Source organism: Barbus barbus (assembly GCF_936440315.1).
Source record: "Barbus barbus genome assembly, chromosome: 39".
In the NCBI taxonomy this organism is placed as follows: domain Eukaryota; kingdom Metazoa; phylum Chordata; class Actinopteri; order Cypriniformes; family Cyprinidae; genus Barbus; species Barbus barbus.
Genome location: NC_136717.1, coordinates 6,411,179 through 6,483,267, shown reverse-complemented (window position 1 = coordinate 6,483,267; position 72,089 = coordinate 6,411,179). Strand labels below are relative to the sequence as shown.

The window sequence follows — 72,089 nt, the reverse complement described above, 5'->3', positions numbered from 1 at the left end:
AAACATCAGTTTGAGAAGCATCATGATTCTATACCTGCAGAAAAATGTTGCTCACAGACTAAAAAGAGAGGCCCAAAGTTACGGCCTCTGCCTCCATTAATCTGCTTTTATTGTGGAAAACGTTTCAATCAACATGCAAACCTTACAGTCCATCTGAGAATTCATACTGGAGAGAAGCCTTTCACCTGCCAAGAGTGTGGAAAGCGTTTTACTCAAAAAGCACACGTTAAAGTCCATATGAGAGTTCACACTGGAGAGAGCTCTTTCACCTGCCAACAGTGTGGAAAATATTTTAACAGAAAAGCAAACTTTATATTACACTTGAGAGCTCATACTAAAGAGAGCTCTTCCACATGCCTGCAGTGTGGAAAAAGATTTAGCAAAAAAGGAAACCTTAAAGATCACATGAGAATCCACACTGGAGAGAAGCCTTACACATGTCCTCAATGTGGAAAGAGTTTTGGCCGAAAAGGAAATCTTAGAGATCACATGAGAATTCACACTGGAGTGAAGCCTTATACTTGCCAACAGTGTGGAAAAAGTTTCAATCAATCTAGCAACTTTAAAATCCACATGAAAATTCACAATGGAGAGACCTCTTTTAACTGCCAACAGTGTGGAAAAAGTTTTGATCAACAAGGAAACCTTAAAAACCACATGATAATTCACACTGGAGAGAAGCCATTTGTGTGTGATCAGTGTGGAAAGAGTTTCAACCTAAAAGGAAATCTAAAAGTTCACATGAGAGTTCACAGCGGAGAGAGCCCTTTCACCTGTCAACAGTGTGGAAAAACGTTTACTCGAAAAGGAAGCCTCGATGTCCATATGAGAGTTCACACTGGAGAGCAGCCTTTTATATGCCTTCAGTGCGGAAAGAGTTTTCCACACAAGAAAAACCTTAAATCCCACATGACAATTCACACTGGAGAGAAGCCATTCATATGTGATCAGTGTGGAAAGAGTTTCAGATATAAATTTACCCTTAATAACCACATGAGAATTCACTCAACGGAGAATTGTATTAAATGTTGTAAGTGTGGAAGGGGTTTCAGAGACAGGACTCAGCTTAAGAATCATGAAAAAAAATCACATTAGAGGCTTTTCACTGTGGAAAGACTTGCATAAATCAATCCTTAAGGTTCACTTGAGAGTTCACACTAGACAGAAGCCTTTCATCTGGCCTCAGTGTGGAAAAAGATTCATACTTAAAGCAGACATTAACATTCACACGAGACCTCGCACTGTAGAGAGGCCTTTCACATACCTTCAGTGTGAAAAGGTTTTGCATATCAAACAGACTTGAAATGTCATTTGCTGACTTGATCTGGAATAAAATCGAACTGTTCCTCATTGAAGCATAAGGTTTATGAAATACTGAAGTTTCAGAAATTTACCTGCATATTCACTCTGATAGAAGACCATTTAATTTGGATCACTGCAATGGAAAATCGATTCATCACACCCACAGATACATCTGAAATGTCATTGTGAAAATTCTCAATTTAAACAATTTGATATGAAACTGAATCAGACTTTTCAATTTCTGACAATTCATACATGTGTCCCATTTGGAAGCTACTAACACTACCCCAATTCACAGGTGAGTTCCAGTGACTCCTTGCCACGGAAGCCTTTTGGCTTGCTTAGTTGGGGACACTTAATATTTGGCAATATTTTTGACTTGATTGCACAGATGCTATTGGAAGAGAACTGAGCTGAGCTGGATGATGACATCACTGAATCAATGATGAACTGACTGTAACAGAAAAATTGACTTTTCTATTGTCTTCTTTTTATAGTTGCTTTATCATAGATAAAGCCCCAAGTATACTTATACAGTCGAACACGTAGCCTTTCAAAGTTACTCCATTTGATGTTGTGCGCAAACGTGGGTGGTCGACACATGCGCTCTAGGAAACTTCATCCATGTCCAGTGTCTACTCCATTTTTGCCCCATAAGTTATGTCTGATAACAAAAGAATTTTAAACTAAAGCTAAGCTGTCTCATACACTCTCGCTCACAAGCGCTTGTGAATGCAGCCGTCTGTTGTTATTGCAGTCTCTGCTATTTTGTTGTTGTTAAGTCTCTTTAGTTTTGTTTTCTACTATGAAACAATGGTCTGGTTCCACCTTGTGGAACAACTGATTAGTGCAAAACAAATTCAATGTGCATGTGTGACCTGCACGGTTACAAAAATGGGGTGCTGTGCATACAATACACACATACTGTTCTGATAATGAAATTCACGTCACGCGCACTGTACACTGACCCTAGTGTACGTGTATAAGGTGAAGTATACTTTGGGCTTTAGGCTTCATCTCTGCTAAGGTGTTGGGTCATCTCTGATCTTCATAAGAGGCTGGATCCAGGCTTAAGCTTGTGTAATTCTTAGTTACCTCAGGATGCCCATCCTGTGTCAGAAACAGAAAAGCAAATAGAGAAAAATCAGAGTAGCTACTATTCAAACTATTTCAGGGTTATGAGATGCACTATAAGAATGCTTCTAGATTTAAGAAGAGAGAGAGCCTGAACCCTAAACATCAGGATCAGGAAGGCTATTCCAGAGTTTGGGAGTCAAATGCCTCAAACTCAGCAGCTGCATCTTGGGCTACATGTAGCTTGTTTATTGAAGATGCAGGACAACAGTCTTAAGGTCATGAATGCATGAACTAGCTTTTCTGCATCAGCTTGGAACTGTTTCTAAGATGGAAGAATACTGTTTTTGTAACATGTGAAATATGACAAGAGACAAGTTATAGTACATTTTTCTAGATGCAAATTGTAATCTAAGAGATTTTGGTATTGTTTTTTGGTCCAATAAATAATATCTGAGAAATTTAATTGAGAAAATGATTGGTCATCCAGTCCTTTACATCTTTAACACACTCTGTTATCTTAGATAATTTAGTAGTCTCATCAGGTCTTGTTGAAATAAATAGTTGAGTATCATCAGCATAAGAATGTAAACTTATCCCATATTTTCTTATAATATTGCCAAGGGATGTCATGTGTATTGAAAATAGCAGACGGCATATGACAGGTCCTTGTGGCGCTCCATACTTTACTGGTCTCAATTGAGATGATTACACATAGTAACTGTCAGACAGGTAGGATTCTAAACCATCTTACAGTTTTTTTGTTTTGTTTTTTACAAGCGCCAGGACACATTTTTACAAAACTGGTGAATTTTGCAAAACTCCTCACACATTTCTCCTAACCAGCTTTAAGATTGGCACAGCAGTTAATTTCACATTCAAAATGCACTAAAACTAAACACTTCATACATGTGTCAGACCACCTCATTCTTTCATAACACTAGCAAAGGTTGTCAGTCAACAAAACACACTTGGTCATCTATAAACAAAGACCTAAAACACTAACAACAGTAGGCATTAAAGTCATTAGAGTATTAGTAGACTGTTTGCTTAATAACTTCTAACACTTTATTTTGGTGGGTCCACAACATACTGACTATGATAAACTTTGCAAGTATATGTCAACTTATTCTACTAAACCTAAACCTACCCTAAGTCTACTCTGAGAGTTAGTAGACATGTAGTTGCAAATTAACGATAATTAGTTGACACGAAGTTTCAAAGTTATAGTTAGTAGAATGTCTAAAGTGGACTATCAAAATGAAGTGTAACCGATTTTGTACATTGTCCCATACAATTATAGGGCCCTATGATTTCCGCGATGTGGAAAACGCAGATGGAATCCAGACATAAAAATGGAATTTACTGTATAACGCGGAATGTGCCTAATTGTTTTTTTTTTTTTTTTTTTATTCCAAAGCGCATTATACCTCTATTACAAATGTCCGGGATTATTTCCATGTTTGTGTAATGGCATTGCGTAAGTATACGGCTTATGCTACATTAAAAATAAACATTGATTCAAAGAAGAAACAACAATGTTGAAGAGACCGTCTGAGATTAACAAGCGTTCAAATAAGATGAGAAATTTGTCTGTAAATGCTAAATTCAGAGCAGACCAGTACCCTAATTATTTTTATGAATCAGGACAACAACTGTTCTGCAAGTTCTGTCAACACACTATCGACTGAACTCAAAAGAATACCTGCGATGACCACCTGAAGTCAAAAGAGCACATGCGAAACAAGGAGAAGCTACACACAAAGAATGTATCCTTACAATGTACTATAGTAAAGGCCTTTCCACACTGAGCGCAAAAAAGCGAAACGAGTTTCGCACGTGATGACATGCTGGAATACAGTTGTGTTCAAAATTATTCAACCCCCCAATGCTGTAAATGGTTTTAGGGAATTTAGTGTACATTTGTAATTGTATTCAGAATGAAATCCTACAAGGACTTCTTAAAGAACCATATGCAACTAAAATGACATCAATTGGTTTTGTAATACAGTAGTAAATGTTTCTTTTGTGAATTCTTAATTGACACAATTATTCTACCCCTTAAAGACTACCACTCTGAAGAACAGAGGTTCATTGAAGTGTTTTCAATCAGGTATGTCAGGGAGCAGCAATAAAGCCTAATAAGCACCAATTAGGCAGCTTTAAAATGACTGTGATACTCAGCTCCTTCTAGACATTTACTGGTGTGGTTACAAACATGGTGAAGTCAAGAGAATGGTCCAGGAAGACAAGAGAAGAGGTGATTACTCTTCACAGAAAGGGCAATGGCTATAAGAAGATTGCAAAGATGTTAAACATACCAAGAGACACCATAGGAAGCATCATTCGCAAATTCAAGGCAAAGGGCACAGTTGAAACGCTACCTGGTCGTGGCAGAAAGAAGATGCTGACTTCGACTGCTGTGCGCTACCTGAAGCGTAGAGTGGAGAAAAGTCCCCGTGTGACTGCTGAGGAACTGAGAAAAGATTTGTCAGATGTAGGTACTGAAGTTTCTGCTCAGACAATACGGCGCACCCTGCGTAATGAAGGCCTCCATGGCAGAACTCCCAGGCGCACCCCCTTGCTGTCTCCAAAGAATAAGAAGAGTCGACTGCAGTATGCCAAAAGTCATGTGGACAAACCACAGAAGTTTTGGGATAGTGTTCTGTGGACTGATGAAACAAAATTAGAACTGTTTGGGCCCATGGATCAACGCTATGTTTGGAGGAGGAAGAACAAGGCCTATGAAGAAAAGAACACCTTGCCTACTGTGAAGCATGGCGGGGGGTCAATCATGCTTTGGGGCTGTTTTGCTTCTGCAGGTACTGGGAAGCTTCAGCGTGTGCAAGGTACCATGAATTCTCTTCAGTACCAGGAAATATTGGATGACAATGTGATGCAGTCCGTCACAAACCTGAGGCTTGGGAGACGTTGGACCTTTCAACAGGACAATGATCCCAAGCATACCTCCAAGTCCACTAGAGCATGGTTGCAGATTAAAGGCTGGAACATTTTGAAGTGGCCATCGCAGTCACCAGACTTAAATCCGATTGAGAACCTCTGGTGGGACTTAAAGAAAGCAGTTGCAGTGCGCAAGTCTAAGAATGTGACTGAACTGGAGGCTTTAGCCCATGATGAATGGGCGAAGATACCCGTAGATCGCTGCAAGACACTTGTGTCAAGCTATGCTTCACGTTTAAAAGCTGTTATAACTGTAAAAGGATGTTGTACTAAGTACTAAGATTGAATGTCACTTGGGGGTTGAATAAAACTGATAATAATGTGAGCACAGAAAAGACATTTGTGGTTATTTCATTATAAATGTTATGTTATATTTGTCTGACCTACACGTTCCTCTTTGATTTAATTGTAAGCAGGATGACTGAATGATCAAAATCAATGTCAAACCGGCCAAAACAATCAATTTCAGTGGGGGTTGAATAATTTTGAACACAACTGTAAATCAACAGCTTCCTATGGATGCTTCCACACAGACCGCGAACATTCACACACCGAAAAAGCGAATGTTTTTTTTTGTCCAGTCCGACGAATCTTTTCAGTTTCGCAAAGCAAAAACCCGGGCCGTCCAATCAGAGTTGAGCTAGGATCACGTGACCGGAGCAGCTGCTGTTGCACGAAAGTGTGAGAATGGTGGCGCTGTTTCGAAAACTAGTGTAAACAAACAAAGAAGAAGAGTATCACAGATAAGAGAGTGGATGCTGAGTTCTTGTTATCGTTGGTATTCTCACATGTTCTTCATACAGAATATTATTTCTAATAATTCTCGACTGAATCATGTAATCTGTTGAGCACAGTCCGTTTCCACGTGTGCGAGTGTTATGAGTCAGAGCGCGTTCACTCTCTAGATCTTAAAAAAAAAATAGAGTGAAACATTTTTCTACACTATATATGAATGCAAATAGACATATGACGATATATTTTCTGTATGTGTTTTGTATGCAGCTCATGGTATTTTTTATAGCAATAAAGGATGTTTATGACTAATATTAGCAGTGTAGCGTTATTAAACATACAAAGAGTGCATGTGTCTGCTTAGAATCAAAATCAACTATAAATCACAATCGGAAGTCATTACAAGCACTCGATACATTAATAAATTAAATACATTTTCAAGTGTAGCTTGATGCTAATTGTACTTCTAATTATATTTTAGGATGTAGCCTATTCTTGTAAACATTATAGACAGCTTGTGTTTCTGGTGTAGAACCAAACTTTGTTTATAATAATTTAGATGTTAAATCCATATACGCGGATATATATCTGAGGAAAAATGCATTATTGGTCAGCGCCACCTAGCGTGCAAGCATGAATTAGCAGAAGGCGAACATTCGTTTCCCGTTCGGTGTGAAAGCAACATTCACGGGTGATTCGCCTTGCTTATTCGCATCGCGCTCAGTGTGGAAGGGCCTTAAGTATAGCAGCATTGTCAGATCTAAGGCGTGAATTTGTAGAGGACTTTATAGCTGTGTGCGCAGAGTTAAATATCCCACTTGAGAAAATGAAGAAGTTAGGCCTGTTTCTCGTTAAGCACAGCAAGCAAGGAGGAACATTGCCTCAGAATGAAAGCAGTCTTTGTCAAATCTAAATGTACATACAATTGTGCAAAAATTATGTCATTATTAAGTCCCTGGTTCTGGTATTTAAAATTCGACACATGGAAGGCAGATTGCTGCTGCGAGTAATACAGAAAATTATATGTAATACCATGGTGTAACCAGTAGGCGACGGTATAGCTCTCTCTATGTAAATAAACACAGGGCTGTATACTCCCTGTGTGTGAAACTTGATGATGTAACAGAAACTCTCTCTTTTGGAGCACTTTAGATACAGTTGCTCCTTTACGCTTAAGGAAGATCAAAGAAAACAGTCTTGACTCCCTGGTATAATGAGCACACTCGCATCCCTAAAGAGAGCAGCCTGGAAAATGGAGCGCAGCTGGAGGAAAACAAAACTAGAGATATTTCGTATAACTTGGTGGGAAAGTACCCTATCCTACAGAAAAGCATTAAAAACTGCTAGATCTGATTACTTTTCATCTCTTCTAGAAGAAAACAAAAATAACCCCCGGTATTTATTCAATACAATGACTACATTAACGAACAATAAAGTATCAACAGGTGTTGGCATTTCCCAAGAGCACAGCAGTAATGACTTTATGAACTACTTTACTTCCAAGATCGATTCTATCAGAGATAAAATTGTAACCATGCAGCCGTCATCTACAGTATCACATCAGATAGTGCACTATAGATCCCCTGAGGGACAATTCCACTCGTTCTCTACTATAGGTGAGGAAAAATTGTATAAACTTGTTAAATCATCTAAACCAACAACATGTACAGGTGCTGGTCATAAAATTAGAATATCATGAAAAGTTGATTTATTTCAGTAATACCATTCAAAAAGTGAAACTTGTATATTAGATTCATTCATTACACACAGACTGATATATTTCAAATGTTTATTTCCTTTAATTTTGATGATTATAACTGAAAACAAATGAAAGTCCCAAATTCAATATCTCAGAAAATTACAATATCAATTAAGACCAATGCAAAATAAAATGATTTTTAGAAATGTTGGCCAACTGAAAAGTATGAACATGAAAAGTATGAGCATGTACAGCACTCAATATTTTGTTGGGGCTCCTTTGGCCTGGATTACTGCAGCAATGCGACGTGGCATGGAGTCGATCAGTCTGTGGCACTGCTCAGGTGTTATGAGAGCCCATGTTGCTCTGATAGTGGCCTTCAGCTCTTCTGAATTGTTGGGTCTGGAGTATTGCATCTTCCTCTTCACAATACCCCATAGGTTTTCTTAAGGTCAGGCGAGTTTGCTGGCCAATCAAGAACAGGTATACCATGGTCCTTAAACCAGGTAGTGGTAGCTTTGGCAGTGTGTGCAGGTGCCAAGTCCTGTTGGAAAACGAAATCTGCATCTCCATAAAGTTGGTCAGCAGCAGGAAGCATGAAGTGCTCTAAAACTTCCTGGTAGACGGCTGCATTGACCTTGGACCTCAGAAAACACAATGGACCAACACCAGCAGATGACATGGCACCCCAAACCATCAATGACTGTGGAAACTTTACACTGGACCTCAAGCAACGTGGATTATGTGCCTCTCCTCTCTTCCTCCAAACTCTGGGACCTCGATTTACAATGCAAAATTTTCTTTCATCAGAGAACATAACTTTGGAGCACTCAGCAGCAGCCCAGTCAAGATGCTTCTGACGCTGTCTCTTGTTCAACAGTGGCTTGACACAAGGAATGCGACAGCTGAAACCCATGTCTTGCATACGTCTGTGCGTGGTGGTTCTTGAAGCACTGACTCCAGCTGCAGTCCACTCTTTGTGAATCTCCCCCACATTTTTGAATGGGTTTTGTTTCACAATCCTCTCCAGGGTGCGGTTATCCCTATTGCTTGTACACTTTTTTCTACCACATATTGTCCTTCCCTTCGCCTCTCTATTAATGTGCTTGGACACAGAGCTCTGTGAACAGCCAGCCTCTTTAGCAATGACCTTTTGTGTCTTGCCCTCCTTGTGCAAGGTGTCAATGGTCGTCTTTTGGACAACTGTCAAGTCAGCAGTCTTCCCCATGATTGTGTAGCCTACAGAACTAGACTGAGAGACCATTTAAAGGCTTTTGCAGGTGTTTTGAGTTAATTAGCTGATTAGAGTGTGGCACCAGGTGTCTTCAATATTGAACATTTTCACAATATTCAAATTTTCTGAGATACTGAATTTGGGACTTTCATTAGTTGTCAGTTATAATAATCCAAATTAAAGGAAATAAACATTTGAAATATATCAGTCTGTGTGGAATGAATGAATCTAATATACAAGTTTCACTTTTTGAATGGTATTACTGAAATAAATCAACTTTTTCATGATATTCTAATTTTATGACCAGCACCTGTATGTTAGACCCTATTCCATCTAAACTACTAAAAGAGCTGCTTCCTGAAGTCATAGATCCTCTTTTGGCTATTATTAATTCATCATTGTCATTAGGATATGTCCCCAAAACCTTCAAATTGGCTGTTATTAAGCCTCTCTTTAAAAAACCACAACTTAACGCCAAAGATATAGTTAATTACAGACCGATCTTAAATCTCCCTTTTCTGTCAAATATACTAGAAAAGGTAGTCTCCTCACAATTATATTCCTTCTTAGAGAAAAATGTTATCTGTGAGGAATTCCAGTCAGGATTTAGACCGTATCATAGTATCTACTGAGACTGTTCTCATATTATAGTTACAAATGACCTGCTTATATCATCTGATCGTGGTTGTATCTCTTTATTAGTTCTCTTAGCGCTGGCTCTTAGTGCTGCGTTCGACACTATCGACCACAACATTCTTTTGAATAGACTAGAACAATTTGTTGGCATTAGTGGAAGTGCCTTAGCATGGTTCAAATCGTACATATCTGACCGCCATCCGTTCATAGCAGTGAATGAAGAGGTATCATGTCGATCACAAGTGCAGTATGGAGTACCTCAAGGCTCAGTACTAGGGCCGTTACTTTTCACGCTTTACATGTTACCCTTGGGAGATATTATCAGGAGACATGGTGTTAGCTTTCACTATTATGCTGATGATACTCAGCTCTATATTTCTTTGCAGCCCGATGAAACACACCAAATTGAGAAACTAACGGAATGCATAGTCAACATAAAAAACTGGATGACGAGTAACTTCTTGCTGCTAAATTCTGAAAAAACAGAGGTGTTAATTAGGTTAATTATCGGACCTAAAAACCCCACATGTAATAACCTAAAACACTATCTAACACTTGACGGCTGCTCTGTCAATTCTTCTTCATCTGTTAGGAGCCTAGGTGTGCTGTTTGATAGCAATCTTTCATTTGAAAGCCATGTTTCTAGCATCTGTAAAACTGCGTTTTTCCATTCTCAAAAACATATCTAAATTGCGACCTATGCTCTCATTGTCAAATGAAGAAACGCTAATTCATGCGTTTATGACCTCAAGGTTAGACTATTGTAATACTTTATTGGGTGGTTGTTCTGCACGCTTGATCAACAAACTACAGTTGGTCCAAAATGCAGCAGCTAGAGCTCTTACTAGAACCAGGACGTATGACCATATTAGCCCAGTTCACTGCACTGGCTCCCTATCAAACATCATATAGATTTTAAAATCTTGTTATTACTTATAAAGCCCTGAATGGCTTAGCTCCTCAGTACTTGAGCGCGCTCTTATCACATTATAGTCTTCCACGTCCGCTGCGTTCTCAAAACTCTGGCCGTTTGATAATACCTAGAATATCAAAATCGACTGCAGGCGGCAGATCCTTTTCCTATTTAGCACCCAAACTCCGGAACAATCTACCAAACACTGTTCGGTAGGCAGACACACTCTGTAAATTTAAATCTAGATTAAAGACATTTCTTTAATCTGTTTTACACATAACACACTAATACGCTTCTATTATTCAAATCCGTTAAAGGATTGTTAGGCTGCATTAATTAGATCAACTGGAACCGTGAACACTCCTCATAACACACAATGTACTCATTACATCGTAAGAAGAATGGCATCTACGCTAACATTTGTCTGTTTCTTTCTTATTCTGTTTCTCAGTCCGTGTCCAGATAAGATGGTGGATCGGCGCCGGGAGATGATGTCTCCCGTGATCGTCGGCGGAGCTGGTACACGGTACACCTGGATGAGCCCCAGGGACATATCCCCAGTGAAGACCTCGACTAAAAATACAATATAACTAAAAATATAATAAAATACCTACCTACATAACACTGTTATTGTTAGAAATTGCAACAATATAAAATATATTAAACAAATATAACAAATACATTATATTATAAATTAAAATGCCCCATTGGGACAAGACCACGGGAATCAGATAAGCCCTTTACACAATCTGACATGGCTGGGGTTGGAATTGAACTGCTGGTTTCGTCTGACCAGAGGAGAACTGGCCCCCCGACTGAGCCTGGTTTCTCGCAAGGTTTTTTTCTCCATTCTGTCACAGAGGGAGTTTTGGTTCCTTGCCGTTGTCGCCTCTGGCTTGCTCAGTTGGGGACACTTAATTTCTAGCGATTATCGTCAATTTGATTTCACAGATACTATTTAAACTAAACTGAGCTAGACAATGATATTTCTGAATTCAATAATGAAATGCCTTTAACTGAAAATTGAGTGTTTAATCTTATCATTATACATTACACTCTATCCTCCAATTTGATACTGTTAAGTGCTTTGACACAATCTGTATTGTTAAAAACGCTATATAAATAATGGTGACTCGGCCTCCTAGTTGCTTAAAGCAGTGTTTTCAATTAGTATTACATATAATTCAGATTTACCAAATTAGTTAACTTAGTTCATTTTATTTCAGGTGTTGAAGGCCACTTCTTTCTCACAGATGTAATTTTTATTTGGGAAAAAATAAAACTGATTTCATAGGGCCCTACAATTATAAATGTTGGCTGATTTGTGTACGCTGCATCCCTTTCTCCACCTACTACAACCCTTCCATAGAGATTATCCAGGAACAAAAGGAAATGATCAGTGTTGAATGGTCCAATTAGCAGTTTGTCTAACAGCATTCCATCAGTGGATATTGCTGCACACATTGTGATGTTAGCACCTCTCTGGCCTGGAACATCCACTGTGGCTCTTTTCCCAGTCATGTTCCTTCCATGTTTTGGCCAAGTTGAAACCAGCCTCATCCAAAACGATGAATATGTGTGGGGGTTTGCCTGCCTTTAATCTCCATGACTCTCTAAATCCAGAAGGCAACAGAAGAATTAGTATATTACAGAAATATACATCAGACATAAAACATGTCATAGTAGCCGCTTAAAATGATGAAAGTTATCAACGTTACTGATATTCAAAATGGTAAGCAAGCACTAGCTTTGTTTATGTTTTGCATATCTGTGTTTATCTCGTATATCTTTGTTTCGACTTCTCCTTTTGGATGACGAATATTTACTATTGACAGCTACTGATATAGACAGCTAATGACTCTCACGCAGGCGCAGAATGCACATGTTTAGTTTGCAGTCGGTTGTAGTCTTTGCGGTGTGTTCACGTGCAGCTTTTTGGTCCAACACTGCCGACACGAGGCGACAACACTGTTGCCTTACGTCGCCGCTAGTTCTTTGAAGTCAGCTTGGTGTGTCCCTGCCTTTAGGCAGCAGTTTCACCACAAATACAGACAAGTGATATCATGACCACCAGAAATACTTAATTGTGTCTGCTTTACTACAAAACACACATTCATTGCAACTGATGATGTAATATATTCATTGTAACCCAGATGGGTCATTTTATGGTAAGTTATAACAACTTGAACAGCAACAAACAAGAACAGCGAAATAATCACCTAACTACAATCATCTAACCCTCTATAAAAAAATTCTTTAGCTTACTCAGTAAATCTGCATTCTTAGTTGTGCAGTAAGTCTGTGTCACGGACTGTCCTAAATTGTTGGTATAGTAGCATAATATTAATGCTAGAAAACCCATGCACCCATCAACTGATTTAAAAAAACAAAACAATCAAATTTCATATTTAAAATCTATTTTCACACTCATCTTGAGCGAGGGGGCGATGTTCGTGATCATTTTCACACGTTATAGAAGTCGAAAATTATAGTGTATAAAATTGCTTTAAAAAAAATCTACTTCACAGAGCTCCAAACTCAAACCATGCAGCAGCAACAAACAGGAAGTGGCATCTACAGGAAGAGTTCTTTTAAGATGTAGACAGATTTCCCTGGGCCCACAGGAGGATATGACCCTCCTGATTATCTGTTGTCTGTACGAACAAAGACATAATGGCCTCGTAGGTCTGGGAGAGAAACATAGCTCCACCCCAAGCTAAGACACCATTTGGAATGTGTCCAACAGCCGAGTTTAAAAACTCAGGAGACCGTTTATTTTTCTTTTGGCTCTTTTGTCTTTTTGCCAATGCTTTTTGCCTGTTTTGTGTTCTTTGACCTGCATGCCTGCTGCACTTCGATAAGCCATCATGATGGTACGCTTTTCATTTCTTTCTTTTATTTTACTTTAGTTTCTTTACTTCTCTGTTGAGAGTTTCAGGCTCAAAGTTAAGTTTTACTGCAATGCCGTGTCTCAGAGTTTGCTAGAAATGTATTGCTATAAACTTGGGATTCCATATTCTCACTCTCTGAAACTCATTCGTTCCTCACTTTCTCTCTTTCTGCAACTTGTGTGAATGTCCGAGTATGTGTTTGTGTTAAATTAGTTTGTATGCCTTAGAATTGTCCAATAAAGTCATTTGTATTGAAGAGTATTTTGTGTGATCAGTGTGGTGTCATCTGCAAACTTCAGGAGCTTGACAGAGGGGTCTTTAGATGTGCAGTCGCTGGTGTAGAGGGAGAAGAGCAGTGGGGAGAGAACACAGCCCTGAGGAGCTCCAGTGCTGTGTGATATGATAATGATAGTGTTAAAGGCCGAGCTGAAGTCCACAAACAGGATCCGTGCGCGTGCGGTGGAATGTAGACACTCACGAGAATGAACGAGCAAAACTCCCACAGTGAGTAGAAAGGTTTAAAGTTGATGAAAAGCGTTTCTAAATCTTTTTGATGCAATGTATGATACTACAGGTGCATCTCAATAAATTAGAATGTCGTGAAAATTTCATATATTTTAGATTCATTGCATGTAAAGCATTTCAATTTTTTTTTGTTTAAATTTGGATAATTAGAGCTTACAGCTCGTGAAAGTCAAAAATCAGTACGTCAAAACATTAGAATATTTACATTTGAGTTTCAATTAATGACCATCCCTACAGTATAAATTCCGGGTATCTCTTGTTCTTTGAAACCACAATAATGCAGAAGACTGCTGACTTGGCAATGATCCAGAAGACGAACATTGACGCCCTCCACAAAGAGGGTAAAATCACAGAGGGTCATTACGGAAAGGTGTGGCTGTTTACAGAGTGCTGTATCAAAGCATATTAAATGCAAAGTTGACTGGAAGGAAGAAATTGTGTAGGAAAAGGTGCACAAGCAACAGGGATGACTGCAAGCTTGAAAATACTGTCAAGCAAAGCTGATTCAAACACTTGGGAGAGCTTCACAATGAGTGGTCTAAAGCTGGAGTCAGTGCATCAAGAGTCACCACGCTCAGACGTCTTCAGGAAAAGGGCTACCAAGCCACTTCTGAAAAGAGACAACGTCAGAAGCGTCTTACCTGGGCTGTGGAGAAAAAGAACTGGTCTGTTGCTCAGTGGTCCAAAGTCCTCTTTTCAGATGAAAGTAAATTTTGCATTTCATTTGGAAATCAAGGTCCCAGAGTCTGGAAGAAGAGTGGAGAGGCACAGAATCCAAGCTGCTTGAAGTCCAGTGTGAAGTTTCCACAGTCAGTGATGATTTGGGCTGCCATGTCATCTGCTGGTGTTGGTCCACTGTGTTTTCTGAAGTCCACAGTCAACGCAGCCATCTACCAGGAAATTTTAGAGCACTTCATGCTTCCTTCTGCTGACAAACTTTATGGAGATGCCGATTTCATTTTCCAGCAGGACTTGGCACCTGCCCACACTGCCAAAAGTACCAAAAGCTGGTTCAATTACCATGGTGTTACTGTGCTTGATTGGCCAGCAAACTCGCCTGACCTGAACCTCATAGAGAATCTATGGGGTATTGTCAAGAGGAAGATGAGAGACACCAGACCCAACAATGCAGATGACCTGAAGGCCGCATCAAAGCAACCTGGGCTTCCATACCACCTCAGCAGTGCCACAAACTGATCACCTCCATGCCACGCCGAATTGAGGCAGTAATTAAAGCAAAAGGAGCCTCTACCATGTATTGAGTACATATACAGTAAATTAACATACTTTCCAGAAGGCCAACAATTCACTAAAAATGTTTATTTTTATTTGTATTGGTCTTATGAAGTATTCTAATTTGTTGAGATAGTGAATTGGTGGGTTTTTGTTAAATGTGAACCTAAATCATCACAATTAAAAGAACCAAAGACTTAAACTACTTCAGTCTGTGTGCATTGAATTTATTTAATACACGAGTTTCACAATTTGAGTTGAATTACTGAAATAAATGAACTTTTCCATGACATTCTAATTTATTGAGATGCACCTGCATGTTCTATGACAGCGGTTTTCAACTCCAGTCCTCGCGCCCCCCGCTCTGCATATTTTGCATGTCTCTGTTGTTTAACACACCTGATTCAGATCATCAGCTCATTAGAAGAGTGTTTCACGAATGAACTGTGCTCCGATTGACATACTCCCTACACAGTGTTCATTACTCCCTAAGCATGAGAAATCCGTTGACGTTTACTTCACCTTGGGACTTCTTTATTCACTGATTTATTCACGGATTTGTGCTACGTGTTACGGTAGAGGACTGGAGGCAGAGAGATGGTACAAAGGTAATTTATTGACCAACAGGTGAGCAAGGAACGTGATGGCAGGTGAGTCCAATAACTATAGAGTTCTCAGAGTTACTCTTCGGAACTTGAACTTGTAACTTGTCCGTTCACAGGAGGAGTGGGGACCATAGGAAACCAGAGGAGACACACACCGCGGACCAGACATCGAATGCTGGGCGGTGTGTGTCTTTATGGGGGATCGGTGATGAGAGGTTGATGAGGGACAGGTGCGTATGATTAGTACTCAGGGGAGAGGGACCATTGTAATTGGTGGTGGTAGAGCCTGGCAGGTCTGTGACACTACGCCAGCGCCATAACACACAGACGAAACTTACTAGTGAAGTGTGACAAAATACCTCTGTAAATAAATACAATTTTTATAAATACGCGAGGACTGGAGTTCAGAACCGCTGTTCTATGATACTGTGATTCTATGTTTATAATAATCGAAAACTGGCTGCAGATTTTGTGGTGTGTTCTGCCGAATGTTCAGCAGTTCTTCCTTGGTGAAACCGATCGTGTTTGACAGACAAAAAACAGGAAAAACTAACAAAAACACTAAAACAACTGGAGAGCCAAGCACAATGATGGCTGCCATGCACGGCACCATCTTAAAACACAAGATTTGTGTTATTTAATCTTGCCATTATCATCCTAGAGTATGGACATGAGTGTGTCTTCTGACATGTTTGTTTGAGAAATAAAAACACTACACACTGCATCAGTTAGGGTTAAAAGAATTGTTGCCAAACATACTACTTGCCAGACATTAATCACTGCAAAAATGATTCAGTCCTAAAATCTTAGGTTCGTAAACATAGGTTCTTAGGAACATAAATCGTGTTTGCTTATTTGAAATTTCTTTGCCCAGAAAGTGTATAAAATAATGAATTAATGCAAAATGTCTCTTGTTGCTCACCATAACCTTCGTTCCCTGAGAGGAGGGAACAAGACATTGCATCAGTGGCTGATGCTATAGGGAAACTCCTTTCTCCAAGAAATACTGAAACCTGATTGTATTATGCAACGGCTCAACATTGGCCAATAATGTTTAAGTATTCAACTGGACACAGGGTCTCCCGCTATATTAGGGTGGCCTAAACAGTCACTGCCTCAGAATATTTTCACTAAAAGCAAAGCACCATACTGTAGCATGGCAGCTTATACAATGTCTTCTTCTTTCTTTGCTGGGAACCAGTTTATGTTGAGTAACCAGAAACATTCCCATTTGAGTTTGGTTCACTCGACATGACGTCAGTAGCTATAAAATAACACAGTGTTACCAGCGAAGGTCCAACTCAGCTGCAACTGTAAGTGTAGCTGTTGACCATGTTATAGATGCTTCTAACGACAGACGACGATGTAAGCTCTTTGTGATATAGTGGCCATAAGAGCAAATTCAAAAGCCATTTGTTGTTTGATCAAATTCTTTGTATAATGACCACAAATGCTATTTTGTAAATTTCAGAAGGAGTCTGCAAATTATGTTTCAGGTCTCTTTGATAAGAGAAACTTATTTCCAACTAAAGACACATGAAGTGCCTTTCTACAAAGTGAAGCCTCATATGAATGTTAAGATTTCCTTTATGTGTGAAAGGCTTCTCTCCACTGTGAATTTTTATGTGAATCTCAAGGGTTGAATTGTTTGTGCAGTTCTTTCCACAGTGATGGCACATGAAAGGCTTCTCTCAGAGTTATTATGTGCCTCTTAAGGTTGTTCTTTCTGTGGAACTCATTCCACACCCATGACTTATAAATCAGTTCTCTCTTGAGTGAATCCTCATGTGGTGATTAAGTGATACGTTGAATCTGTAACTCTCTCCACACTGACCACATACAAATGGCTTCTCTCCAGTGTGAATTCTCATGTGGACTTTCAGACTATCTTTTCGATTAAAACCTTTTTCACACTCTTGGCAAATGAAATGTTTCTCTCCAGTGTGAAGACTTATGTGGACTTTCAGGCTTTCTTTTTGAGTGAAACTTATTCCACACTGTTGGCAGGTAATACGTCTTTCTCTAGTGTGAACTCTCATGTGGACTTTAAGGTTTCCATGTTGACTGAAACTCCGTCCACACCGTTGGCAGGTGAAATAATTTCCACTTCCTGTCTTTTGACCTCTTTTTCGAGAGGAAATATTTTAAGCCTGTGAGCAACTGAATTTTTTTTCTCCAGTTATGAAATCATGATGTTCCTCATGCTGATATTGCGCTTCTGTTTTATTCAGTCCTTGACTCTCTTCTTTCTGTGCAATTGTGTCTAAGGTGAAAAGAGCCAAATACACGTTAACCAAAGTTTAATGGCATAAAGACAACAGACAAAACCAACAACATTTATGCTAGATCCTGTAACCAAAAAAAACTGCTGAAACAGGTGTTTCCTGCAATCCCAGGATCTTTTCTCAATATTACTGACTCTATGCCTATTTGTATGTCCCAAAAAATTTTAAGCTGTTAGATGTTAAACCCCTCATGAAAAAAAGAAAAACATAGCTTGACCAAAGGGAAATGGCATTGTTGCATCCTTGTGTTTTACAAGACATCTCTTATTTACAAAAACAAAATATGGAGTGCCATAAGGCTCAGTATTAGGTCCTCTACTGTTTCTCAATAGGGCATTCAGGGAACCATGAAAGCAACTTAGCGCCTAGAAGGGCTGTACTGATCAGTGTGACAGATTGTTCTGATTTATTAATAGAGATTCATCAATATGGTGATTAAGGACTGAAGGCCAAATTGGATTCTTACCAAATTATAGAACAACAGACCACATCTTCACCCTACACACCCTGATCGACAAATACATTAACCAAAACAAAACCAAAATATTTGCTTGCTTTGTAGATTTCCAAAAGGCCTTTGATTCAATTTGGCATGAAGGTCTGCTGTCAAAACTTCTAGAATCAGGTATTGGGGGTAAAACATACAAAATTATAAAAACAATGTATTCAAACAATCAATGCGCAATTAAAATTGGAAATAAACGAACAGAGTTCTTCACTCAAGGGCGGGGTGTGAGGCAGGGCTGTCCACTATCACCGACCCTCTTCAATATCTACATTAATGAACTGGCAAAACTCCTGGAACAATCAGCAGCACCTGGCCTCACACTACATGACTCCAACATTAAGTTCTTGCTGTTTGCAGATGATCTGGTTCTGCTGTCTCCAACAGAAGAGGGTCTACAGCAGAACCTGGACATCCTGCACAAGTTCTGTCAGACCTGGGCCCTGACTATTAATCCTAACAAAACCAAAGTACTAACATTTCAGAAAAGACCCAGACTTCAGGGAAAGAGACACAATTTCACCCTTGGTACGACCAATATTGAACATGCCACAAACTACACATACCTCGGACTGAAGATAAATGCAACTGGTAAACTAAATTTGGCTGTGAATGAACTGAAAGAGAAAGCAAGAAGGGCCTTTTACGCCATCAAAAAATCTATCCAAATTCAAATACCAATTAGAATCTGGTTCAAAATATTCCAATCAGTCATAGAACCTATTGCATTATATGGCAGTGAAGTGTGGGGTCCTCTCCTAAATCACCAATTTGAAAAATGGGACAAAAATTCGCTTGAAGCCCTGCATGCTGAGTTCTGTAAGAGTATCCTCGGAGTACAGAGGAGCACACCCAACAACGCATGCAGGGCAGAATTAGGCCAATACCCTCTACTAATGCACATTGAGAAACGAGCCATCAAATTTTGGAAACACTTAAAAATGAGCGATCCCAACTCTTATAATTTTAAAGCCCTTAAAAACCATGAAGTGAACCCTGAAAAAAGTCCCCTGATTCAGATGGTCCTGAAGCTGCAAACACAGACTAACATGACTAACATCCAGCAGCAGGACACTGAAATAATCATCCACAAAATTTGGCCCAACCAAATTATAAAAGAACAAAAAGAAAATTATCTAACCTATTGGAAAGAAACAACAGAAAAACAAAGTAAACTTGAATGTTATTTGGCCCTAAATAGAGATTACACAACTGCAGAATATCTGAGTACAGTGAAAGACTGTAAACTAAGAAGACAGATGACGAGGTACAGACTGAGCGGTCATACAGCGGGCAGATATCGACAGCACTGGCTGCCCAGAGAGAGCCGCATCTGCCCATACTGTACTCATGGAGAAGTGGAGACAGAGCAACACTTCCTCACCAGCTGTCCTAACTATCAACACATTAGAGAGGCATTTTATCCCAAACACTTTACCCTGACTTCAACATGTTAAACAAGAAAACACAACTTCAATATTAGGTGAAAAACAAGATTGTATCTCACTAGCAGCAAGATACATTGATGCCTGTCACAAAAAGAGGGAGGAGTCAACAAATCAGTGATGCGCCCACACACACACTCACACACACACACACTTTTAAACTGTTCACAGAATTCTAGAATTGATTTGTTCTATTTTGTTTAATTATATATACATGCATGTATTTTTAAAGACGGCAGGGCAGGCATCAAAAACCGGGGTGTAACAAGTAGACCAGACGACAACTAACTCAACAGACAGGACTATAAATACACAGGTAACGAGACGAACACGGCTGGACAAGAATTAACTAATGATAACATTTAACAAGGACAGGATCAAACCAAATATGGACACATGAGGCAGGAACCCATGACACACACGACAGATGACTGACATATACAACATGCAGTAGTTCTACCAAGCTGTGACAGGGGACGTTTATTTATTTATTTGTTAGTACACTGTTATTTTAAACATATGACTTATCACATAATTCCAATCATATTTACTGCTAATTAACCCATAACTGCATACCTCGGGTCTTTAGTAACCCGGGACATCATTCTCTACCCTCTCCCACCTTCATTTTTTAAAGTTAGACATCAACTTTCTTAGTATTCTTCAATCTATTCATTATAAACAATATAACAAGAAAAATAGTAAAATATAAAAGAATGCCTGCTTTCTGATAAATTTTTTGTAAAAAGTGTATAGGGTCGCTAGAGACCCGACGTATGTAAGTGTGTAAGTATTTTTTTCTGCGCAACTATAGTTACATATATAATGATTCAATAAGTGCAATGCATCTTTATTCCTCAAGGAGGCACTGTTTGATACACAATGATGACATGATGTTTCACTCATAATTACTTCAGGCATAAAACAAACGAATATCATCTGCAAAAAAATTAACTGGTTTGAATGGCTTTACTACAGAGCAATTACTGTAAGCAATGAAATAGAAATGTCACTGTCGTTTGATGCTGGATGTGGTGAATAAGCTGCCAGTGATCAAAATATTGAATTTGAAGTCATTGAAAATGATAGTTTTGAAAATATGGTTGAGATCGTGAATATGAGGCAGATGCTGAATGCACTGTGGAAGTGCGCTCTGACAATGACAGCGATGGTAACATCATCTGCTCAAATTGAACCCTTTTAAGTTTCAAAAGGTAACGAAATATGCTTTATTTTATTCTTCTGTAATTGTTCTTAAAATATCAAGAGAGATTTTTGCTATTGCAGCCGTTAGAGATCCATCCGTGCTGGATATACAGGTCCAGGTCGCTAAAGATCCGAATATGTAATAATGACTGGGGAAACATTCATGCATTTAAGGGTTAATATGTTTTTGACCCCGTTTTTTTTTTTTATGTTAGTAGGCTACTTCCAGGAGTAAAAGGCAAACAGGTGTTTTTATTCCGTCCAACACTCTTCAAAAAATATCATTAATTTCTGTAGAGGTCACTATTTTATTATGGATCAAATGACTTTTGGGAACAGAAACCAACCTGTTTGTTCCTCAGTATCTTCTTATTTCACTCTGAACGTTTCTTTAATATTCATGTCTTCACTCTCCTCTTTAATAAACGCCATCTTTATAATAGTGTCACGTGGTTCTCAGTTGCTTCCACCAGGTGTTTTTCTGTGTGTTTGGATAATTTGTCATGTTTAAGATGAGAATAATTAACAGAAAATAATAATAATAAATTTAAGATGAGAATAATTAATAGAAGGGGGTAAATCCAAACTAAAACTCTGGATGTGTCTCAATCAGCTCCCTAGTTCAGTAGTCAGCACACTGGCAAATGAGTAATAGTTAATGGACATAATGGCCTGATTATCCAAAAACACTCAAAAAATAGCATTAAAAATTAATAAAAGAACACAAATCATTTAGACACTTCATAATTGTGATTTACACTTAATTGATTTGTAGATTTAAAAGTTAAATGCATTACTTGTGTTTGTGTGGTGATCAGTGTTGCCAGATTGGATGGACGATTTCCAGCCCAAAAAGCTCACAAAAACCCGCCCTAAATTTTAACTGTCAAAATAATGTGATAGAATGTAAATCAAGATTGATAAGAGCCATTTTAAACTCCCTATAATGAAATAATGATGACAAAATAATATAAATATAATTCTAGATAAATTTCCCATGGATCAAATCGGGGCAAATACATTTGTTACGGGGCTGACGAGACGTGAGACGTGCGGATCCATGTGCAAAGCTTTATTAAAAAACATGGTCAGAATCAGGCAGGGTCAGACAGTGGCAAACAGGTATGGCAGAGGCAAGACAGAGCAATCCGGGGCGCAAGCGTGGGTCGATGATCGGCAAACAGTATCCAAAGGGGCAAGGCAGAGAGATAATCCAGAGACGAGAGCAATAATCCAAACAGGGAGCGAACAGAGTCCAAACGGCAGAGGCAAAGGGTAAATCCAGGAAACACGGGCAGGGTCAGACACGGCAGGAAAACAAGGCAAGACTAGGACTATAAGAATGGCTCTGTAAAGTTGCTATCTCTAGATGAGTGATATACGCTAACAATACTCGGCCCTGAGCAAGAGCAAGTCCCAGGCTTATATGGTGTGTGGTGGTGATTGGAAAATGGTGATCAGGTGTGTGTGATGTGTGAATGGTGACAGCTGTGATCTGTGCAATGGATTGTGGGAAATGGAGTCCAATGTGCTGTGAGTGTAAAAGTCACTGTGGTGAACGGGTGACCTCTAGTGGTGGTTGACAGGGAGAGCGTGGACCAGATTCGTGACAACATTAAAGAGAACTACCAAATATGATTAAAATATGCAAGCAGACACAGTCAAAACGGCAATCAAGAAATTAACCGATACCCTCGAAAAACACATGCATCAATGTCAACAGTCAGAATTTAAATGCAAAAAAGTGCCCAATATAAGTGATCAGAATAAGCATCGTAATTATAGGTATTTCACACTCCATGAGTCAAAACTGTCATTCTGTATGATAATCTGACTATAAACAATTTAACAACAACAATAATGTTCTATAATTCTTAGAACTAAGTCTTTTGTGAAGTTCATATTGAACATAATATAGAATTTTGCACAGTCAAAACTAACAAGTCTTTAAAGGCTATACCAATCTGGACCGTTTAAAAGATAAAAGACACGATAAATAGATTTGATTTCGGAGTTGCAGTTCATGTCATCTCCCTCAACCGGTGTAATTCACGTTTTGAGAGTTAAAACACTCTTTACCATCGAACTTATATATAGGCATTACGTTCACTTACAGATAATATATTCAAAATCAGATCCGTTATCGCGCTAAAACCCGTCGCTCATGAATCATCGTGTCTGTCTGCTGATCCCTAGTGATTGGCTAAAATTGCAGCCGTGACGTCAACATCAGCACCAGTCTCTTTGCAGTGTGTGCGCGTGTGTTTAGTAATATTGTGATGACTGACTGTAGGCTATATATGCACACTTGGGCTTTTTTGTTAACCAATTAGCCTATACAATTTATATGGTTTGAAAACCGCCAAATTGATCAAAAACCAGCCCAAATTTTGTCCACCCGCCCAAGCCAATATTTACCCACACATTCAAATTCAAAACCGCCCAATCTGGCAACACTGATGGTGAATCCCGCTGTTCTAGTCAGTGAATCATTTTATGACTCGAAGTTTCAAAAAGCTCCATTTCTCCATCACTACTTGCCAGTGAATACACTGCGAATACCGATAACGATGAACAGAATCACGATATCGGGAGCAAAATGAGACGCTCCTTTTCTGTTACTCACACAAAAGTAAATAAATAAACGTTTATTAATGCTATATAAAGTATTACAATGTTACAATTTAATAGTAATTAATTTCTTTTACACCGCTTGTAAAAGTGCTTTGTTTTGTTTCGATGTAAAAGGTTTAAAAACACAGTCGACCACAACCTCTTTATTCATAATATATTATTAATGAATAATTTAATTTCAATATTATTTGTTCACAAATTATATAGCTTACCTCTGTAAGTTAGTGAACCTTAAAGCAAAGTGAGACATTACAGCCTAAACACCTGATATTGCACCATAACAATCTATTTTTACTGTCATGAAAATGGTTTTGATTAAGATTCAAAAGTATGAATGTTTATTGAGCATTTACAACGTGCACTATTTGGCAGATAATGTCATAATTTTACATAGATTATTAAAGTTAAATTTTTCATGCAATTGTAAATGTGTTATTAGTAAAAAAAAAGGAACACCTTTATAAACCCTTCACAAAGGGAACCTTAATAAAGTGTTACCAGTTCGTATTCGGGTCAGTAGCCTTACCTGTTTTCTGGTTTGCTTTCAGACCTCCTTCTCACATTTGTCAGGAAGATTCTTGGCCAGCACTACGGTTTGGGTCTCAGCCTCTTTTAGATTCAGGGCAGAGGCCACTGGCACTTATGGCTGGGATGCCCTGAGATCAGCCAAGCTCTTCAGAATCTCTTAAGTGCTGCAGTATAGGAAGTGTTTTCAGACTCTGTGTCTGTAGGTTATTTAAATCCTCTACAGTGGCAGGATAGACACCTTTCCAGTTTTTATAAAGATAAAAGCCATTCAAACATACTAGAAAATGTCCCACCCCAGTCCAAAATAAGATGTGGAATGCTCTCTTGCAATAAATTTAATGGGTATCTTTCACAGCCGATTCAGGGACAGTGGAATTAAGTGTTTGTCTGTTTGATGACTGCAATGTCAATTATTTGAATTATATGTGACAATGACTGCTGCTAGAAGTGATTAATAATGACATCTAGTGCTCACATCAGTACTACAGTTGATAACAATTTTTATATAAAACTTCAATACACAAGAGTGACACAATTACTTCTTAATCAACAAAAACACCAGGAATTAAAAGTAACTCCCCCATGTTTTTTTTAAATGAGTAAATAGTATAAATTGAAGAAAACAGATTAATTTTGTACAATTAGTAAAACATATTGCAACATCTGTTCAACCTATGTTTGTCTGTGGCCCTTATTAGCAAACCTGTTCAAGGTGGTTTCTACTCTGGCACTTTAGAAAAAATTAAAAAGCATCTTATTGCTGAAAAGGGTTTCTGCACCCAAACATGTTTTGTCTCTTAAACAGAATATTTAGATGTAGTGCATTCTTTTTCATTGGTAGTCATTTTCAGCATTGTACAACATATATTTAAATATGCATAATTCACAAAATGTGTGTGTGTGTTTGCATGTAAATTTCTTTGGACTTCTGTGTTTTCAGACAGCAGCGTGTGTCCAGGACTTTTATTTTGGTCTGGCAATGTGACGTCATAAGGCTGCGTCGCGCTCCTGCGTCTGTTTTGATTCGGCTTTAGAAAGGTTTTAAAGCGTGTATGGTGCGATTTGCCAATTAAAAGAAAGCAATAACAATAATAATAATAATAAGAAGAAGCATGTAAGGTAATTAAATCAGCGTCTAAAATGTCAATTCAATTTCATACCGTTAACAAACTATGTGAAATGAATTATTATTGAATGTAGCAGTGCAATGTTACATTATGAAACGTTGTTACAAGTAAAGAGCACTATAATATATTAAAAGGTGTGTCTCATTTCGCTCCCCATATCGAGAATTGATATATAGACAATTGAATGGATTTTGTCTATATGTATATTATTGTTTTATTATCTGTGTTTTGTCCTGTCGCAAAACTAATTCCTCGTATGTGTAAACATACCTGGCAATAAACCTCATTCTGATTCTGAATGGATTGCTTCGCCAGGCACTTAAATAAACTGTTGAACATAAACATGAGTAACAACTTTTACAAACCTAATGCATATGCTTTCATTACCTTTTAATTAATCAAAATGAATATAAATAAGATTTTAAATAGTGTCTGTAGTTTGGCTAATAAGGCCATTAAAGACCGGGGAACTGATTGACATGCATTCAGGGATTTAGTTTCTGTTAATTGTTCTAATCTTAAACATGACAGAGTGTCCAAACACACAGAAAACCTCCTGCTGAAGCAACTGAGATCCACGTGACGCACTATTATAAAGATGGCGTTTATTAAAGAGGAGAGTGAAGACATAAAGATCGAAGAAGCATTCAGCGTGAAACTAGAAGATACTGATGAACAAACAGGTTAGTTTTCATTCTCAAAGCTCAAATCTACAGAAATGAATGATGCATGTGAGTGTCCTAATATATGAGTGAGCTCATGCAGTCACACCAGTGTAGTTATGTTCATTGCATCAAATGTTAAATCCAAGTCTACCTAACATGCTTTGGCTGCCGCTGAGCCAGAGACGGACATGTTCAGTTCTTGTCACATATCGCAACTGTTCAGTATTTTCAACCATATATTGCTTATTTAGTTACAGCAAGAACATGTTTTAATCTACTTGTCTGAAATTCTCTTTCACTTGCCTCTTCAAAAAACCAACTTGTCTTGAACAAGCGTAAATTTTGAGCCCTGGTTAATTCCATTAATTCACATATCTGTTTTTAACATATCAGATGTTTTGTCCTGTCCCTAAGATTAAGAAAAATGGTGATGCATCAGAGAATCTTATTTTTTTCTTCCACACCAGTGACTGTTGGTGATAGGATATAGGTAATTCCAGTGACACAACAAAGTTCTCTAAACCATTTCTCCTTTGTTTTATAACTGTTTGAATGTAAAGAGTGACAAGTTAACAAAATTGTGTGTGTGTTAACAGGAAACCAATTTTTCGCAAGGCTTTGATGTCTGTTACTTTGTGCCATTAAACTAGTGTTAACTTACATTTGTATTTTTTCACCGTAGACCTGATGGTCCTCAAAGAGGAGAGTCAAGAACTGAATGAAATGGAAGAGGAAAATCAGAATGATAAACATATGTTCATAACTGGAGAAAAATCCACACAGACTAAACGGAGTTCTTCACGAAAAAGAGCTAAGAAGACCAAAGCTAACAGTCCTTTCACCTGCCAACAGTGTGGGAAGAGCTTCACACAAAAACAAAACCTTACAGTCCACATTAGAGTTCACACTGGAGAAAAGCCTTACACCTGCCAACAGTGTGGAAAGTGTTTCAGTCAGAAACAAAACCTGTCAGTCCATATGAGACTCCACACTGGAGAGAACTCTTTCATCTGCCAACGGTGTGGAAAACGTTTTACTAAGAAACAAAACCTTGATATCCACATGAGAATTCACACTGGAGAGAGCTCTTTCACCTGCCAACAGTGTGGGAGCAGTTTCACTCAAAAAGGAAACCTTAAAGTCCACATGAGAATCCACACTGGAGAAAAGCCTTATACTTGCCCTCAGTGTGGACAGAGATTTGCACATAAAAACACCCTTAATTCTCACATAAGAATTCACACTGGAGAGAAGCGGTTTACATGTGATCAGTGTGAAAAGAGCTTCACAACAGAACTCAACCTTAGATATCACAAGAACATTCACACTGGGGAGAAGCCGTTTGTATGTGGTCAGTGTGGAAAGAGTTTCACACGTAAGGTAACCCTTAATTACCACATAAGGATTCACTCAGGAGAGAACTGTTTTAAATGTAATCAGTGTGGAAAGAGTTTCAGTCATAAAAAAAGCCTCAGCACTCACACGAGTCTTCACACTGGAGAGAAGCCTTACACCTGCAAACTGTGTGGGAAGAGCTTCTCACAAAAAGGAAATCTTAAAACTCACTCGAGGCTTCACACTGGAGAGAAGCCTTTCAAGTGTCTTCAGTGTGACAAGTATTTCACATATCAAAGAGATGTGAAACGTCATTTGCAAACTCATTCTGGACAGAAATGGCAGAGGTCTGAGTGGGACAAGAGGTTTAGAAAAAACAAAAATCTCAGAAATCACCAATGCAGTCACTCTGGAGGAAGGCCTTTTATTTGTGATCAGTGTAACAAAAAATTTATTTTGTCATCACACTTACAGATACATTTGAAAACGCATGAAAATGTCAAACCCTATTTGTGTTCTTTGTGTGGAAAGACGTTTAAATGGTTCGGCAAATTAAAATTGCACCAGAAAATACGTGTCTGTGTGAAATTAAGGAAGCGTTCACACCGCAGCCATATCACCCTGTAGCCCAAGACCGGTTGCCCACTGAAGCTAAGCAGGGTTGAGCCTGGTCAGTACCTGGATGGGAGACCTCCTGGGAAAAACTAGGTTGCTGTTGGAAGAGGTGTTAGTGAGGCCAGCAGGGGGTGCTCACCCTGTGGTCTGTGTGGGTCCTAACGCCCCAGTATAGTGACGGGGACACTATACTGTCAAAAAGCACCGTCTTTCAGATGAGACGTTAAACCGAGGTCCTGACCCTCTGTGGTCATTAAAAATCCCAGGATGTCTTTCGAAAAGAGTAGAGGTGTGACCTCAGCATCCTGGCCAAATTTCCCCATTGGTCTCTGACCATCATGGCCTCCTAATCATCCCCTTACACTGATTGGCTTCATCACTCTGTCTCCTCTCCACCAGTAAGCTGGTGTGTGGTGGGCGTTCTGGCGCACTATGGCTGCCGTCGCATCATCCAGGTGGATGCTACACACTGGTGGTGGATGAGGAGACACCACCCCTCACAATGTCGAGCGCTTTGAGTGCTTAGAAAAGCGCTATATAAATGTAATGAATTATTATTATTATGTGGGCGAAATGTGATTGTCGCCTTCATTTATTTGCATCACCTCTTTATATTTTGCTTTTGGCTTTTTGTTTTCTTTTTTGCGCATTAACACCTGTATCTACACCTAACCATTTACTTTGTTGTAGTTTCGAATCTTGAGAGGTTGTGATAGTTTACGGAATGGAGAAACTGGAGGGAGTCTTTGTTAAACTCATACTACAATGTAAATGAGAGATTATGAATAAAATGACAAACTACATGAAATAATGAACATTGTGCTGCATTAAATGATTCATCTTTAGTGAAAGAATGCACTGGTAAACATATCAGTCTGGAGTTGAATATGGCTACTGTTGGGGCTCATCTGATGACATCTGGGCCTGTAGTGCCATTTTAGTCTTAAGTGCTGAGAATTCATGAAATGTACTCCTACTTTCAAACTTAAATATAAAAGCAAGTTCTCAAATTTCTTAAAGCTAAGAATCAGTCTTACTCTCCCAGTTATTTAAGACAGCTCGAGAGGTATCTAAAGTGGTTAGGAGTTGCCAGTAGGGGCTTGTGATGGCGCTGAGACAGAGACGTTTGCGAATATTTCAGGAGAGGAAGAATGGTTACATTTCCTCAGTTATTCAAACAGAAAACGAGCAAAGTAAATTTACATTAACAAAATACTTTTTTGCAAATAGCTTTCATAAAGTTGCTGTAAGTGTGAACTGTGTAAATAAAAATGTTGATATTCTTTTGTAGTGTAAATATTGGTTGGTCACTAATCTTCACAATGAGTAAATAAGGCAGATACTATTTGCACCTCAGTGTATTTTAGGGTGTACCATACCCAAGCAGGAAGGATTACTGATCAGTTTTGAAGTGAACAGCAGGCAAACAAGATTTAATTTAAATGTGATCAAGATTATGTGGACAACATTAACAAAAGCCTTTTGCCTTAAGATAAAACAACACTACTTGTGGTGAACAGGGAGGATCACATTAACATACAGTGAAGGAACTGCTTCATCCTTATCCACAAATTTGTTAGGATGCCCAGGTAAAAGATATTTTGCCATTTGACCTGAAACCCTGACGGTAGAGCAGATCTCCACATAATTCACAGTTATTCTTCTGGTTTATTTCCCTACTGCAGCTAATGAACCAGAAGTCCTGCACATTCACAGAAAATGGCTTACTTCCTTGATGAAAAATAAGGTTTATATATAGAAATGTATGGCCCGGTTTCACAAACAGGGCTTAGACTAAACCCGGATTAGGCCATTGTTCAATTAGGACATTTAAGTAATTTTTATAAACGTGCCATAGAAAAAAACATTACTGGTGTGCATCTTGAGACAAAAAAAAGGCACTGACATGTTTTAAGATCAGTCATTGCAAGTTTATTTCAGTTGAAACAGCTCAGATTTACATTTTAGTCCAGGACTAGGCTTAAGTCTTGTTTGTGAAACCGGGGGTATATGTTTAATGGGTATACGTGACCACAAGGGTGAAAGTTCAACATTACAAATTGTGTTTGGACTCGGTCACAGTCAGCTGAAATGCCAACTCCAAACAGATGTGCAACACTTCTGTACTTCACGTTAGTTGCCCGTTTCCACACTACAACAGCAACTCTTTGGTGAGGCACAGACAGATGATAGTGTTCATTTTCTCCAACACTGGCTTCCAAAAGCAACAGATGTACTGAAAAGTCTCCTGGGACATTTGGAAGTTTTGAATCAACTGCTCATCCCAAACTGATGGCGAAGAGCACTGTGTGATGGTCCGTAGCTAGGTCAGAAACACATTCAGTACATTTTTGTTGTAAGCAACACCATCTTTAGAATTTCTAGGAACACTTGGATAATGGTCCTTAAATACATATAATTTAGTACATAATACAAATTTACAATATTAGTTACTAGATGTCAATACATTGATATTAACTACTGTGGACTATCCTATATACAGGTGCATAATTAATGTGATAAAGTAGAATTCCTTTACAAAAATGAACAATGGTTTTCCTAAAAGGTTATTTTAGTTAAACTATGGTAACCACAAATTAACCATGGTTTTGCTATAAAAACCAGTTTAACTATGGTATGTGTGTGGTTATAAAAATGGTAATCAAAATATGATGATAACGTCCTAGTAATCATCAGGACATTAATGTTTGCATTACTCATTGTTTCCTGTGTAGTTATTAAACATGAAATAGTATTTTAAAGTGTTACAAGACATAATGAAGGTTACCTGTTGTCTTTGTCTACAGGGTTGTGCTCTTTTCTCTGACTCCCGTAGGAGATTTAGTCTCCTCACCCTTTGATTTATTCTTTCTAGACTGCATAACTTATGCGTCTACATTGTATCTCCATTATCAAGAAAACCAGTATATCACAAATACAGCTCCGATCATGGCATCCTCCATCCTTCTGTTTACGTTGTTGAATTCTGCACTAAAATGACTGCAGTCGGCCAGGTTAATTTACTTCAGGTCCTGTTGGTGGTGTGACTGCAACCAGGAAAATGGCCCTGGGGGGAAATGTAGCTCTCAGGACCCGTTGTGAGGAGTAGTTCCTAGAACTATGTGGTGCAAAAGCGTTAGTAGTTGTTAGTTACTCTTGGTTTCTTGAGGCAGCCCTTGGATGGTTTGTAGCAGCACACATGGAAGAAAAAGCTTATTGCTCAAAACTTGTTATAGGTTATTCCAAAAACACAATCTTTCCAACACTCCCTAACAGTTACCAGGTTTTCACTTCCTTTCGAAGTGGTGGTTCTATTCACATCCAAACAAAGATCAAAATGCACACATAGAATTCGACAAATATGGTGAACAAAGCTTGATTTTACATTAATAAAATGTGCCTTATTTTATAATGAAACAATGTGGTGTGTCCCCAGACCTTGCAGGCGATAGAACGATGCAAGATGACTCAGAGATAGTAAGTCTTCTACAGGAACATGATCTTGTAGTAAATGGCTTTGTGTAATAAATTGTACCTTCTGTAAATGTGGAAACTAAGGACATGTTAATGGACTTTAAGAGGTTGGCATTAGGTCAAGTGTTGACAGATAAATGGTGTGGATATTGTACTGACTGAAGTATAAATATCTTGGAGCAGTGATTGGCAACAAACTAAACGTTGAAGCAAAATATCAGTTGTTTGTAATCAGTTTTTAAAGAGGATGAAAACATTTTATTTATATTTCAAAATGACTATTTTATGAGTGTTTTATTGAATCATTGTTTACTTTTTGTATAGTAGGTTGGTTTGACATGCTTACATTATCAAGTAGAAATATGCTGAATAGCTATATCAAAGTGGCAAGAAAAAAAAGGCACATCCAGCCTATTGACATTTATCATAAATGGGTTATAAGTAAAGCACATTTAATCCCTAGAAAATTTGATCACCCACTATATAAATGATTCTATAGTGTTACTTTTGAGCATAGTTTCAGAGTCCCAGGAGGTAGAACAAGTTGTAATTGTCTTAAAAGTTTGAATCTCTTCCCGAAGCCCCTGAAACACACCTTTCAGGATGTGTGTGGTCTTAGGGGATCTAGTATTGGTGAGTCCAACTAAGCCATTATCGAGTACACACTATAAGACATCAGTTTGCGTTAGTATAGCCAACTTGATCTGGATTTACCCAAGATATTACATGGACAAATTACTTAGGCAAATTTTAAATTTGATTTCCATCCTATTCAGACATGTCCATGCAAATTGTTACAATATTTTTTGAGTACTGGTCATTTATTTCACTTCAGTAGGAACAAATAAAACATTGGAATTCCAGTATTAACAACTGTTTAATATAAAAGTAGTGGCAACTTCTGTTTGGTCCAAATCATTTGGTAATCGTGAACATTGTGCACCAAAAAGCTCTTAAAATAAAACGCGTTCCATTTATGAGTGGATTTTGGAGGACTGATCCTCTAAACTGAATACAGTGCTTCACAATTTATGTGAAAAAGAGTATCCATAGATTTAGTGTTGCCAAATCACATCACATGGCACACACCATGGGGGGAAAAAGATGTTTTCCATGCTATTTTGTAAGTAAATATTTGGTTTTACTTTCAAAAAGAACAAAGAAAACAAGAAATTTCAAAAACACTCATTGCCAGTTCACTTCTGTCCACCTAGCTAAAACTAATGCCATTCTTGCTTGAGCTGTTGTTTTAAACATATATTTTTATCTAGGTGTTGCTAATAAACTGCCAACTGTCAAGAGCACAACTGCTGTAATTGTATGCACTACTTAACTTTTTCACATCACATTTGAATTTGATGACAGCAACCTAATTCATCACAGTTTTAGTACAGCAGTTTGTTTTTCAGAGACATTACCTTCGGGCAAGCTTTCATATCATCCAGCTCAAGGAAAATCTTTTGAAATGCCTCAAAAGTGTTTTTCAGTTCTTTTGGGTAGCTGAGGTTGAGTGCATATATTAGCCCCATTAGCAATGCACAGGCCCTGGGTACGTCCAGGTCTTGCTGGACTTCTGTTCCCTCAATCACAATTCTTGCACTGGCTGGTTCTGATATCGTGGAACCTCTAGCTATAATAATCTTCATCACTTCATTGGCAATATCCCCATCATCCTAAGCAGGTCAAAATCAATGTTAGTTTAAGTTATCATATTTAAAAATCAGATTAACACAAAGTACAGCATGTCTGACTTACCGAATGTTCTTTAAACAGATCTTCCTCATTTTCTCTGAAAAATACCACTAAGCAACGGATAGCAGCCTCTCTCCTTCTTTCCAAAGAATAATCCTGTAAAGAAGAAGAAAAAAAAAAAAAAAAAAAAGTGTTAGACTGCTTGTCCATTGAAATGGGTTTTTGAATACATGACTCTTTAAAAAAAAAAAAAAGGAAAAAAAAGACTTTGGGTAGAAATCAATAACGGTACAGTTTAGTCATGAATCTCAATCACATCATTAAAATAATAATAATAATATTATTTGAAATTGTATTTCTGGCCACCCATCAAATATTCACAGTATAGTAACGCAAAAAGAACAACTGACAGACTTCCTTAAAGAATTCACAGTTTTTCCTGTAGGATCTAGTAGATAATATTGATGATGATGCATTCTTAACTCTGTTGAAGTGCAGGTGGAAGAGTACAAAATTAGAGGCATTTCAGTGTTTGAAGGATAGCGTTTCTAGCTGCAAACAGGCTCTGAAAGACAATGTTTGTTTGTGTATTATGAACCTCTGGAAAGCTGCCTTGACACAATGTGCATTGTTAAAAGCACTCTAAGATAAGATATCCCTTTATTCGTCCCACAACGGGGAAATTTCTTTGTTACAGCAGCAAGAAGAAATTGTTCAAATAAAAAAGGAAAATACAGTGCATAAATACAAGAGAAAAAATAAAAACAGAAACAATAATTGCACTTCCAAACAAACAAATTGCACTAATTTCTACAAATAAAATTCACTTGACCCAGCACAGCACCCCCCCCCCCCCCCCCCCCCAACCAACCACACCACCCACCCGAAAATCACTTAAGTTCCTATTTGTAGCAGTTACATGTATACATACCTCTAGCAGCATGTTCTTAATGCGCTGAATACTCATTTTTGAAGACCGTCCCCTTGAGAACACCAAGGACATTATTTTAGGAGAGTACTGGTCCAGTTTTGCCATGAATGTTTCCTCCAGGTCAACAGTTGTGATCCTTGTGAATTCTTCATTTATCTGTAAAAATAAGGCACAATTTGTTAATGTAGAAAACGAAATATAATCTAGCAAAAACTGCAAACTATTTTATGAAAATATATTTACCTGAGCGGCATCAAAAAGTGCTGGCCATCTGTATTTTAAGTCATTGATTGGTGTTGCTTGACTGACAATTTCCTGCCTGCGAATAGAGAATGTCTTTGCCATTTTTTCACTGATAATCTGATAGTTCATCATACTCCTCTTTACTTCGTTAAGGAGCTCCACTCTTTCATTTTCCAAGCTTTCTTCAGTTTCTCCTTGTGGGTGAGGGGGTAAAAAGTTCACCTCTGCTTTTCTTGGCTTTTTTATATTTTTTGCAGGCGCTTTGTCATGTGCTCGCTTCTTTTTGATAGAGTTAACATCGAGCTCAGGGCATCCAAGCCCTCTCAGTTTTGCTCTATAGTTGCCCATTTTATATTTTAGTCTCTGTCGCCATCCGTAGCATCCATTATATGAGCCTGGTTCTTTAAGGCAGGGATATTTCTGAACCAGCGCCTCAGCAACATCAGACAACTGCGTGCTTGTTGGGTAGGCCACATACTGAAAGATACTTTCAGCCAGTTTCTCTAGGATGTCTGGAAGGATTGGTGTAAAGCTGAGTTGAATTCCATCCTTCTTGAAAGCTTCAGTTCCTGCAGCAAGCACGAGTTCTGTGTCATAGGCAAAGCGAGGTACTGAGAACTCAGTAGGCCAACGCTGTGAACGCTGAGTCTTGTGTTCAGGTGATGGAAGAATCAGTGTATCCTGCGATCCAGGAAAGGAACCGCTGATAGAAGGAAAGATGTCGGTCACTGAAGTGTGGACCGAGGTTTGGATGCAAGTCTTTGATGCAGTTTTAATGGAACTCTCCACATCAGTAAAAGTCAGAGTAAGTGTGGGCGGTTCAACAATGTGAATCACCTTAATTGTGTCCTTGTCCTTGATGTCACTTGTTGTGGTAAGAGAAAAATATTCCTCCCCGAAATCAGCATCCTTGTAATGCAAAGTAAAGTTCCCATTAAGGCCAAATGTCTTCCTCACAATAGACTCAAGTTCACTCACAGTCCCAGGGATTCCCTGAGGCAAGTCCAGTTTGCGAATGTCATGCTCTTGAAGAATGATACGAAGTTTAGCTGGACAAGACTTTGGAGCTTCTGTAAGAGAAACCACATCAGTTTGAGTTACAGAAAATCAAGGGGATGAGGGTCTTTCCATGTAAACCTCCATTGTCCACTTGAAGAGGGATGTGCTTCAAAATGGCAGCAGGGAAAGGTATGACTGCTAGAATGTTTAGCTGTTACAAAACCTGCACCTGGCAGATGACAAACTTTAAGAAACTTTAAAAAGACCCAACAATTGTCATATTCAAGTACAGACTGAAACCATGTTTACCTGTACATTTTCACACTACAACTCAAACAACAGTGCAATGTTTATTATTTCATTCATTGTCTCTTTATTTATGCTTTTCCTTTTACATAGTGTCATTTCACAGCAAGATAATTTATCTATTAATTTGATTCCAAGGTGTTAAACTGAAACAAATATGAGGGACCGCCTTTACACAGTTAAAAAAAAGGGAGCCTTCCACAACCGCTCAATATTTCAAACTATAGCAGATGAGATGGTCAGGTTGGCAATAGACGTTCATATGTACACGAGTAAAGAAAACACATACCTGGGAAATTGACTTTAGTTGAAAATTAACTAATCGTGCATACCTAAATCGCACAAGTTTTTAAATCCAGGTTTAAATTTTAAAATTTAAATTTTTAAATCCAGGTTTAATCATATTTTATTGGGATTATGATTTCTGCATCTTTCAAGTTAATCACACCAAGAACGGTAACTATAAAGATAACTAGGCCTGTTTTAGCGGCCACTCCAGTGGATGATATTGTCTGTTTATTCGAAGCACATGCTTGTCTGCTGTTTTAAATTTACCAAGCTTGTGATATCAGGATTGATTCTGATTGGATGTCAAGGTTTTCATCAGCTGTTAAAAAAGTGATTCTACCGATACCGTTTCTCTGTGCCTTTATCGTTATAGCTGTGGTGTGGACATCATTGCATACTGAGTCCGGAATTTTCGCACAATTCTAAATACGACCTCACGTGGCTCACGTTTTCACACTGCCTCGGAAACTTTTGTCCGTCATAAAAAAAATTTTTGGGATCAGGTTCGATTTTCTGCGTTTTCGCATCTGTAACATGCATTTTGATAGGAAAGGATGAGGCATATGGAAAAAAACGGAAAAACGCTACTGAAAATTTCGGACTCGGTGTTCAATGGCCCTTAGTATTGAGAACAATTTTTCAAACTGTATCTTTGTTATATTTATTTTCCTTGGTGTGAACAGGCCTTAATAGTCTGTGATATTGGCTTGCTGGTTATTTATCCCTTTTTTTCTTTTGACATTTCAATTATCATGCATTGGCAATAAGTCTACATGAATTTTAATGCTTGGAGTTTCCAGATATTAACAAGTTAAATTCTCCAATCAGAGATGTTCTCTTAAATGGATATATTTTCTGCCCAGTGTAAATGCTTGTTGAACCCATATTGATTCTTAAATGTCAAGGTCATTTTATTTATTTTTTTGCTGTCTTCAGTTGATGACTGAACAAAATTTCACTAAATATTATTTGCACCATGCCTCTTAAATCACAAAAAGCCGTGTGTTTTGTTACTTTGTTGCAAAGTTTAGCTCCAACTCTAATCAAACACACCTGAAGCAACTAATTAAGGTCTTCAGGATTGCGTGAAAATTAAAGGCAAGTGTGTTTGATTAGAGTTGGAGCTAAACTTTGCAAGACAGTCGATCGCCAGGAACAGGGTTGGGCACCCCTGACCTACGTCGTAACCTTTGATGCAGTGGGAGGAGATCTAAATACAATGCTTTTAATGTTTAATTTATCTTGGCAGTCGTAACAGTAAACCTACTCTTAAATGGAGTTTTTAAATAAGATTTCTTAAATCAGGGTAGAAAGTGGCTTTTATTTTTAAATTACAAATAAATTTAATCCTACTAACAGTATTAGAGCACCTTAAGGGGGGAAAAAAAAAAAAGTTACGCATGACCCCTTTAAAATTAAGTTACAAAAACTAAGCTTAAAAAGTCCTTCAACAACAAAAGCAGTTTAAAGCCGCGGTCACACTAACATTTGTTCAGAGGGTGCTGCAAAAAGGGACTTCAGATGCTACATTTACTACTGAGGTTTTAGAAGATGTGAAAATCACAACAACAGATGTTTTCTTTAGTATGTCCGCTAATTCATGTCTTTGATTTGAACCGTTTGTATCGCGAACAATCAAGCGGTTTGATTCAAACCATCTATTATGTTGCTGGTCGCTGGATTTTAAAGGCTTGATTGTTTGTGTCCCTGTGAATTGTATAACGCTTTGAATATTTTTAGCATTAATGTTGCATAACAAAAAGATGAAAATATTTTTTTTAAATGAGATTTATTCTATTTCTTTCTAAAAAGAAGCATTTATAGAGGATACTACCACTGCAACATGTTTTTTCAATCTTTCCTTTAAAATGGCACACAGTCCATTAAACAGTCTGCCTGGAAACAAATTCACATTTACAAGAAACTGGTTTGACACGGTGCTTTTAAAGAAAGAAAAGAAAAAAATTACCCAAAGACAAGAAATGTAAAAGGTAGTCACTGATTTATACAAAATAAACGGTCTGTATGAATTTATGATTTTCATTGGTTTTAGTTGCTATTGGGTATTTACTAATATTTTGCTTTATTGAAAGCATGAGTCATAATAACAAATGCCCAACTTGGAAGTAAAATCTTCTCAAATACACTTAAAGTCAGCAGCATTAGCATTCGACTGTGATCTCAACATGTCAGCCCACTCAATATCAAATAAATCCGTTTTAATTAGGACGCTCATATGACGTTCTTCAAAAATATCATTCATTTCTGTACAACACAACATTTTTATTAATGATCAAATGATTGAGTTCAGCTTTGAGAAAGAAAACCAACCTGTTTGTTCCTCAGTATCTTCATGTTTGACTCTGAATGCTTCTTCAATCAGCATGTCTTCAATCTCCACTTTAATAAACGCCATCTTTTTAATAGTGTGTCACATGGACCTGTGTGTTTGGAAACATAATCAAGTTTAAGATGAGCATAAAAAAAAACTAATCCAAACTAAATCTCTGGGTGTGCTCCCTAGTTAAGTACTCAGCGCACAGGTAAGGCCAGATTAAGTTAAAACTAAAAAAAAAAAAAAAAAAAAAACTCAAAACCAGCACTTCTGATAAAAAAAAACACAAATTTTGCAGACGTGTTTAGTTATGGATAATATTTGAACATAAAAAGAGATTACACTTTAAAAGACTGCACTTTCATTAAAACGTTTGCCATTTGTTTGTAAAAGCATGCCGCATTTACACAGTTTTGCCCAGGTGTCGAGCGCAAAACAATCATTTCTCGAAGCCTTCGGTTCAATTGACTCGAATTTCCGAAAAGCCCAAGTCCATGCGCTGAATTCATGTTTAGATAAACTAATTCCCAATGTATGGAGCGAAACGAGACGCACCTTTTCTGTTACTGCTGAGTGCATGCGCTTTACTTGCACAAAATAACGCTCGTCAATGTTACAAAAAGTATCGCAATATTATATTAAATAAAGACTGCCTAGTTTTACATCGCCTGTGGAAGAACCTATAAAACCAGACTGAACAGTTTGCATATATTTAAAAACTTTAAATGGTTAAAAACGCACACCTTTCTTAAGTCGAGTCTCAACAAACGCAGCAGCGCGGCGCAGCCTGAGGACGTCACACCAGCAGCCCAGAACAAAAGTCGCGCTCACGTGCTGCTGTGCACAATCACTAGGGCTGCATCCGAAACCGCATACTCAACGAGTAGGTACTTTTTTTCAAGAAGTACTTACTTAACGAGCGCTAAAAGAGTACGTACTTTACAGCCAAATCTCGTTGAGTATGAATGAGATCCGCCATGTTTACGTTATCATGTGATCTATGACGTTATAACAAGCGCAAATACAAAAGAAATGAGCGACAGGTTTAATCTGTAAATATTTTGATGCTGATGAAATGTGCTCATTTTTGGTATTGTTGAAGAAACAGCTGCCCTTATGATTGTAGTATAACCAACAAATTTAGGGTTGATTTAAGTATTTTAACTCAACTAATATAAACCCTACAGTTTCATCCTTAAAGAAATTATTTTTTATTACGAAAAACCAAAATCGTTCATCCACATGCAAAACTGGCTTAACTCTCCTTTGTTTTCCTCTTTTTCTTGTTGAATGTCCCTCTGGTTTAATCCCTGAGGCTTATAAATAACAAAAACAAATGCAATTTTAATGCATTATGATTATATTAATTTTATGATTATTCAAAGATATTTATTCTTTTTGTCCCTGTGTATATAATCTCATACTATGATGTACGCAAACCAATTCTAGTTATGTTTTCTTTCTCTTTTGTGTCATTATGATTGTTCATTGTTAATGAACAATGAAAGTAATGAATTAATGCATATGTTAATGAAACAATTATATTTTATTTACTGACAACACGAAACATGAACAAATGAGTAAAATGTAATTAAAAGTAACCATGACAATAAATAAACCAGTCAACAACACATGAAAAAGCTTTATTCAAACAAAATTGTTCTAAAAATCATGTATTTACAGGCAGTGAACCCACATCTACTGCATCTCAACACAGCTGAGCCAGTTCTGCAGCTTTATTCTGATGAAGACCACCGTGTCCACCTTCACCTGTCTCTGCCGTCCATCACGTCCCTCACTGCTGCAGTCAGACTGAATCTGATCATGGATGAGAAAGGGACATCGAGTGCACAGAGAGGATGAGGAAGACCATGATGACACCCCTGTACCACACACAATCTTGAAGCAAGAGCAGGAGAACGCATGTGGAAAAATCTAGCTGCCAAACGCATAATTGTACATTTACAAAACATTAAATGTAAAAAAAATAAAATGTAAATGCTTTTTTTGTGCCTTCGGCACAAACGCTCAACAAAGCAGCTTGTTTCTTAAAGTTTATTTCTTCAAGGTACTTCTATAATATAAATGCTTACATACAGTATATTTCATACAATTTCTATTTGGGGCTTTAAAGGGTTAGTTCACCCAAACATATACATTCAGTCGTTATTTACACACATCCACATTGTTCAATCGTTGTGTGTGTGTCCTGCTGGTTTCTGTTCATACAATATCAGTCAATGGAGCCTAACTTTCAGATTCTTCGTGAAATTATTTGACGATGCTTTTGAAGCTTCTGAAACTCGTGCTCCATTGACTGATGTTGTATGAACAGAAACCAGCAGGACAAACTTGAATAAAATCACATCCTCAATTTCTTTTGGTCTTTCTCTAGATGCTCTCGCTGGCTCTGGGGTCACTGAGGATGAAGAGACCACAGCAGCATCCGGTCCAGATGAGGCAGTAAGGGCCGGTGGAGTGATGGAGCGTCTCATTCATGGCACTGGATCATTTCCAGGATGCTGCTGTGGACTTCTCCATCCTCACTGCAGACATTTCAGATCATACAAAGATGCACAAACATAATACACAAGCAGTCATTTTAACAGCACAATGTCATTTGATTTCTGTATTAGAAGTAACAAAATGATTTCTTACTTTGTGTTTTCCTTTTTTTCCCACAAATCCCGCTGTCACCTGCTCCAGCACAAAAGCTCTGCATCAAATTCACAGAAATCAAGAATCAGAAAAGCGCTGTAACAGCTTCGTTTGAAATTACAATCATTAAAATAAACGAAACTTTAACATTTTAAATAATTTATTCATTTGAGTAACTGAAAGGTTTTCAGCTCCTTTGAATATTCTTTTAGAATATTTTCCTGTCTCTTATTAAATAGACATTTAATGGTCTTTAATATGTATAAGGTTTATGTAAATGCACTTTGGAGACGCGAGTGTTTACTGGAGCTGTTCACTATACAAATATACTGTAACGTTACTGTCTAGCATCTACACCTTCAGCACGTCAACAATTTACAATACAGTAGCTCAAGAAATGCGATAGATAATCGATAATAAGATCGATAATACTCACATTTGTAAACACCCGCGTCGCTGATCTCCGTCACGTGATGATGACGTATCCTCTCGCGTGAGGCTTCTGGGATAGAAAAGTGTCCATCGGATGAACACTCAAGAATCTGGGCTGAAGCAGTAGGACATCCGGGAACTTCTCGACTACTCGTCTATGAATACTGAGGTTTCGGACATACTTATTCGTTCACCTACTGCTTTTCCCCTATATAGTAGAGAAGTAGGCGGTTTCGGATGCAGCCAAAGAGTGCGTTGCAATTTACAGGCAAACAATAAGATACAGGTGCTGGTCATAAAATTAGAATATCATGAAAAAGTTTATTTATTTCAGTAATACCATTCAAAAAGTGAAACTTGTATATTATATTCATTCATTACACACAGACTGATATATTTCAAATGTTTATTTCCTTTAATTTTGATGATTATAACTGACAACTAATGAAAGTCCCAAATTCAGTATTCCAGAAAATTAGAATATTGTGAAAATGTTCAGTATTGAAGACACCTGGTGCCACACTCTAATCAGCTAATTAACTCAAAACACCTGCAAAAGCCTTTAAATGGTCTCTCAGTCTAGTTCTGTAGGCTACACAATCATGGGGAAGACTGCTGATTTGACAGTTGTCCAAAAGACGACCATTGACACCTTGCACAAGGAGGGCAAGACACAAAAGGTCATTGCTAAAGAGGCTGGCTGTTCACAGAGCTCTGTGTCCAAGCACATTAATAGAGAGGCGAAGGGAAGGACAAGATGTTGTAGAAAAAAAAGTGTACAAGCAATAGGGATAACCGGACCCTGGAGAGGATTGTGAAACAAAACCCATTCAAAAATGTGGGGGAGATTCACAAAGAGTGGACTGCAGCTGGAGTCAGTGCTTCAAGAACCACCACGCACAGACGTGTGCAAGATATGGGTTTCAGCTGTCGCATTCCTTGTGTCAAGCCACTCTTGAACAAGAGACAGCGTCAGAAGCGTCTTGACTGGACTGCTGCTGAGTGGTCCAAAGTTATGTTCTCTGATGAAAGTAAATTTTGCATTTCCTTTGGAAATCAAGGTCCCAGAGTCTGGAGGAAGAGCGGAGAGGCACATAATCCACGTTGCTTGAGGTCCAGTGTAAAGTTTCCACAGTCATTGATGGTTTGGGGTGCCATGTCATCTGCTGGTGTTGGTCCATTGTGTTTTCTGAGGTCCAAGGTCAACGTAGCCGTCTACCAGGAAGTTTTAGAGCACTTCATGCTTCCTGCTGCTGACCAACTTTATGGAGATGCAGATTTCATTTTCCAACAGGACTTGGCACCTGCACACACTGCCAAAGCTACCAGTACCTGGTTTAAGGACCATGGTATCCCTGTTCTTGATTGGCCAACAAACTCGCCTGACCTTAACCCCATAGAAAACCTATGGGGTATTGTGAAGAGGAAGACGCAATACGCCAGACCCAACAATTCAGAAGAGCTGAAGGCCACTATCAGAGCAACATGGGCTCTCATAACACCTGAGCAGTGCCACAGACTGATCGACTCCATGCCACGCCGCATTGCTGCAGTAATCCAGGCCAAAGGAGCCCCAACTAAATAATGAGTGCTGTACATGCTCATACTTTTCAGTTGGCCAACATTTCTAAAAATCTTTTTTTTTGCATTGGTCTTAATTGATATTTTAATTTTCTGAGATACTGAATTTGGGACTTTCATTAGTTGTCAGTTATAATCATCCAAATTAAAGGAAATAAACATTTGAAATATATCAGTCTGTGTGTAATGAATGAATCTAATATACAAGTTTCACTTTTTGAATGGTATTACTGAAATAAATCAACTTTTTCATGATATTCTAATTTTATGACCAGCACCTGTATACCTGATGGTGTCTGGGTGGAAATCTGAGCGCAACAGCAGGGTGGAGAAGATGATTTTGGAGTTGGGGAAGTTGGAGGATGCTTTTTCTGCAACATTAATGAGAGCTGTAGCTACTCTCTCTTGTTGGGCTCTCAGGTTGTTGGTACCGGTGTGGATGATAATATGGCTGGGGGAACCTAGCTGCTCTTCACACAAGAGCTCCAGGGTCTTCTGTGTGTTTGGGCACCATATTTTCATGATGTTTCTTCTCGGGAACAGTTTCTTTTCATCAACAAATTTGCCATTCGAGTCCATCAGGAGTACGATCTGGGGCTGTGTTTGACTGTTGGAGTCAGGTGGAGGAGCGCTGCCAGGGTTGATGGCTGTGGTTGTTGGAGGAGGAGTCTGCTCTCAACTTTGCAGTTCTTCTCTTGTCTGTGTCAGTTGCTCCTTCAGAGCTGGCAGTTGTTTTCCATTTTCACTTGTTTTCCTTCTGTCTTCTCTTAGCTCTCTCACTTCTTCTCTCATTACAGACAGTTGTTTGTTGTACTCCTTCCGCTCTCTGATTTTTCAGTTCCTGAATTTCTTCCTTTGTGATCCTCTTCTTTCTCTGTTCGGACAGTCTGCTGCACTGCTCCAAGCACTTCTTCTCTCAGCTGCACCAGTTTCAGCTCCATCTCTCTGAACTTCTCTTTCATGTCGCTGATGAAGCTGTGTAGAAGGGAGATCTCCTCATCCCTGGATTGTTCATTTGTAGCTTGATGGGTGGAGATGGAGGTGTTTTCTGCCTGTTTTAGTGTATTAGGGTTGGCCTTGTTCAGCTAAGCTTTTCCTTTAATTTGGAGGAAGTCCTTTTCAAATTATTTCAGATGGTCCTGAATCATTACAGTCCCATTTTTGTATAGGTTCGCTGTTATCATGACATCTGATTCTGAATCGTCCTCTTTGACCTGCAGTTTCCATCCGTTACTGATGCCCTTTCTGATACCTGTGGGGTAATGTTGTCTAATCACTGAGTGCCAGGCTTCTGGGTCTTCTGTATAAAATATGATGTTGCTGACCTCTCCGTTCTTATATAAATCTGGGTACAGTGTTTCTGGTCTGTCCTTGAGGAGCTTTTCTTTAAGATCTCATTTGTAGCTTTGTATGGGTAAGTTATGGGGATTGACTCTGTCATTGTTCAAATATTCTGACAATTTGTTGTTGTTGTTTTTTGAATATGCAGATATCCACTATAGTTAGCCCTTATACTGTATACAGTTATTATACTTATACTGTTGTTGTTTTTTTTTTTTTTTTTCAAATCTTTCCCCAAAATAAAGGTAGTTGACTGCAGACCTCAGTATATCTGTACTCACTTTACTCAGTATTCTTTCTTCTCTTTCTTTTCTTTTGAGGCAGTTGTAGCCTTAAGGGGGGGGTCGCACACCGAACAATAAGCGCCGCGTCTAGGACAACTCGAGGTATCGCACACCGTACATTCTATTCGCTCAAATTCGAATACTTCATTTAACTTAATTTATTATTATTATTATTATTTTAATGGATAATAGCTGAGTGTTGAACGTTAATCAATGAAAACAATCTGTTAAGAAAAGTCTGTTATTGTTTTGTTGTATCTGTTGTCTAGGCAACTATGTTACATAGTAGCAATATTGTTTAGCTAACGTTAGCTAGCCAGCTTGAGTGAAAACGTTACCAATCGCCTTGTAAAGTTTTTATTTAAATGAAACAAATGTACTGTATTTTAGTTTATAATATCTATTTTGTATATATTTTTAAATTTTATGGTAATAAAGAATATTCTAAATAATGCACAATGTACAAAATAATAATCTAATCTGATGAAAATAAAGAAAATCATAGATAATACCATGGTGTGTTTGTATAGTCCTAGAAAATAAATATATATACAGGGCTGTGTATTCCCTAGTTGTCAAGAAAAATGCATGAGACATAAATGTGGGTGTATAATTAAGTTATGTAACATATTAAGGTTTTTGTATGAATGCCCTGTGGTTTTCCAGTTCTTCTCAAACAGATTTTGTCTGACAACTGCTGCACTGCTACTTTTACGTCACAGAATACAAAAAAAAAACCCCAAAAGAGTCAAATCGCATTTGGGTACACCCTCTAAATGAAAAAAGGACACAATTTGGCGCTTACCACCACCTTGTTCAGGAGCTGGAAATAAGCCCGGAAAAGCACCTGCAGTACTTCAGGATGAGTACACAGCAAATGGAGGACCTGCTGTCAATTATTGGACCTGACATCACAGGGATATCTATAGATTACCGGACACCAATTGGGCCAAAGGAAAAACTTGCGCTCTGGAAGCGCTGAGTCACAGGGGTTCTCTGGGCTGAGGACAGAGGCGGTGCTGGGAAGAGTTGGGTAGCCGGAACAGTTGGTAGGGTATGGGGCGAGAGGTGAGCTGGTGAGGCCGGGTTGTTTTTGGGTGGGGTTGGATGATCGTTCTGAACAATTTCTACTTCGAGATTAATGCCATTGACCTGGAGGACATGATTAATCAGCTCGATCAGGGAAAAACTGGACGTGGGAAGATCGCAGCTGATGACATCAACATCCAACCCAAATCGAAAAAAGACCCCAAGCGAGGCGTCAACCCAGCTCAGCTGGTTGGCAAGCTCTAGGAACTCCTCCACATACCTCCCCAATTCCCGACCATCCTGCCGCAGGCACCAAAGCCAATCCTCAGCCGTTGTAATGTTTTTAGGTCCAGTCATCTGTAACGATACTCTCCTTGAAGGAAGTCCAGGCAGCCAGATATAACAAAAAGATTCTTTTAATAAGAAATCCGAACTCAGAACTAAGGTTGCACTTCAACAAACAAAGGTTACAACACTTCCAACAAAGGATGCGTTAGGGTGACTGGACAAAGACAAGAGGGAAACTGAGGACTTAAAAGGGAACCGGAACAAACGAGTGAATGAGATAATTAATGCAAAACAGGTGACAGAACTAAACGATGATTACCAATTAACTAAACCAGAACAGGAAGAACCAAATAAGGTCAAAAGGGGACTAAACAGAAACAGACACGTAACACTTGAACTGTTTTAGTATATCTATAGATTTTCTTTTAGGCAAGTTGTGATGATATGAGAAGGCTAAATTGATCAAACATAGGCTATGATCAGCTCAAGCAGCTGGCCGCTTGGTCGTTACTTTAAAAAAACAAAAACTTATAGGCTATTTAACTAACAAAAATGCTCCAAACGTTTTTCTAAATTAACTTAATAAAAAAACAAAATGAAATATATTAATTTTGCCATTACACACTACTGTTTCGGCTATTAAAATAGTTCAGTTTTGTATAAACTGTTTTAGGAGAAAGGGTAAAAAAAAAGACGGGCTCGGGTCGGTAATTCTGATACACTCTAAAAAACGCTGGGTTATTTTTTCATCCCAAACGCTGAGTTGAGACCGCTGGGTAAGGACGTTGGGTTGTTTTAACCCAATTTTGGGTTGAAAATGGGACTTGATCATAACCCAGCAGCGCTGGGTTGGAAACGTGGACGTGAAAGACACATATGGTACATTCAACAGCAAACAATATTAATTTACTACAAACATACTACATACTATATAATAGGTGATTTTTACTTATCAGGATTACAGGATTAAATTTCAATTCCTATAAATTAGTTTGAAACAGGCAGGAATGTCTGAGGTCAGCTATAAGGCTTGAAAATGAACATGTTCGACCGCCATTTTATTCGCGTCCCACCAAGGATAACGTTAATTATCCTTTAACCACAGGAAAACAATGCTGACGCTGAGGAAAACATAAATGTTAATTCATACTCGTATGATGGACCACAGCCATACAATGATGAGCCTGCTATGCAGCCAAGAGAGCAGGACAGGCCAGGATTAGACAGAACAACGGTCAGAGGAGACAAATTGAGTTGTGGTGTGAGGAGAACCAGTGGAGCACAGGGCAGGTTTTTGGTGAGAGACCAGTGTTAGCTTACAGATATACACATGTTAGCTAACGATATGTAATCAGGCAATAGCAAAGCTAGTGTTGGTCATCTATGAGTATTGATACTTACCAGTAATATAAACTAATAAGCGTTGATCAGGCGTGTCACACTCGTTAATATCCGACACTAACGTTGCGTGATATAGCGGTTTCTCATCACCATAGGAGAGAGATAAACCCGTTTTTGATTCATAGGTGCTTGTGTGGGAAATGCAAGGCCATGGTCACAGCTGAGGAAAGTCAGTGCTGCAGGGAATTGGATGCATACTGGGCCTTAGTGGAGAATGTGACCCCCACACTTGATGTGCAGTGTCTGACTCTACACCCAGGCTTTGAGGCTTGCTGTCTGAACCCATATGTGCTACAGATAGCCTTTATGCACTTCAGACAGGAGCATGGACCTCTCCAGGCCAGCAGACATGAGTACATTTAGGGCAGAGATAATTTATTATTCTGAGCTAAATACTTGTATGTATAAATACATAGTAAATTTAAGATTTGAATATTAAAACAATCTGAATTGTGTTTCGCAATTATAAGTTGCCTATATTTAGGTCTCGACTACCTATAAGTCACACTTTTTGATGCCATTGGTATAAGACAATCATTATTGATATTTTGTCCCTATCTCCAGACAATACCGCATACAGGCAAGTTGTCCGCTGGGCCTATGGCATTCTGGGCAGGCACATTAGAAAGCCCTTACCTGCATGTGTTGTGTCAGCCATTAGAAGACAGTTTCCAGAGGAAGGAGGACTTTATAAAGGTTTTGCATGGCCCCATTTTGGTGACAATCAATAAAAAATAATCACATTCACAAATTGTCTTACTGTATAAAGACTTGTTTATGAAGTTTACTTCAGATATACTGTACATCAAGCAGATTTATGGTTAATTCAAATCAATGTTATGTACACAGCACTAAATCACAATAAAAGTTCTCATAACACTGATAATATGAAAATAACTCAAAACACAACATTGCGACTGTTAAAATATACATGTGGATGTACCAAACATATACTACCGGAAGAAAAATATACAATCTGACCCATTTAAAAACATTTCAGTAACTTGCCCAACATCTGTGCGGGTATCGCACTAATGTGTTGTTAACGTGCTAAAACGTGAATGCTGTGCTAGATACACGCCAGCAGCCTCATCCTTGTTGATCGTCTGGAGGGATCTAGAAAGCGGAGCAGGTGTAGTGTAAGACAAGACAGTGCTGCGTTCTCATAGAGCCTGTGGTGACCTGCAGTATTCCTCTCTCAGAGAGTCCATGAGGGCTGATGCATATGCTGGGAGAAACAAGTTTAGATCACATTCACTGATGACTCATGGTCTGACTTACATAATAGTTAGGAACTGACTGAAATTGCTAACCGTATGATGGCTTTTCCTTAACAGGACGGACTACCCAGCCACCTTTTGCGGAACCTTGGGTAGTGAACCGCATAACACACCTCACCATCACTGGTTAGAGCAACCTCTCTGCTGCCATTGTGGTTGAAATGCAGGGCTGCCAAGAGAAGTCTGTAGAAAAAGTATAAGTTTTACCCATTACAAGTTGTGCATATGTGAATGAACCCAGAAGTAAAAACAACATAGAAAGTACCAATTCTTTCACCATCACATACTTACCTGCTGTACATCCCAAGGAAGGAGAACCCAGTGTGTTTTGGTGCAAAGTGCAGGATGAGGGAGTGAAATGCCTCAAGTGAAAAAGTCTGATGCTGTGGGGACAACTGCCGAACATCCTTTACCAGCGCTGTTCTAGTAACTGCACTCTCCAGTTTTACAGCTACAGCTGATCCTGTGTAAACATAACATTCTGTTCTTAAGATGTGACATGATAGTACAATCACAGTTGAGTTGGGATTTGTATCACATCTTATTAATTTTCAGCCACATAATGAACACAGTATGTTGTACCTGGTTCCAGCCACTCCTTGTTCCTTGCTTCCCCCTCCAGAGGTGGATGTGCACAGCAGGGAAACGTAGGAGTGCCATGTTCGTGGATGTCCTGAACATGGTTGACCATGCTTTTCCACTTGGCCTCCATCACATCTGCTTCTCCATTAGGAATGGAAGCTGCAGTCCAGTAGAGGTGGTTAATAACAGCTGGCCTCCACAGCTTCAGCTCTTCACAATCCCTCTCCTTTGCAGCAGCATCCAAAGCTTTTCCTAGACCTGTTTCAGAACAGAAACACAAAACGTTAAAAAGGAAAATGTAATTATATATTGAAATACAAAACTTCCGAAAACACACTGACTCACAACCACTCTTACTGAATACCAACCTACTCTGCACTGAGCCAAAGCGGAGCGCAGCAAACGACTCCCTTTTGTGACGCGATGTAAAAAAAAAAAAAAAGCGGTTTTCAAGAACAGTCAAGGAAACTGTCACTTTTTTTTACTAAATTTGTGCCCTCATGTCTTGTAAAAACATATTAAATCCTGCATTAACATTTCATATGGTGTTTTTATGCACGGCTATATATTCATTTGGAAAAAATTTTTTACCTGCAATATGCACTATAAATTTGTATTGTGTATTAATTTTTCAATTAATTTTTGCAACTATGCTTTGATGGATAAAAGTGTTAAATCCAGCTTCTCCAACATCATGGTTTTCTGTCAGAATGTACTTCATAAATTTCCCACTCTGCATGTACAGTTCTATAACTTATCCTACATTCAATAGAAAACGTTAGTTAGTTAAATGGTTGGTTTGAAGCAGGCGGGAATGTCTGAGCTCAGATTAAATAAAATCATGTTCAACCACCATTTTATTGGTGACACACCTAGGATAATTAGGAGCTTTTCTGTTATAAAATAATGTGATGGCAGCAAGCTCTGTCTTTTCTCTGAAGTGTAAACATTTTTGTTACTGTTGTACTTGTTAAAAATAATTTATTAATTTGTAAATTTCATTTTGCTGTTGGTGGTGTTTTGCAACAATGCTTTGATGCAGAAAAGTATTGTTACATCCAGCTAACTGTGGTTGGTAGTGTTTCCTGCTTTTCATTCAAATAAATGTAATGTTTAACTCTAAGTCTTATATTTGACTACATCAACTCAGATTTCATGATTAGTGAAGAGCAATGAGATGATTTACTTATTTTCATGTATATACCTGTACCTGACTAAAGTTTAGACATGCTTGTGCCTAGTTCAATTAAGGTTAACTAGGGTCATGTCAGACTGCTAATTTTGCCTTGCCACTCTTTGTAATTGGGATGTACATTAAAATCAAAATGTATTTGATCTGTTATTCTACTGCGGATGGATGAATATGTGAAAACCAAACTAAGAGAATGGAATCTTGAAGAGTTAATTCCCACATTTGAAGGTATGTAGTAATATTTTACTCGGTTCATTGTAATAATCATTAGCCAATTAAACATTTTAAACTGAGAATAGGTGTGTGCGATATTGAAAAAAATGATATCTCTATTTTTTCGATAACGCTCATTAGGCGATATTTTGCAGAGCGTGTTGTTTTTCTGATATCTGTCTACCGTGGACAGCTGCAGTGTTTGATATTCTTCATATTCTGTGTGGTCAGTTCACATCAGTGACTAATTAATCTTTTCATTTAAGTTTAAAATGATTTTTACCTTTAATAAAGCAATTTCTTTCTAAAAGTGTACATATTTTGAGTCAAATTGTTACATTTAATCAGTCAATTAAGATAATACACATTTAGGCTTTTACCAAACAAATTAAACCATTATCATCAAAATTAATCTTTGCAGAAGTTGCATCTGAAGTGGCCTTTAGATGTGCTTTAACCGGTTACAAATGCATCATTTTAAACATGAAACATCCAATACTGATATTTAAAATTATTTTAAAAATGAAAATAGACTTTTAAATGTGAAATTAAAACCACCAGTAGGTGGCAGAAAGTCACTGTTAATAAGTGAGTCATTGTGACTGAACCACATCATTTAAACTGTTGATTCATTCAGGAATGAAACACCTTCATGTTGTTCAGAGACGCAAAACAGTGCTGTAGCTGTTTGGAATAATTTTTTGTTGGGGAATTGGAGCAAAAACAGGTAATATTACAGTGACCGAGAGAGCTCAACGCGCTGCAACTTCAGAAAACACATGCAAATAGACAAAACACCAGCAAATCAAGAAAACATCTTCATCATTTTGACAACACATGCGCTGCAAATGCTCACAACACATGCAAATTAAGAAACGCTGCAAATGCTCACAACACATGCAAATTGTTGGTGAACCGAAAGGTGAGTGTTTTTTTGTTGTTGTTGTTTATTTTAACACCCTGATTGCATTATTTCTTTGTCTTTTGGATATTATTAGATTAATAATGACAAATTACACGATTAACGTTATTATGTAAGATGGCTAACTTATCCTCAACTAAATATAATTTCAAGGTTAATGAAAATAAATTTGCAATGCTTCATTAATTGTTAAAACCAGGTCAAAATAAAAATGTCAGTAAGAATAATATTTTTACATTTATTCAGGCCCTTTTAGTAGGCTAATAAAATAAAGGACATTTGCATGTGTTGTGAGGATTTGCAGCGTTTCTCAATTTGCATGTGTTGTGAGGATTTGCAGCGTTTCTTAATTTGCATGTGTTGTGAGGATTTGCAGCGTTTATTAATCTGCATGTGTTGTGAGCATTTGCAGCGTTTCTTAATTTGCATGTGTTGTGAGGATTTGCAGCGTTTCTTAATCTGCATGTGTTGTGAGCATTTGCAGCGTTTCTTAATTTGCATGTGTTGTGAGGATTTGCAGCGTTTCTTAATCTGCATGTGTTGTGAGCATTTGCAGCGTTTCTTAATTTGCATGTGTTGTGAGGATTTGCAGCGTTTATTAATCTGCATGTGTTGTGAGCATTTGCAGCGTTTCTTAATTTGCATGTGTTGTGAGGATTTGCAGCGTTTCTTAATCTGCATGTGTTGTGAGCATTTGCAGCGTTTCTTAATTTGCATGTGTTGTGAGGATTTGCAGCGTTTCTTAATCTGCATGTGTTGTGAGGATTTGCAGCGTTTCTTAATTTGCATGTTCTGAGCATTTGCAGCACATGTGCTGTCAAAATGATGAAGATGTTTTCTTGATTTGCTGGTGTTTTTTTCTATTTGCATGTGTTTTCTGAAGTTGCAGCGCGTTGAGCTCTCTCGGCCACCGTATAATATGGTGTCTAAAATGTAACTCTCTTAATATTAATTTATTGATTGGTTGGTTATTAAGGCACACATGATATGTGTTAGCCATTACGCTTTCTCCAATAGTAAGTAACAGGGCTCCAGACAAAAAAAATCGAGTAAGGAGCCATTGGCTCCTATAAAAGAAAAACTTAGGTGCCAAATTATTTTTTTAGGTGCCACAGAATAAAAGTGGTTTATTTTATTATTATCATTTTATTTTTCCCCCCTATTTTAACATTTCAATCATTTTGTCATGTGTTTATCTTTTCTAGGCTTTATCAGCATTTTAATCTTGTAGATGATCAGGTCGACCGGGGGACTAAGGTTCACTTAAAGTGTGAATTAAATGTCTTTTACAACTTGAAATATACAGTCACAAAGAATTGTTCGTTACACAGAATCTGTACCAATATCATGGACCATAAGCATCACTTGGCAACTGAGTGCAGTGCATCCTATAAATGTTGTCACGTCTTTCACACATTCAGTCTGTTTTTCTTCATTAGTAAAATGCAATTTTATAGGAGGAGTTGAATCATGTACAACAGAATAAGTAAAAATATTAATATGCAACAGCGCATGAATATAGCAAAACGCTCCTCTTTATAGTTATTTTTCTAGCTGACTGATGAGTTTTATGGACACTGAGTGGTTATTCTGAGGTAAATGTATTACAATGCAATGTTTACAAGCTTTATACATTTCCTCAGTTTGAAACACTGAATGAGCTTTTACATAAAACATTTCAGTAAGTTGTACTATAGGCTTTCTTATTGCCTACCTTTTGATCATGTTCATTTCATACTATAGTAGTAAATCGAAATATATAATGGGTTCACTTGCTGCTTTAACTGAGGTGCTAAAGAGATCGCGCCTGAGCATTAAGTGCGATACTCTCGCGCGATCCGGACGCATACACGGACCGTGTGGACGCGGGGTACTGGTGTTTATATTACCGAAAGTGTGCGCTTGTGGTCCGCGTTAAAGAGCACCCAAACCGCATCATTTGAATTTCGTGGCATTTTAAAGCTGATACTTTGTTTATTAAAAAAGACAGCACAAAGCTTTTTGCGATTACTGGATGGCAAGTGCGCTTCAAATAACAGGAAGTCCATGCATTAACAGAACACAGCATATAGACTAAGATCTCGATAAGAAGATCGACCGGACAAGTGTAAATGCATCTGGTTGTTGAAACCACATATGGTAATTTTACTCCTCCCATAATATTAAAGTAATAGACGTGTGAGAGCGTTTTATAGGCTATATGGCATGTTATAGTCAGATATGACAGCGCAATGCAACAAGCATCACAGCGGATGAGTAGCGGAGTATTTCTTCAGCAAGCGACGCGCAAACTGAATGAACCTGAAAGTAAGTCGCAGACGCTCAACACACAATCTTCTTCATTAAAAGTAGCGAGACTAGCCTATCTTTCCAGTGCTGATGCCGCGCGCTCTCTTGTTGCGTTCTCTGATATTGAAATTAGCTGATAATTAATAAAATTATCCATTGCTTTCATTGACGTGAACTCCGTTATATTTGCATATGAAGCGGGAATTGAAGAACGGATTTATATCCGTTTTGCGAAGACACATTTATGTGGCCAAGTGTAAATGGGGAAACGTTTTAACAAATCATATAGATATCCAATCAGAGAAAATGCATGAAGTGACCAGGTGTAAACAGGCCCTTTCAGGTCTCTCTCACTGCGTTCAGCAGACTGTGTGCGGCAGAGACGAGGACTGTTTGAAACTCTTTTCCAGTAAAACTTTGATGCGCATCGTCTTATGTAAGTTTAATACGTGAACATAACAAAAGATGTGAGCGCAAAACAATCGGGAAAAAAGTCCTTTCATGCAAATTATATATATAGTCGCCAGTGGCGACCTCAGCAAAAACTTCACTCGCAAATTAATATTTTTGGTCGCAAATGCGACCATTTTAGTCGCAGTTTGGAGCCCTGAGTAATACAGACCCTTTCATCATAGTAAGACAATCTCTGGCGAAAGCTGAACGAACTTACCGGACCAATACTTATTGTCCATGTGGGAACTCTTAACTAACTTAAGTTCCGCATGCAAAACAAAGATTGTATTCGGTACATGTTCACCGAACTGAAAGTCCTGTACCGAAACGGTTTAGTACGAATACGTGTACCGTTGGACTTCTATTCCTGCAGGTTTGTGATTTATGTTTCTTCTCACAACAGAGTCAAATGTGAATTCAGAAAGAGCAACTCAGATGACAGAGTGGCTCAAAAATAATATCTGGCCAGCAAGTCAGGTCGAGCGGTACATGAAAGAGACAGCGATCCAAAGGGCCAAATGGATTCGTGACAATGGATCCAAGACAATAATGGAAATAGTCAAAGAGTACCCACGTCTCCTCGACACTCCGGGCATGGTGGGTTTCAAATTTAAAAATAAAATCATTGGCTCATTATCTTCCCTTTTGTTTTACAACTCCTTTTGTCATGTTTATCTTTTTGTTCTTTTTAGATATCCCAGGAATTTTTCATTTTGAATCCAGACCGTGCTTCCAAACTCACAGAAAATTGGGTACCTGTGTTTAAGGACAAGATTCTACAGTTTGCCAGCAAAGAGAAACAAGCTCTTGATCTACTTCACAACATAGAAATGATGTCAGCAGGTAATGGGTATTAAGCAAACAGTGTTACAAATGAATACAGTACAATATTAATTACTTTAACATCAATAGATTATGAATATTGTCCCTTTTTATAAAAATGACTGTTGGTAATTTCCATTTTCATTGTCCGTGTACTATTTATTTTTAACACAATTTTACAAATGTCATGCAGATTTCAGTCAACTTTTATTGCAGTTTGAAATATTTTTTACATTTAGAGTTGTTTTAATTTTAAAGAGAGACAGAGTGACATCGCTGTGCAAGTCCTGTCTGTAGTCCTTCCAACGTATGTGTACAAAATTGGAAGAAAAATGTTCAGACCAACTTTCCTAGAAACCAGGAAGGCCTTCATAGACATACTACATGATTTAAGTATTTACAATCTAGTATTGACCCTTTTCACAGACTGCAATGACGTGTTTCCACAGTTATCAACATCGCAAATCTTGTAAAGTTCATTTAATTTTATATATATATATTTTTTAATACACATTTAAAACAATATGCTTCGTGCTACATTACCTTGTGAGTAAATTACACGAAAAAATTATTTTGGATGTTTATAAAACAATGGCTAAGGGAATAACGACTTAACCTCTCTCTTCTGACTGCTGTAATCAATACTTCTCTATTTTTTCCCTCTTTTGGAAAGTCGTGAAAACTCTATTTTGTGTTTAGTTTTTCTTTTATTATTAGAGCAAATACAAAAAATATATTTGCGGTTATCTCACATTCACCCCATTGAAGTTTTCAAAATTATGACAACTTCCACGTCTGAGATTTTCGGTAATGTAAAAAGGGTCCATTGTACATATTTATTGAAACCTTAGTAAAATGTGATGGATACCTTTTTTATTCGGAGTGTCTATTTACACTAAGTGCAAATAGCCCATCTTGTTGGCAAAGGCTATTTACACTAACTCCGCCCACTAACGTGTGATTGGGTTAGTCAACAATAAAAAAAGAAGTTAGTTCAACATCAGTTTCAGTGGCGTAGATGGTAAGGCGCATTAGGGATGGGCGATACCACAATTTTTGAATGCGATACGATACCGATACTTTTTGTTAATTTTTTTACGATACCGATACCGATATCGATACCACTTATTATTTTAAATGTTAATGTGATTTTTCAAAATAATATTAATAAAAAAAAAGATCATTACATGTAAAGACAAAATTACATACACATACTGGCCATTAATAACAAATTTATTAGAAAAGCAAATTTGACAAATAAGTCTAAACAACCTTCTTACAAAAATATTGATTAAACAGAAATCTTAATAAAATAAACAATACCAACAACATAAACTAGATGTTGCATATTTTCACTTATTTCTTATTTGTGAGTCTTATTTGTTTTTTTCTTTCAATATTCTGTTTACTAACTACATATTTTAGAAAAAAACTCACAAAATTAATCTTAATAAAATAAACTAAAATACCAACAACATAAAATGTGCTTTCACATTTCTTAATTTTAAAGAAATTTTTTCTTCATCTTCAACTTTCTACATTTTTGTAGTATTTAGCAATGCTCAGGACAACACTGTAAGATTACAGCAATTGTTGATAAAGATTTACTAATCTTTGAGCCGTAGATTAGCGTTTAAGAAAAGCAACATGTTAACATTTTTTGGTTTCAGCCGATTTCGCCTCTGACTAATTTACAGTCTATGGTATATACACACTGCACACACACATACTGTATATACACACTGCACACACACACTCTGTATATACACACTGCACACACACACTCTGTATATACACACTACACACACACATACTGTATATACACACTGCACACACACACTCTGTATATACACACTGCACACACACACTCTGTATATACACACTACACACACACACATACTGTATATACACACTGCACACACACACTCTGTATATACACTGCACACACACACACACTCTGTCTGTATATACACACTGCACACACACACACACACACACTCTGTATATACACACTGCACACACACACACTCTGTATACACACTGCACACACACACACATTTATATTTATTCTTATTCACCTAATGGTAACGAGAGAGAGAGAGAGAGAGAGAGAGTGTGTGTGTGTGTGTGTATGTACAGTTAATAGGTTAACTAATTACTCTGCTCTTTGTACCTGGATAGGGTTTGCCTCCTTTAAAACTCTCCTGTAACGTCTTCTGTCGGACAGAGGGAGACTAAGCAGAGGAACACTGGGCAGCTTGTTTTTGTTCCGCTTCTTTATAAGTTTCAGGGTGTGTTGTCTGTAAGTGTTTAAAAAGGTTGCTTGTATTGTTGCTGTGTACGACATTCTTATCACAAATATTGCATTGTGCAATATTTTTTTCTGCTGATGAGAAGTAGCACCACACCACGCTACGTTTCCTCTCTGCCATCGTGCCATTCTGTAATGCGGAAGTGTGCGACTTGCGTGTGTGTTAGCTGAAAGACACATGATCGCTCACATTCTGCCGCAGATTGATTGGTGTAACGTCTTATAAACAAAGCGTCACCGATTATCCTGTACACAGCGCTAAAACATTTAGTTATGCAGAAATTATTAAAATATATTTAAAATATCGATACTTTTAAAAAAATATCGATACCAAATTAAAAGCTTCTGAGTATCGATATATCGATACTCAGCATCGATGTGCACATCCCTAAGGCGCATGCTTTTTGACGCGATCGACCCGAGTTCGAGCCCACCTTTTGCCAAACATTTTTTTTCTCCCTTTTCAAATCTCGTATCGCATCAGAAAGGCATTTATTTTCAATAAAAATGAAGGAAATAATCAAAACGTTGAAAATAAAGTATCGGGTAGGGTTAGGGTAGGTGTAGGGAGGGCTTTATTGTCCCAATAAGGTGGCGTCCATTTAATAAATTTGAATTAAAATGGTAGTAAAAATACTGTATTGTAATTGTACAATACTGAGGTGCAGATAATTGCCACTATTTGCAATAAGTAGTATAAATAGCAGAAAATCTTGCTATTTTAACATAGTGTATAGCTAATAGCTAAATATATAGCTATTTACACTACTTAAAAAATACTGCTATTTACACTGAGTAAAACAACTACATTACACATCTTCACTTTCAGTCCCTGCTGTCTCCGGTTACTGGGCTTTCCTCTTCTGAAGTCATTTGTGTGTCTAAATCACCTTCATGGATCGACCCATCCATATAGTTTTCAAAATCCACATTACTGATTGTACTGGGGAAAAGACAGAGGGGACAAAATTTTTACTACCATTAAAGGGATAGTTTACCAAAAAAAAGAAAATTCTGTCATTAATTACTCTCCCTCATGTCGCTTCAAACTCTTAAGACCTACGTTCATCTTCGAAACACAAATTAAGATATTTTTGATGAAACGACATGAGGGTGGGTTTAATTTTAAGTGCATTACTACAAATTACTACATTACTACAAATATTACCTTTGATTTTGTAGAAATACATTCAGGAACGAAAACGCAGCAGCATATTTCCATTCCTGTTGACGCATTGCTCCAGAGCCACTTGGCAACTGCTGTCTTTTTTTTCCACTTAATGTAGTTGTCTCGAAGTGACTTCCATCTTGTCCTGCACTCATTTTCTGTGAAGAGATAGAAATTCATGTTTATATTAATGCTTGTTTCACAAGTATCTGGCCTCAGGAAATTCAATCAGAACTCTTGCCTTCCACTATCGTATGGGGGAGAGCACAGTGGCTAGCCATCAAAGACACGTGCTGCAATTAACAGGCGCATGATGGATACTCATCTAGCAAGACCTACTGAGCAGGAGTGGAGGAATATTGCTTCAAAATTTTTCAACTAGGTGGAATTTCCCTAACTGCATAGGCGCGATAGATGGGAAGCACATCCTCCTCTTTAAAGTAAAGGCAGGCTTTACTTTAATTACAAAAAAACATTCTCCGTAGTATTATTGGCTGTGGTCAATGCTGAATATCGCTTCCGTCTAGTCCATATTGGAGAGTATGGACGGTCAAGTGATGGGGGTGTCTGCTGGCTCAGCCATTGGGAAGGCATTGGATGCAAAAAAGCTGGAGGTGCCAGATGATCAGCAGCTACCAGGAGCAGAGCATTTGGGGAAGATGCCATTCACCATTGTTGGGGATGCAGCATTCCCGTTAAAAACCTACCTGATGCGGCCTTACCCTGTTCGAGACTTATCCACACAACAACGCATCTTCAACTACAGATTGTCTCGAGCGCACAATGTGGTGGAAAATGCCTTTGGCATTTTGTCATCTTGCTGGAGGATCCTGCATAGCAGGATCAACATTCACCCTGACAACTTAAAATAAACAACCTTATTTTGTCAGCATGCCTCCTGCACAACTCTCTTCTCAAGTCAATGGAAGTAGAGAAGTGGCTAAATACCAGTGCTCGAACTACTGGATCAATGGAGAGCATCTCTACTGCTGGTGGACCTCGTGGTGCAAGGGAGGCCTACACTGTTCGAGATAAATTCAGCTTTTTTCAACTCTGAAGGACATGTATCTTGGCAGAATGAAATGGTGTAATGATCACTATAGTGTTGCCTTACTGACTTTACTTTAATAATTTAATTGATATTAGATTTGATCACTTCCTAGATATTTAATTCCTGTTTAGCTCAAAATTTAGTCTCTGATTACCATTATTATAATTAGCATTCATATTAGGCTAGATTGCCATTCATCAATTATTAGCATTGTTTTGTATTATTATAAGCAATTTCAACATTTCTTATGCTGTAGCTACTAATATGATTTTTTTTTCTCAATAAAAACAAAGATGCTACATATTTTTTTGTGTAAGCTATGCTTATTTCTTTGTTAACTTCAATTATAATCATTCCTGTTGAGGTAGGTTATCTTAATTCAACACGATTGTTTACTTAAAATAACAATTGTCAGTTTGTGGTCAACATTATTGTTATTTTTAAGGACATTATGAAGTTAAGACAATGTCTGTACTGTACGTTATTTTATTATTGTACTATACAATTACATACAGTTGTTGCTAGACTGTCACTGAACATTTTAACATCGTTAACACTGAACATCGTAAATTAGACATTCTTACCTGAAAAACCGATGACATCGGCAATCTTCCTCCACGCTGATGACTTCCTTATGTTGTCTTTGAAGAATCTGTGGTTTGTTGCATATAATTCTGGGTATTTCCCTACTTCGTTGATTAGTTTTTCGTCGTCCATTGCGGTCCGCTACTCCGCTATTTAAATGACCTGAAGTGTGTTAACGGTTGTGTCCTGGTAAATCCACGACAGGCAATTGTTACATAGGCCTATACTGTAATATTTTGCGTATGTAAAAATGTCTCATGAGAAATATAAAAGATTAAAAGGATTACGTTTATTATACATTTAATTAATGTTTTCATTTTATTCAAGCTGTAAAACTAATGTAAGTTGTACAGTATTTTGCAGCAGTGGTATTTTGGTATAGGCTAATGCATTAACAACGATTTGAGACAAATATGATGTTATTTAATATAAAACAATGCAGATGGCGCTCTGTGGCGCGGCAGGAATTTGAACAGTGTCCTGAGTCGTCGCTGGGCGCCGCGGACAGACACCGAATGATGCCGTCGGTGTGCGTACACACATAGAGAACAATGTGTTCGAATTTTAAAGACATGGTGCGACACGGCGTTGCGCTTCTCGTTCGGTGTGCGACCCCCTTTAAGGCCTAATCTTTTGGGCCACTCTCAGCTAGCAGTCATCTTCCTGTTTTTCTTGGTTAATTTAAAATCATCTTTCAAGTAATATAGGTTGTAGGAAGTCTTTCTACTCTTCAATTCATCAAAACTGATTGTCTGTCTTATCTTAAAACAACATTAAAGACAAAACAATCAGGAGCTCATTTTCTTGCTGCTGCTCTCACGGAATTCTTCTTCTCTCTCTCTCTCACTTTTTTCGAGCCCGGCGCCTCATAATCACACAATCCCTGCGTCCCAATGTGCATATTATCCATCCTATCTGCCCTAAATAGTATTGAAAATAACTAATATCACATAGAATTTAGGATGGATAGTGTGCACATTGGGACGCAGGCAATGATTACCTTCCGCACTGCGATGACAGCAAGAAGTTGGGTCAAACCTTATCGAACGATTAATTTGCGTTAAAAAAATATTAACGTGTTAAAATTTTTAGATTAATCACATTCGTTAACATTGACAGCCCTAATTGTATATATACATTTCCTTGTTTAATGCAGATAATTATCGGAGTAATTTAAAAATGATTTCTCACTGATAGCAACTGCATCCCTAAACGCAAACATGTAATTAATAAGCGAAATCATTTCACTCATTACTCCTACTGTGTTTAGGAGTCCTCTTCCTCCAACATCCACCAGTGTTGTTCTGAACTCATTCACCAGTGCTGCATCCACTGGAACCATCATTCCTCTTAAATGACCAAAACATGATGAATGGACTACATGTTAGATTTCCTGAAGGAGGAATCCTCTAATGCAGGGTTCCTCAAATCTCAAAAAAGAGATTTATTAGCATGCTCAGGTGTGTTTGATTAGGGTTGGAGCTAAACTCTGCAGGAAAGTGGATCTTGTGGGCCAGATTTGAGGATCTCTGCTTTAATGTAACCTACAGAAGTCAGAAGTAACCTACGGATTATTAATAGCCAGGTTTCTATCCATAGTAGCAAACTTAACTTAGGTGCAAAATTTGAATATCGCTTAAAACATATGTGAAAAAGCACCGTTTCCATCCAACGAGTCAAAGGGAAACGTCCTGAAAAACTGGTACTATATATCACTAAGAAAAGTGGGAGAAGCCCCTAAATATAATACTTTTAATATAGGTAATAATTTTAGAACTATTATTTAAATTTTAGCTTTTGGAAATCAAGTCGTTTGAATTCGATATTCATATCATAAAACGTCCAACTTATACCGTATTAACGACTTGTCCAGCAAGCATTAAAATCAGTATCTCTTAACAATTCAGTTTATTCCCGTGGCCACAGTAATACTGAATTGTTTAGGTAATTTTGAGCATAGGTAACGCGATCTTTGGCAAATAGTTTCAGACTTGAAAATCACATAGCACAAGACAAAAGATTCCTTTATATATCAAAGTTTATTTGCTACTCTACAATACTACTAAGCTAAATAACACAAAACAGAATACGTACACACACAAAAACAAACACGCTGCAGGCAATGAATTGTTTTGATTTGAAGAGAGTTTAAGGTTCTAATGCTCGTTTTCAAGAATGCTCAACCCGAGGGAGTCACAAGCAAGGAACTTATCTTTAGTCTTGAAGAGGAATGCAACCCAGGTTCAGCAAGATATGAAGGTAGTTGTTTGATTACTTGCTTTTCGAGTTGAGTCGATCGCTGGGATGTTGTTCCCGCGTGGTCCAACGTAAACCTCCGAGGCTGTGATTGACTTCGTTGCGTGATGTCACTGGGGATGCCCTCTGTCAGTACACGATCCGGGATGCCAGGGGTGAGCCAAAATGGCCGCATGAAGTGACGCGTTTACCGAGCTCTTCATCACAAAAGTTAAATAAGCTTGCCCAATTTGGTTTAAAACTCGCGATTCTTGACTTATCATCATTTTTGGTCTTTATATCACTTTGGAATGGCTGAAAGGAAACAAATTCGAAATTTGAATCCATCATTTAATCAGGACATCTCTGCTGACAAAGTGCTACTTAGCAGCGATCACGATTACAGTCAGAGTTGTACTGAAGGAGAAGATCTGGAAATGCTGATACTGGATGAGAAGGAATTCCCAGCATTACCGGTAACCCCGAGTGAATCACCCGCGGCGAAAAAGAAAACAAGTCCGTTAAGACTGCTTCTGATTCTGACATTATTGGCACGTTGTCTCGGCTTATTAACGAAAGATCTGATAGCATCGAAAAGTTGGTGAGCGGCAACACGGAGAGAATTGATGAGCTGAGTAAGAAGACTGACGTTGCTTTTGCCGATATCAAAGAGATTGAAAGCAAGATATGTAAAGTGGAGGGTCGTGTGTTTGTAGTTTGAATCCTACTCGAGGCGATGGAATTTAAGATTGTACGGTGTCCCGGAGAATAAGGATAAAACGTGCGTCTCCAGACCGTGAAGAGTCAATCCATCTTGCCTGAAGAATCATCGCGGCTCTCGGAAGTAATTGACATTGTACATCGGCTGGGCCAGAAAAGCACGGGCGATTCCCGTCCACGACCCATTATCCTTCAATTCACTTCACGTATGATGAGAAATGAAGTGTGGAAGCTAGCTAAGACCTCTACCTATCTCAAAACCAATGGATTTCTCTTCAAGGAAGACTTCTCTAAAGGTGATCGAGAGAGGCGCTCCAGGCTGTGGCCGTTTGTGAAGCAGGCGCGGGATGCGGGGAAAACAGCTTTCTTTTGCGGGGGCTCGAGCATTTATTCAAGGAGAAGGTGAAATCAAGATATGAGTCTCTCTGGATGTTGGCTACATTTTTTTTCTGAACAGGTGCTCATTCTCAGGAGTTTTATGTTTTAGCTCCCAGACTGTACAGAATGTTACTGTGATAATTTAAGCTGCTGGTTGCAGTTTGTTGAGGTTAGAACTTGGATTATCCAAAGAATTTGTTTGGGCTTGAACTTTTTATTGCTGTTCTAAGTGATGTGGCTCGGGCAAACTTCGTACATCGTTCTCGTTTACTCTTTGAACTCGAATCTGTTCCACACGTTTTGTATTTGTTTTTATTTTTTTTGTAGTTTTTTTTTTATATATATGTCTTTGTCTATAGTTTCACTTAATACTAGGGGGTTAAGAGAAAATGTTAAAAGGAAACCTTTATTTCTATTCGCATCATGTAGTTAATGATGTGACGTTCTGGAGGTCGCAGTGGAATAATGACATATGGTTTGCTCATGGCTCTGAGAGGTCTGCAGGGGTCGCTACGTTAAAGAACACTTTTTCTGGAAATGTCATGGAGGCGTTTTCTGACCCTTTTGAACACTTTATTTGTTTACTTCTATGTTGGAATAATTTAGTATTTATTTTGGTTAACATTTATGGATATAACCTTAATACTGAAAATGATAAACTTTTTGAATCTTTAGAGAAAAGGATTCTACTCTGGTTTCGTAAGCACCCACAGGCATTTTTACTGATTGGAGGGAATTTTAATATGACTTTAAATGACTTGGTTGATAGATGGCCTCCAAAGCAGCCAGGCTCGTCCAATACTGTTTTAAAGACTTTTATGCAGAAATATAATTTAATTGATATATGGAGGGAAATTTATCCTAATCAGTGCTCTTATACATGGAGCAACAAAAATGGTACAAGGCAGTCCCGCATAGATTTCTTTTTGGTTTCTGGGAGCATCTTAAAAGAGAATATGTCTGTAAACATTATAGTTACTCCCTTAACAGATCACAAGGCAATTTATATAAATATAAGATCTTCTTATTTTGTAACGTCATGTCACACTTGTTTTTGGAAAATTAATGTTTCTCATCTAAGACATGAGGCAGTCAAATTGGAACTTATAAACGTAATTTCCTTTTACTGGGATTTAGCACAAAAGGAAGGTACTTTTAGTAGGTATTGGGACTTTTAAAATATGAAGTTGGTAAATATTTAAGGTCTTATGGCAGTTTTCTTTCCAAAATGAATAGAATTTTGGAGGAGCAGGTTGTATCTGAAATTACCTCTCTTTCCATGGTTTCTCCCGATAGACTTTTACCTGAGGAAAAATACAATTAAGTGATTTACAATGTAAATTGGATGAGATATATAAACGTAAAGCAGAAGGTGCATTTGTCAGGTCTAGAGTTAAGTGGTTAGAACAGGGGGAACAAAATTCCTCATATTTCCTTAACCTTGAAAGGCAACGTGGTAAACGTAACACAATTCACCACCTTAATGTTAATGGTGTTGTTACTGATGACCCTACTTTTCTTCTTGACTCCCTTAAAAATATGAATACTATTAGTGCTTCAGAGAAAGAATGCTGTGATCAAGGTATAGTCTTAGAAGAAGTAGTTGATGCTATCAAACATCTTAAATGTAACAAATCACCTGCCAATGACGGCATTGCAGCAGAATTCTATAAACAATTCTCAGATATTCTTGCCCGTTTCCTTTTAAATATCCTCATAGAGAGTATCAAAAAACATGAACTTCCTCCTAGTTTATCTCAAGAAATAATAAACCTCATACCCAAACCAAAAAAAGATTTACTTCTGATTGAAAATTGGCGCCCAATAAGTTTATTAAATAACAATTATAAAATCCTGGCTCTTATATTGTCTAAAAGAATTATAAATGTTTTAAATTCTATAATAGATGAGACGCAGTCTGGGTTTCTCAACAATAGACATATCTCAAACAATATACGTTTAGTTCTTGATATTATTGATTATTCTAATTTGATTAGTGATGATAGCTTTCTCCTCTTTTTGGATTTCAATAAAGCGTTCGACACGTTGGAACATAACTTTATTTTTCAGCTAGGTAAAAGTGTTGACCAGCTACTCTTTCATTTTACAGTTGGGCAAAAAAGTATTTAGTCAGCCACCAATTGTGCAAGTTCTCCCACTTAAAAAGATGAGAGAGGCCTGTAATTTTCATCATAGGTACACTTCAACTATGAGAGACAGAATGGGGGGAAAGAATCCAGGAAATCACATTGTAGGATTTTTAATTAATTAATTGGTAAATTCCTCTGTAAAATAAGTATTTGGTCACCTACAAACAAGCAAGATTTCTGGCTCTCACAGACCTGTAACTTCTTCTTTAAGAGGCTCCTCTGTCCTCCACTCGTTACCTGTGGAGGTGGAAACATCATGCTTTGGGGCTGTTTTTCTGCAAAGGGACCAGGACGACTGATCCGTGTAAAGGAAAGAATGAATGGGGCCATGTATCGTGAGATTTTGAGTGAAAACCTCCTTCTATCAGCAAGGGCATTGAAGATGAAACGTGGCTGGGTCTTTCAGCATGACAATGATCCCAAACACACCGCCCGGGCAACGAAGGAGTGGCTTCGTAAGAAGCATTTCAAGGTCCTGGAGTGGCCTAGCCAGTCTCCAGATCTCAACCCCATAGAAAATCTTTGGAGGGAGTTGAAAGTCTGTGTTGCCCAGCGACAGCCCCAAAACATCACTGCTCTAGAGGAGATCTGCATGGAGGAATGGGCCAAATTACCAGCAACAGTGTGTGAAAACCTTGTGAAGACTTACAGAAAACGTTTGACCTCTGTCATTGCCAACAAAGGGTATATAACAAAGTATTGAGATGAACTTTTGTTATTGACCAAATACTTATTTTCCACCATAATTTGCAAATAAATTAATTAATAATCAGACAATGTGATTTCCTGGATTCTTTTGCCCCCAGTCTGTCTCTCATAGTTGAAGTGTACCTTTGATGAAAATTACAGGCCTCTCTCATCTTTTTAAGTGGGAGAACTTACACAATTGGTGGCTGACTAAATACTTTTTTGCCCAACTGTATATGGAAGCGTTCTATACATTATATTAGAAAATCTGTTGTAATGAACACATATGAGAAAGGGGGTCTTAATGTCTTGGATTTTAGTACTTTAAGTTACACTTTCAAGATCAATTGGCTTAAACAATTTAGAAAGAACCCAGTGCTTTTCTGAAACTTTATTCCAAATTATGTTTTCTCTCAATTTGGTGGACTTGATTTTCTTCTCGTGTAACTATAAAATTGATAAACTACCAGCTACATTATCTGCTTTTCATAGGCAGACTCTCTTGGCTTGGTCGCTAATATTCAAGCACAACTTTTCACTCCACAGATCTTTTATTTGGAATAATTGTAATGTTTTATACAAGAATAAATCCATATTTTTAATGAACTCTCAAGGGTTGTTATTCTCATATAAAGAATTTTTAGATCACTTTAAATTTCTTGTCTCTCCAAAAGAATTTTCCTTAGTTATGGGGTCTATCCCATCAGGTGTTATTACTTTACTGAGAGGTACCCGTCCTTTGTCACCGGTTTCTCATAATTTGGTTGATACGTTTACTGGTAGATTATGTTTTGCCTCTCCATGCAAAAATAATGATAGGATAGTTTGTTCATTATTTCAGCAGAATATTGTAACTCTGCCAGCTGTGTCTGCTTATTGGAATAATGCTGTGGGTAACATCCGCTGGAAAAAAAGTGTGGATGCTTTCTCATACCTTTCTACTAATTAATAAAGTAAAGGAGATTTCCTACAAAATAATTCATAAGTTCTATCCTGCAAAGCATTATATGAACAAATTCAAAAGTGATATTTCCTCCAGTTGCTCTTTTTGTGATGACTCTTGTGATGAAACTGTTGGTCATATCTTTTGGAGCTGTCCAATTACAAACAAATTTTGGCAAGATGTTTTAAGTTTCATTAGGAGTAACATTAATGAATGTATTCTGTTCTGGAAAAATGTAGTGTTGGGTTTTGTTGAGTATGAACAATCTAAAAGAAAACAGTTTCATGTAGTGAATTTGATTTTGTCAAGGGGACAAAAAGGCCAGCAAGTGTGATGTCAGAGAGCAGTGGCATAGAAAAGGTGGTATGATTGCAGTGAGGAGGATGAGGCTCCAGCATTACCACGTTTCTTGCCAAAACGAATCCCGGGACCATAACTTGTAATGGACAGGATATATTCCCCTCTGCAGCTCTTTCAGCTCTTCTTCACAGGCTCTGTGGTGGACACAATTGTGAAGAATACGAACGCCTTTGCAAGAACGGGGTCAGAGGCTGGAAAACGTTTTGTTTGGTTGCCTCTGAAAGTGCAGGAACTGTATTCATTCTTTATGTTTTGTAGATCACAAGCCCAATCGATTACTGGTCTGGCAAAGAAATTTACAGCTTGCCTTTCCCAAAATCTGTCATGTCCAGGTCCAGATTTCAGGCTTTTTTGATCCTGAGGACGATCTAGAAAATGCAAGAAAAAAGGGGACTCCTGTTTATGACAAACTTTTCAAAATCAAGCCCCTGTACACTGACATCATCACAGCATGCAAAACTTACTTCCATCCAGACAGGCAGCTGGCAGTGGACGAAAGGATGGTGGCTTCAAAGGCACGAATCGGAATCAAGCAGTACATAAAAGACAAGCCGACAAAGTGGGGCTACAAACTCTTTGTGCTTGCAGATTCTGCATGTGGCTACACATGTAACTACTTTGTGGCAAATCGTCCCTGGCCACTGGAAAAGGGCTCAGTTATGATTCTGTTATGCAGCTCTTGGATTTGTCTCTTCTTGGTGGTGGCTACCAGTTGTTTATGGACAACTTCTACACAAGCCCATGCCTTTTCATGGACTTGCTGGCCAAGAAGACCCTGGCGTGTGGCACAGTACGCACTAATCGGCAAGGCTTTCCAAAAACAAAAGCAAATGATCTCAGTCGGAGAGACCCAAGGGGAACCATACGATGGCTTAGAGATGGGAAGCTGCTTTTTCTCAAGTGGAAGGACACACGTGAAGTTACAATGTGCTCAACCATGCACAAGGCGGCTTATGGCGGTGAGACAGTCCTTAGGCGTGTCAAAAATCCAGATGGCGGTTGGGAAATGAGCAGAATCCCGATTCCAGCGGCAGTGAAGGACTACATAAAACAAGTACATGGGAAGTGTGGACCTGTCTGATGCCCTGATTGGGTATTATAATGTGCTCCACAAAACCACTAAATGGTACAAGACGGGTTTTTTTCATTTTGTTGATATCGCAGTGGTGAACAGTTTCATTCTCCACCAGCATCTCTCCAGAGCTCAGAACAAAAGTCCTTTCAGCCAGAAAGAATTTCGAGAGAAACTTGTATCTGAGCTGGCTGCACTTTCCAGCACCTCAGTTGCCCCAGAGCCGCCTGCATCCACATCGCATGCCTCAGACCTGCCTGCATCTGCCAAAGCAGCAGTAGAGCTATGTTGTCCAGAGTACTTTGGGTCAGATGCCAGGAGTGGGAGGAGAGTTTGTGCTCTGTGCAAACTTTCAGGCCTCAAAGTAAAGACATCTGTGTACTGTACAAAATGCAGTGTACCCTTGTGCTTGGTGGCATCCAGAAATTGCTTCTGGAAATGGCACACTGATGGACACTCTCAGATTATCTAAGTGAGCTCTTGTGTTCCATTACTTTTTCTCAGATTTGTATATTGTTTTTGCACTTTTTCCCTCTATAAATGAGATTGATTTACTTTTGAGTTTTTTTTGTGTATGTGTAAAATGAAATCCAAGAACGGTACTTTTGCTTATTACATGACATGAGTTTATGGAGGAAACTTGGAGACATAAGACTCTTCAGGTAAAGCTACAGAACTTTTGTGAAGAGGGTGATAGATAACTATGCATGCACACATAACTATGCATAAAGTATGTGGGTAGGGTGTTCTTTTAAGTTCAGGTATGCCTACTGCTTTCAGAAATCAAAAATGGTGACTCTAAATGTACACTTGGAGGCTCCAACGCCTCCCTTTGGTTAAAGCTAAATAACTTTTGCTTGAGGAATAAGTAGAAAAGAATCAAAAGAGGAATCAAAAGAAACTTTCTGAAGAGATGTAGACCAAACAGATCCTAAATAACAGACTCTTAAATAAAAAATAATAAAAATCTGACTTTTCGTCTGTTTATAACAATATTCTAAAACTATTACATGCAAAATATGCAATATTTTACCCATGTTTTAAAATTCAGAGTTTCCTGTCAAATGAGCCCATTTTTATCAATATATTCCAAAGTATGTGAATAGGGCACTATTTTAATATGCTGCAGAGCTGAAGAGGTTAATAACATGTAAATTTCAATTTAATTTTTTCAGTTTGTGATGTATTAAACACCCTTCTTCTTTTTTTTTGTTTCCTGTTCTTTATCTGTTTATACTTTGTTATTATTGTTATAATTGTTATGTTGATGGTTGTATTATTCTGTTTTATATTCTTGATTTTTGAGCTTCAATAATAACAATAATTATAAAATAAAAAAAAACGATCCGGGATGCCTGCACGATCCGTCCGCGCATGTAGTTGAAACGTAGTTGAAAACGCGCATGCGCAAATGACAATTCTGTTTTGCGACGATTTACAACACTGCACGATCTGTTCCACGCTTGCGCACCTTTTTATTGAATTACTGAAATTGACAAACTTTTCCACAATATTCAAATTTTCTGAGACCTACCTGTATTTTCTTTGTGCATGTTATGGTTGTATGAGTTAGCAGATGCTTTTGTCCAAAGTGGCTTACAAATAAAAACTATACAAAAGTTAGTTCAATTAATAGCCTAATGAAAATACCATAATATACAAACCATAACTCATAATAACTATTTAATTTATGCTCAAAATATGTCTTTAGGCCCCTTTTGAAAGACCCAAAACATCTTATGTTATAGGGTAGTCTTAATTTATGGTATTTTACTTTATCAAAGGAGGAACAGGTAGAAGTGGAGGAGCTGCCCCTCACATTGAAACATATGTACCAGGCGGAATACATCGTGAGGAACAGTCCTGGGCTTTTCACTGGCCAGGTGCAAGAACCGTCATACATGTTGATGGATCATAATGACCAAATGAATGCGTGGAGGGTGCTGATGGAGTCGACGGAGTGGGATGCCAAGGAGCCTTTCATGTTCATTTTTGAAAATATCCAGGACATGGAAACATTCATGATTATTTGCAGAGACACCCTCAACCTGAGAGTAAATGCTTTACGTGGGGTGCACAGTCACCCATATATAGTTTATTAGTGTGTGTAAGTGTATCTGGGTGACTGCGTCCCACACACTGTTTGTTAGTGTGTGTGAGAGTGTGACAATTTTTTTTCTCATTTCTTATTAAAAATACCCTGGTTCACTAGTTCCAATACGTCTCATGTCATTTCTGTGTGCACACTATACGTTCTTTCAAGTAATTTCCATTGTCAGTTTGATAGCGCATAAATACTCTACAGATACTCTATAACGTTTCACCAGACTTGTTTGTTTCTTTCTTCATGTACGTGCAGATAGTCTAGGCAGAAATGCATATTATGTTCCTTATTGTCTTCTGTAAACACCATTGAAGGGATTAGATTATATAGATAGATATATTAGCCTATATAGACCCATACTAATACAAAATTACTCAACTTAAAGTTAACTAATATTAGCAGCTTTTAATTAAAAAATGACACGAACCGTCTTTGACAATACTACTGACCTCAGATCGAAACACGGCAAGTTAAGTAGGCCTAATGCCATACAGCAGAGGTCTTCAACCCTGTTCCTGGGGACCCACTATCCTGAAGAGTTTAGCTACAACCCTAATCAAACACACCTGAAGCGGCCAATCAGGCTCCTCAAGACTGCTTGAAAATTGCAGGCAGGTGTGCTGAAGCCGGTTGGAAAAACTTTCCAGGAGAGTGGGTCCCCAGGAGCAGAGTTGAAGATGGAGGAAACTGAAGGTTTGCAGTGACAGAAAGACTCAGACTTTATTCCACATGTAATCAAAATCGTGTATGTTCATGTAACAACTCCTTTATTATTTTGGATTGGCAACCACGTAAACAAATCGTAATGCATAGCTGTAAGCTACATTTAAAAACATCATCATGGGGTGGTGATGGCGCAGTGGATAAGACACATGCCTTTGGTGTGAGAGACCCGGGTTCGAATCCACTGTGAGACACCAATGTGTCCCTGAGCAAGACACTTAACCCCTAGTTGCTCCAGAGGCGTGCGACCTCTGACATATATAGCAATTGTAAGTCGCTTTGGATAAAAGCGTCAGCTAAATGAATAAATGTAAATGTAAATCATCCGCCGTAAATGAAAATAACAATGTAGCCTACAAAAATATGCCGCCTGGCTGTCAAGTGTTTCATCGCATGCGTGATACCAATAGTGTGGGA

The 72,089-nt window shown here is 38.1% G+C and overlaps 3 protein-coding genes across 8 annotated transcripts in view; 2 read left to right on the top strand and 1 right to left on the bottom strand.

Annotated features, from left to right (window-relative positions):
• The window catches only part of LOC306858905 (uncharacterized protein), a 6,234-nt gene extending 3,387 nt beyond the window's left edge, over positions 1–2,847 (top strand). Inside the window, exon 3 of the mRNA XM_079399702.1 lies at positions 1–2,847. This exon is cut by the window's left edge and continues 50 nt beyond it. Within this exon, the coding sequence (XP_079255828.1) occupies positions 1–1,095 (1,095 nt within the window). The 3' untranslated portion in view covers positions 1,096–2,847.
• A 22,531-nt stretch (positions 2,848–25,378) lies between these two features.
• On the top strand, positions 25,379–29,427 carry LOC306858897 (uncharacterized protein). 2 transcript variants are annotated; one of them, XM_079399684.1, is made up of 3 exons: positions 25,379–25,527; positions 26,067–26,218; positions 26,883–29,427. In XM_079399684.1, exons 2-3 carry the CDS (start codon positions 26,134–26,136, stop codon positions 28,160–28,162), a joined length of 1,365 nt encoding a protein of 454 aa, XP_079255810.1. In that variant the 5' UTR covers positions 25,379–25,527; positions 26,067–26,133; the 3' UTR covers positions 28,163–29,427. The 2 variants fall into 2 exon arrangements, with proteins under 2 accessions (XP_079255810.1, XP_079255809.1); XM_079399683.1 differs by having other exon boundaries at positions 25,387–26,218.
• Positions 29,428–30,064: 637 nt separating this feature from the next.
• LOC306858880 (sterile alpha motif domain-containing protein 3-like) lies at positions 30,065–39,420 on the bottom strand. Of its 5 annotated transcripts, XR_013783241.1 has the most exons (7): positions 39,162–39,229; positions 38,415–38,524; positions 34,491–35,560; positions 34,248–34,403; positions 33,800–33,881; positions 33,380–33,472; positions 32,485–33,297 (listed from the first exon to the last, which is right to left on the bottom strand). XR_013783241.1 is itself a non-coding variant. In XM_079399654.1 (6 exons), exons 2-6 carry the CDS (start codon positions 38,497–38,499, stop codon positions 33,010–33,012), a joined length of 1,692 nt encoding a protein of 563 aa, XP_079255780.1. In that variant the 5' UTR covers positions 38,500–38,524; positions 39,162–39,401; the 3' UTR covers positions 30,065–33,009. The 5 variants fall into 5 exon arrangements, 4 of the variants coding, with proteins under 4 accessions (XP_079255780.1, XP_079255781.1, XP_079255782.1 ...); XM_079399654.1 differs by lacking the exon at positions 33,800–33,881 and having other exon boundaries at positions 30,065–33,297; positions 39,162–39,401; XM_079399655.1 differs by lacking the exon at positions 33,800–33,881 and having other exon boundaries at positions 32,167–33,297; positions 38,974–39,207.
• Between the last annotated feature and the right edge of the window lie 32,669 nt (positions 39,421–72,089).

Coding starts and splice junctions, on each gene's coding strand:
- LOC306858897 (XM_079399684.1), top strand. CDS start 26,134: ATGGCGTTTATTAAAGAGGAGAGTGAAGACATAAAGATCGAAGAAGCA. Junction 26,219..26,882: donor AGATACTGATGAACAAACAG/GTTAGTTTTCAT, acceptor TTTTCACCGTAG/ACCTGATGGTCCTCAAAGAG.
- LOC306858880 (XM_079399656.1), bottom strand. CDS start 38,499: ATGGCGTTTATTAAAGTGGAGATTGAAGACATGCTGATTGAAGAAGCA. Junction 35,561..38,414: donor AGATACTGAGGAACAAACAG/GTTGGTTTTCTT, acceptor TTTCTCTTACAG/AAGCTCCAAAGTCTTGTCCA. Junction 33,473..34,247: donor TTAAGAACATGCTGCTAGAG/GTATGTATACAT, acceptor TCTTCTTTACAG/GATTATTCTTTGGAAAGAAG.